General features: G+C 43.3%; 1 protein-coding gene across 1 annotated transcript; it reads left to right on the forward strand.

The window, feature by feature from the left end:
* The first annotated feature begins 15214 nt into the window (after positions 1–15214).
* On the forward strand, positions 15215–36043 carry MIIP (migration and invasion inhibitory protein). Its single transcript, XM_082274105.1, has 9 exons — positions 15215–15367; positions 18806–19222; positions 21578–21674; positions 24263–24374; positions 25397–25461; positions 25691–25817; positions 30299–30395; positions 33410–33532; positions 35859–36043. The coding sequence occupies exons 1-9, from the start codon at positions 15221–15223 to the stop codon at positions 35949–35951; spliced, it is 1278 nt and encodes a 425-aa protein (XP_082130231.1). The 5' UTR covers positions 15215–15220; the 3' UTR covers positions 35952–36043.
* The last annotated feature ends 36046 nt before the right edge of the window (positions 36044–72089 follow it).

The following is a 72089-nucleotide window of genomic DNA, read 5'->3' on the forward strand; positions in this document are numbered from 1 at the left end:
CAGTGTATAAGGCTATGAGATGTGTTAACGTCTGGGAACTCACACAAAAAGTTGCCCTTCGATGGTACCTTACGCCATACAGATTGTCTCTGTGTTCGCATTCCAACTCCCCGCTGTGTTGGAGGGAATGCGGTAGTATTGGCAACATCATGCATGTGTTTTGGGAGTGCAAAAACCTCACTAGCTTTTGGAATGGGGTCTTTCGTGTCATCTCCAACATTACGGGTATATTAACATGCCCAAACCCACCACTGGCTATTCTACATTTGGGCATCGACACCTTCCCTACGCCATATCACATAGTGATTACCCACATCCTCTTGGCAGCTAGACTACTCATTGCTAGGAGACGGAAAACTGACCTAGCCCCAAATGTCTCTGAAGTCTTAAGCCTCGTACACACGCAACGAATTTCCGCCGACCGGTCGTCCGTCTTTTGTCCAGAGTGGTGTCTGTTGGTTGGAATGTGCTCTAGACTGCACACAAATTTTTCCGCATGACAGAATTCTACTTCAGAAGTGATGTGTTGGTTTGCTTTCTTTGTGTTCTTTCATCTCTGAGCATGCCTAGTCTTGCTCATAAGATTTTTCCCCATCAAAATCTGTACTAATGAGACGAAAATCGGACGTGTTTCGACAAAAATTATATAGGCTGCACATCAGGATTTTTGCGGCTGAAAAGTCGGAGTCGGTTGTCGGAAGCATGATACTAACAAGCATAAAATTGGCAGGTCGGACGAAAATTTCCGGCCGAATTTCCAGTCGTGTGTACGGGCCTTTAGATATTGTTTGTATACATCACCTCTATGAATCAATATTGGCAAACAGAGCAGGCAGCAGAGCCAAGTTCAACTCCTTGTGGTCCATTTGGACTGAATGGTATAACACCCACTAAATTTTACGATCTTCCACAGAATGACTTTTGTCCTTTTCTAGACTCTAATCAGACACAGTTGATAACTCTTTATTTCATACGTACCTCTTACTTTTAGCTACACTTCTTCCCCTTTCTAATTTCCTTGCCTTTAACCTTAATTCCTCTCTCTCATATCCCCCACTCTCTGTACCCACTTTTCCTAGTTGTACCCACCCCCAGATGCGAAGGGGTTTCCTGCTTGGTTACCGCTCCACTAATGTTGATTTTACTATTGACTTGATACACAACTGTTTATTCTATGTATTTTTCCATGTTTCCAGAAGAGAAATAAAAAAAAAAAAAAAAGGGGGGGGGGATGAAAAAAGGAATAATGAGGAGGATCAAACTCGAACAAGCCATTGGAGAGGGGAGTAAGAGGCATGGGAGAAGATAAAGAGTCGTCAAAACAATTGGATCCTTACCTTAAGCGCCGGTTCACATTACCGCGACGCTACTTGCAGGGGCGACCTCCGAGATCGCGGTGCGAGCAGCGCGCGGCGACCTCGGAGCGGCCGCCACAGACTTCATAACATTGAAGTCTATGGCGGTCGCCTTCTGGTCGCCCCAAAGAAGCTCCGGACCCTTTTTCTAGGTCGGAGCGACTTGTGTCGCTCCTATTAGAACGGGTCCGCAGCTTCCCTATGGGAGGCGACCTGCGGCGACCTGTGAGGCGACCAGGTCGCCTCACAGGTCGCCCCAGTGTGAACCGGCACTTATGCCTCGTACACATGATCAGATATTCGTACAAAAAAAAACACTTTCAAATTGATCGCACGATAATCTGATTGTTAGTACACAGCTTTCGACAGCCGATCACGACATTGCATCCAACAAAATCGAAAGGGACAAACACGAAAACTTTTGTTGTACGATAGCCTAGCGAACGACAATCGTTTAATCAGTGCAGTATGCATTCACTAAAAATAGATAGACAAAGACCACGCATGATCAGAAACACGAAAATAACCCGGAAAAAGCCTGGCTGCCATTGTTTTTGTTTTGCACCATCTGATACGTAGCTATGCAACCCAGGAGCTTTTCCAGAATCGTCCGAAAAAAAAAAAATCATACGTTTAGTACGCATTGTTGAATTCGATATTAGTATCATGCAACAAAATGCGAACGATAAGTCGTCCGATTATCTGATCGTGTGTACGAGGCATCAATCTAATTTACTCAACCAATGTCATGAGAAGGTAACCAAATCTTGAATTTTAAGATGGAAGAAGCTTGTGTGAGATCTGAATTTTTGGGCAGCAAACACTTATGGTATATTTTTAATGATAGGTGTCATTCTCTTCAGCCCATCTGATAATCACACCTGGTAGTTCACATATAAATGATACCAATAAAGAACCATGCAGATTTAAACATACACTATATTACCAGAAGTATTGGGACGCCTGCCTTTACACACACATGAACTTTAATGGCATCCCAGTCTTAGTCCGTATAGTTCAATATTGAGTTGGCCCACCCTTTACAGCTATAACAGCTTCAACTCTTCTGGGAAGGTTGTCCACAAGGTTTAGGAGTGTGTCTATGGATGAGAAGGCCTGGCTTGCCATCTGTGCTCTAATTCATCCCAAAGGTGTTCTATTGGGTTGAGGTCAGGCCAGTAAAGTTCCTCCACCCCAAACTCACTCATCCATGTCTTTATGGACCTTGCTTTGTGCACTGGGGCGCAGTCATGTTGGAACAGGAAGGGGCCACCCCCAAACTGTTCCCACAAAGGAGCATAAAATTGTCCAAAATGTCTTGGTATGCTGATGCCTTAAGAGTAGGGATGCACCGAATGTTCGGCGGCCAAAATTATTCGGCTGAAAATAAGTAAATAGGCCGAATAAATTTTGCCGAACAAATTTATTGCCGCTATCGCGGTATCGCGGTTATTAACATGGCCCGATATCGTTGTGGTGGGTGCACGGTGTATTCTGACTGGTCTGGGCCGCCGTATCTGTGTCTCATCGGCTCCTCCTGCTGTCTGTCACGGTCACCCACACTGTCTGCTACTGGCCGAGCCGAGGCGAGCGGCTGCCAGTTGGTTTGGAGCAGTGTGGGTGGGCGGGCTTGTGGGGCGGAGGCGGAGCCAGCACACGAGAGCGGCGGAGTCGGACTCGGCGGAGCAGCTTCAGGCACCACGTGACAGCACCACGGCAAGACACAGTGACACCGGACCGCCAGTGAGTTCGTTTATGATGACTTGATAGCGGTTCATACTATGATGACACCTATTATTCATTTTCCTGTTATGTCTTATCTGCCAAATAATTTGCCATTATGCCCAGCCATTTTTGGGATTTGTGCAGTTTGTGCACCTCTGCCAGGCAGCATAGACAGTCACTGACTGGAGTGTGATTGTAAAGCAGTGTGGGGAACTACTAATACTAAGTGCACAGAAATCACTGCAAATCCCAGACTGCATCAATGTTAATCTAGGCTCAGGGCCCATTACATTAACAGAGGACAACACAAATGCACCTGCATTTCATTACATTTCCGCACATTTACAGTGGGTACGGAAAGTATTCAGACCCCCTTACATTTTTCACTCTTTGTTATATTGCAGCCATTTGCTAAAATCGTTTAAGTTCATTCTTCTTCCTCATGAATGTACACATAGCACCCCATACTGACAGAAAAACACAGAATTGTTGACATTGTTGCAGATTTATTAAAAAAGAAAAACTGAAATATCACATGGTCCTAAGTATTCAGACCCTTTGCTCAGTATTTATTAGAAGCCCCCTTTTGATCTAATACAGCCAGAAGTCTTTTTGGGAAAGATGCAACAAGTCTTTCACACCTGGATTTGGGGATCCTCTGCCATTCCTCCTTGCAGATCCTCTCCAGTTCTGTCAGGTTGGATGGTAAACGTTGGTGGACAGCCATTTATAGGTCTCTCCAGTGATGCTCAATTGGGTTTAAGTCAGGGCTCTGGCTGGGCCATTCAAGAACAGTCACGGAGTTGTTGTGAAGCCACTCCTTCGTTATTTTAGCTGTGTGCTTAGGGTCATTGTCTTGTTGGAAGGTAAACCTTCGGCCCAGTCTGAGGTCCAGAGCACTCTGGAGAAGGATTTTGTCCAGGATATCCCTGTACTTGGCCGCATTCATCTTTCCCTCGATTGCAACCAGTCGTCCTGTCCCTGCAGCTGAAAAACAACCCCACAGCATGATGCTGCCACCACCATGCTTCACTGTTGGGACTGTATTGGACAGATGATGAGCAGTGCCTGGTTTTCTCCACACATACCGCTTAGAATTAAGGCCAAAAAGTTCTATTTTGGTCTCATCAGACCAGAGAATCTTATTTCTCACCATCTTGGAGTCCTTCAGGTGTTTTTTTAGCAAACTCCATGCGGGCTTTCATGTGTCTTACACTGAGGAGAGGCTTCCGTCGGGCCACTCTGCCATAAAGCCCCGACTGGTGGAGGGCTGCAGTGATGGTTGACTTTCTACAACTTTCTCCCATCTCCTGACTGCATCTCTGGAGCTCAGCCACAGTGATCTTTGGGTTCTTCTTTACCTCACTCACCAAGGCTCTTCTCCCCTGATAGCTCAGTTTGGCCGGACGGCCAGCTCTAGGAAGGGTTCTGGTCGTCCCAAACGTCTTCCATTTGAGGATTATGGAGGCCACTGTGCTCTTAGGAACCTTAAGTGCAGCAGAAATCTTTTTGTAACCTTGGCCAGATCTGTGCCTTGCCACAATTCTGTCTCTGAGCTCTTCAGGTAGTTCCTTTGACCTCATGATTCTCATTTGCTCTGACATGCATTGTGATCTGGAAGGTCTTATATAGACAGGTGTGTGGCTTTCCTAATCAAGTCCAATCAGTATAATCAAACACAGCTGGACTCAAATGAAGGTGTAGAACCATCTCAAGGATGATCAGAAGAAATGGAAAGCACCTGAGTTAAATATATGAGTGTCACAGCAAAGGGTCTGAATACTTAGGACCATGTGATATTTCAGTTTTTCTTTTTTAATAAATCTGCAACAATGTCAACAATTCTGTGTTTTTCTGTCAGTATGGGGTGCTATGTGTACATTCATGAGGAAGAAGAATGAACCTAAATGATTTTAACAAATGGCTGCAATATAACAAAGAGTGAAAAATTTAAGGGGGTCTGAATACTTTCCGTACCCACTGTATGTGTATTGCTATGGGCACTTCTATGCATTTTTATACATGTGTGTTTTTTTTTTTTAAAGGTATATTTCCTAAGACTCAACTGTTGTAGGCAAGAGGTTTGTTGCCTTTATGCACATTTATGTGTGTTCTTGTATGCAAACGTCTGCATAAAATCACACATCTCTGGAACACAGATACAGTGCTCTGGTGTGAACATGACACATAGAAAACAATACCGTGAGCTTTTCCACAATATCGCAATAAATATCGTACCGTGAGGTCATTATCGAAATTGTATCGTACCGTGAGATTTTGATATCGTTACATCCCTATGAACAATTTTTACCATTTAATTATTGTAATGGTGAAAAAATTGGCAAAATAAATGGAAAAAATGCGAAACACCGCGTTCGGTATTCGGCCTTCGGCCAAGCATTTCATTATTATTCGGCTTCGGCCAAGAATTTCATTTCGGTGCATCACTACTTAAGAGTTCCCTTCACTGGAACTAAGGGGCCAATGCCAATACCTGAAAAATAACTCCATACCATAATCCCCCCTCCACCAAATAATTTGGACCAGTGCACAAAGCAAGGTCCATAAAGACATGGATGAGTGAGTTTGGGGTGGAGGAACTTGACTGGCCTACACAGAGTCCTGACCTCAACCTGATAGAACACCTTTGGGATGAATTAGAGCGGAAACTGCGAGCCAGGCCTTCTCTTCAACATCAGTGCCTGACCTCACAAATGCTCTTCTGGAAGAATAGTCAAACATTCCCATAGACACTCCTAAACCTTGTGGACAGCCTTCCCAGAAGAGTTGAAGCTGTTATGGCTGCAAAGGGTGGGCCAACTCAATATTGAACCCTCCGGACTAAAGGTCCGTACGCACGATAAGAAAATTGGAAGGGAAATTTTGTCCGACGAACGATCTGCCGATTTTCGGGTTGTTAGTATGGTGCTTTCGACAGCCAATTACGAATTTTCGGATTACAAAAACTGGATGTGCAGGCTATATAATTTTTATTGTACGTCAACACAACATCCGATTTTCGCTTAATTAGTACAGTTTTCGTCTGAAAAAAAATCTTAAGAGCAAGACTAGGCATGCTCAGAAACGAAAGAACACATAAAATCAATCCAACACCTGGAAGCTGATTGGCAGCAGATTTCGCGATGTTCAGTTTCAGTCACACCTGAGTGTGTAGTTTTCAGGCATTTTTTCAGCCGTTTTTTGCAGGCAGGCATTGACATCTGACTAAAAACACTTGTAATCTGTCAAAAAAAAGAAGCTCATGAACTATTTTGAGCTTCAGGCGTTTTGCTTTCAGTGACAAAGCACTCATATGTGAACAGTGGCCATTGAAATTAATGAGATTTTGCTTGTTGGGCGTTTTGGAACTTTAGAGATGAGCGTTTTACGAGCTGAAAAATGCTCAGGTGTGAACAGGGCCTTAGTAAGTCAAGCGCAGTATGTCAATATAAAAAACAAATACAATATATACACCAATCACCCACCATAACCTGTCCTCTCCATTCTCACCTAAGCGTATAAACATGTGCGAAAGGGTGCACTTTTAGAATGCGCAAAAAAACGCACGCTGCAATTGTGTTGCCCTTTATTAATAATGGGGCCCAGGCGCAGCCAGCAGGCGTGTGTGTCAAAACAAGCTTGATGCCCAAAAGGGTGCAGGAGCTTCATAGGGGTGTTTGTTGCACATAGGGCAGCGCAAGAAAAAAAAAATGCACATTTTGCACAACACTAGATGTTAACCTGGCTTGAGGGCCCATTCACACATGTGCTTTGGAACACGCATGTCGTGTTTTTATTGCGCTTTTAATGCCTTGTGTTAAAATCAGTGCAATGTGTACTGTGTTTTTATATACATTTATATATAAAGTGGTTAATATATATATTTATATATATATATATATATATATATATATTAACCACTTTAAGACCGGAAGATTTTCCCCCTTGAAGACCAGGCCCTATTTTGCGATTCGGCACTGTGTTACTTTACCGGACAATTGCGTGGTCGTACGCCGCTGTACCCAAATAAAATTGATGTTTTTTTCCCCCACAAACAGAGCTTTCTTTTGGTGGTATTTGATCACCTGTGCGATTTTTATTTTTTGCGCTATCAACAAAAAAATAGCGACAATTCTGAAAAAAAAAAAAAAACAATATTTTTCACATTCTGCTACATAACATTCCCAAAAAAATGTAAAAATCAAAATTTTTTTAACATTTTAGGCCAATTTGTTTTCTGCTACATATTTCTGGTAAAAAAAAAATCGCAATAAGCATATTTTGTTTGGTTTGCGTAAAAGTTATTGCGTCTACAACTATGAAAAAGATTTATGTAATTTTTATTGTTTTTTTTTTTTATTACTAGTAACGGCGTCAATCGGCGATTTTTTGCGGGACTGCGACATTGCGGCGGACAGATCGGACCCCTAACTGACATTTTTGACACTTTTGGGGGGACTAGTGACATTACTACAGCAATCAGTGCTAAAAATATGCACTGGTACTGTAATAAGGACACTGGCAGGGAAGGGGTTAACCCTGTGGGTGATCAATGGGTTAAGTGTGAGCCTAGGGGAGTGTTTTCTAACTGTAGGGGGGGACATGGCTTGTTAAATGACCATAGAGACCTGTGATCCTATATAGAAGGATCACATGATCTCTTTGCTCATCCCAAGGAGAAGGATGGTCAGCTGTGTTTAAAACAGCCGACTGTACTTCTCTTTTAGCGGGGAACGATCGCGGGGGTCAGGCGGCAATCGGAGCCTCCTGACCAGTGCCTCGGCTTCCCCGCTGCAGAGTAGGGGCATGAGCGCGCGCTCGCCCCCTAGCTTCCCGCGTGCGACCGACGTAGATCTACGTCGGTTTGCGCAGGAGAGCCACCCTGCCGCAGTAAATCGGCGGGTGGTTGGGAAGTGGTTAAAGAAAGGAGGTGCAAGCGCTTAGTGCATTACCCTTGGACACCTTTATTATTATTATTATACAGGATTTATATAGCGCCGACAGTTTATGCAGCGCTTTACAACTTAAGGGTAGACCGTACAAATACAATACACTTTAATACAGTAGGAATCAGAGGGCCGTGCTCGACACCTTTAAAATCTTTATTAAAATGCCAAAAACATACAAATATGAAGAGAAAAATCGCATTAAAATGAGTCCAACTCGATGTGGAAAGGACACGTGCCTAAAGTAGGACCGCTATTTGTTTTCCTCCCTCAGTCGCTGGAAAAAAATGGACATGTGACTCCAAAAAAGCACCAATAAAAACAAAGCGTTACCAATGATCAGCTGATTGTGTGTTACCAACGGTCAGTTCAAGTTAACGACACCCCAAACGCAGGTTGCAAACGCACTGTGTTTGCTCACACCAGATCGCATTGGTACAAAAGTACCATGCTTTGCCCATACCACGCTTTGCCGCATGTGCGGTGCCATTATCCCATGTAAAATAATTGCAGCTGAAATCGCACTGCACAGAATTGCATGTGAATCACACAGAAAACCACAGAGCTCTCGCACAGTGTGAATGGGCCCTAATAGAAGGTGCGATTTTCACCAAAACACACTGAAGATGTGGAAAGCAGAACTTCCGAAAAGCGCAGCGTACAGATGTGAACGGTTACATAGCATTTAAAGGGGACTATTATTTTACATGTTGCTTTTGATGTGCGCAGCAGCTGCATTTTAGCGCCGCAGAAGCGTACAGATGTGAGCGGGGTTCAAAACCCAGCTGGCTGTGAGATGAAAAAGGCTGCCTCAGCTGAGTACCTATCTGAGGCTTAAGCTGGGGACACACTATACAACTTTTGCTGTTTGATTTCCTTTAGATTTACCTTTAACTATGTAGTGCAGGGGTCTGCCAGATTGCATACAAATTCAAAGTGTTTAGGTCTGACCTCATATTATATGGTTTTGGTAAATCTAAAAGAAAAAAAATCTAAAGACAATTGCATAGTGTGTATGGCCCATTAGACATGTTTATTATTAACAGACCAGGCCTCAGATAGGTGCTCGGTTGAGCTGGTCTAGTTCCTGTGTCTGGGATCCAGGCATTATGAATGGAGCTCAGAGCTGTGCATTGTGCAGCCAGAGTCACATGGAGGGTGCAGAGGGACAATGCAGCTGGATGTGATAGGTGAGTGCAGGGTGGGGGCAGGGTGTGCTGGAGGCTGGCTCTGTAACCCCTTCTCTCCCAGAGGTCTGTACGCTCCATTGGTTGGCTCTGTAACTTCTGTATCCAGCTGGGAGCTGTGCATGTGTACTATTTATGGTGACATCACAGCTGGGACTTCTCTGATTGGACAATGTTTTATTTCTGATCTTATATAGATAGGTATTTGTATGAATGGCATGGTGCTAATAGGAGACATCACTGACCGCTGCACTCTGTACACTGCACTGTATGTGACATGTTCCCGTCTGCTGCACTCTGTACACTGCGCTGTATGTGACATGTCCCCGTCCGCTGCACTCTGTACACTGCGCTGTATGTGACATGTCCCCGTCCGCTGCACTCTGTACACTGCGCTGTATGTGACATGTCCCCGTCCGCTGCACTCTGTACACTGCGCTGTATGTGACATGTCCCCGTCCGCTGCACTCTGTACACTGCGCTGTATGTGACATGTCCCCGTCCGCTGCACTCTGTACACTGCGCTGTATGTGACATGTCCCCGTCCGCTGCACTCTGTACACTGCGCTGTATGTGACATGTCCCCGTCCGCTGCACTCTGTACACTGCGCTGTATGTGACATGTCCCCGTCCGCTGCACTCTGTACACTGCGCTGTATGTGACATGTCCCCGTCCACTGCACTCTGTACACTGCGCTGTATGTGACATGTCCCCGTCCGCTGCACTCTGTACACTGCACTGTATGTGACATGTTCCCGTCTGCTGCACTCTGTACACTGCACTGTATGTGACATGTCCCCGTCCGCTGCACTCTGTACACTGCGCTGTATGCGACGTGTCCCCGTCTGCTGCACTCTGTACACTGCGCTGTATGCGACGTGTCCCCGTCTGCTGCACTCTACACCGAACGTCCATAACATTAGGACCACTGACAGTGAATTACATTGATTATCTGGTTACAATGAAATCTAAAAAAGGAGTGGTATATATTAGGCAGCAGTGAACATGTTGTCCCTGAAGTTGAAGTGCTGAAAGCAAAGAAAATGTTCATAGCAGTTTGTTGTGTATGGGGCTAAGTAGCCACACAGACTGTGTATATCTATGTAGTATAGTGTGCACAGACTATGTATATCTATGTAGTATAGAGCACACAGACTGTGTATATCTATGTAGTATAGTGTACACAGACTGTGTATATCTATGTAGTATAGAGCACACAGACTATGTGTATATATATATATATATATATATGTAGTATAGTGCACACAGACTGTGTATATCTATGTATCATAGTGCACACAGACTGTGTATATCTATGTAGTATAGAGCACACAGACTATGTGTATATATATATATATATATATATAATGTAGTATAGAGCACACAGACTGTGTATATCTATGTATCATAGTGTATACAGACTATGTATATCTATGTAGTATAGTGTGCACAGACTATGTATATCTATGTAGTATATTGCACACAGACTATGTATATCTATGTAGTATAGTGTACACAGACTATGTATATCTATGTATAGTGCACACAGACTATGTATATCTATGTAGTATATTGCACACAGACTATGTATATCTATGTAGTACGGTGTACACAGACTATGTATATCTATGTAGTACGGTGTACACAGACTATGTATATCTATGTAGTACAGTGCACACAGACTATGTATATCTATGTAGTATAGTGTATACAGACTATGTATATCTATGTAGTATAGTGTGCACAGACTATGTATATCTATGTAGTATAGAGCACACAGACTATGTATATCTATGTAGTATAGAGCACACAGACTATGTATATCTATGTAGTATAGAGCACACAGACTATGTATATCTATGTAGTATAGTGTACACAGACTATGTATATCTATGTATAGTGTACACAGACTATGTATATCTATGTATAGTGCACACAGACTATGTATATCTATGTAGTATATTGCACACAGACTATGTATATCTATGTAGTACGGTGTACACAGACTATGTATATCTATGTAGTATAGTGTACACAGACTATGTATATCTATGTAGTATAGTGTACACAGACTATGTATATCTATGTAGTATAGAGCACACAGACTATGTATATCTATGTAGTATAGTGTACACAGACTATGTATATCTATGTAGTATAGAGCACACAGACTATGTATATCTATGTAGTATATTGCACACATACTATGTATATCTATGTAGTATGGGGTACACAGACTATGTATATCTATGTAGTATAGAGCACACAGACTGCTTAGTCCCTTGGGGGTTACAATCTCTGTTGGCCTCCCTGTGACCTGAAGGCATTTGGGAAGATTCTGCACACAGCCTGCCTAACAAAAGGAGGACACGCCCTCCAAACTTGTTGCCTTGACAACTTGGGAACAAAGCGCGTGATACAAACCTGGAACAAACTGCCATAACCTCACATGTGTGTTCCGGTGTGGAGCCTCTGCAGGTAAGTGTTCATGCAATACAGCCACCCTGGGGGTGCCGAGGGAGAGGAGCACAGCGTGGCACAGACCGGCGTCCCTGCAAACTTTACCACCAGCCAGGGCTGCACCTTACACCTGGGATTGCATGGCTGCCACAACACCGAGCCTGGGTGCCCTGCGTCCTGTGAGTGCATTTCATACAACTTCCAACTGACATTTTATTGAGTTATTTGTATTGTGCAAGAGGTTTGTGCTTTAAAAAGAAATGTATTTTTGTTTGTGTTTATCGACGTGTTCGCTGGTATGTATAGACACCTGTGTATAAACTAGTCTACCTACCAATACCATCTACCACCTGTCTATAAACTAGTATACCTACCACTACCATCTACCACCTGTCTATAAACTAGTATACCTACCACTACCATCCTCCACCTGTCTATAAACTAGTATACCTACCAATACCATCCACCACCTGTCTATAAACTAGTATAACTACCACTACCATCCTCCACCTGTCTATAAACTAGTATAACTACCAATACCATCCTCCACCTGTCTATAAACTAGTATACCTACCAATACCATCTACCACCTGTCTATAAACTAGTATACCTACCAATACCATCCACCACCTGTCTATAAACTAGTATACCTACCACTACCATCTACCACCTGTCTATAAACTAGTATAACTACCACTACCATCCTCCACCTGTCTATAAACTAGTATACCTACCAATACCATCCACCACCTGTCTATAAACTAGTATACCTACCAATACCATCCACCACCTGTCTATAAACTAGTATAACTACCACTACCATCTACCACCTGTCTATAAACTAGTATAACTACCACTACCATCTACCACCTGTCTATAAACTAGTATACCTACCAATACCATCCTCCACCTGTCTATAAACTAGTATACCTACCAATACCATCCACCACCTGTCTATAAACTAGTATAACTACCACTACCATCTACCACCTGTCTATAAACTAGTATAACTACCACTACCATCCTCCACCTGTCTATAAACTAGTATAACTACCAATACCATCCACCACCTGTCTATAAACTAGTATAACTACCAATACCATCCACCACCTGTCTATAAACTAGTATAACTACCACTACCATCTACCACTTGTCTATAAACTAGTATAACTACCAATACCATCCACCACCTGTCTATAAACTAGTATAACTACCAATACCATCTACCACCTGTCTATAAACTAGTATAACTACCAATACCATCCTCCACCTGTCTATAAACTAGTATAACTACCAATACCATCCTCCACCTGTCTATAAACTAGTATAACTACCAATACCACCCCCCACCTGTCTATAAACTAGTATAACTACCACTACCATCCTCCACCTGTCTATAAACTAGTATACCTACCAATACCATCCACCACCTGTCTATAAACTAGTATAACTACCACTACCATCTACCACCTGTCTATAAACTAGTATACCTACCAATACCATCCTCCACCTGTCTATAAACTAGTATACCTACCAATACCATCCACCACCTGTCTATAAACTAGTATAACTACCACTACCATCTACCACCTGTCTATAAACTAGTATAACTACCACTACCATCCTCCACCTGTCTATAAACTAGTATAACTACCAATACCATCCACCACCTGTCTATAAACTAGTATAACTACCACTACCATCTACCACCTGTCTATAAACTAGTATAACTACCACTACCATCCTCCACCTGTCTATAAACTAGTATAACTACCACTACCATCTACCACTTGTCTATAAACTAGTATAACTACCAATACCATCCACCACCTGTCTATAAACTAGTATAACTACCACTACCATCTACCACCTGTCTATAAACTAGTATAACTACCACTACCATCCTCCACCTGTCTATAAACTAGTATAACTACCAATACCATCCACCACCTGTCTATAAACTAGTATAACTACCAATACCATCCACCACCTGTCTATAAACTAGTATAACTACCACTACCATCCTCCACCTGTCTATAAACTAGTATAACTACCAATACCATCCACCACCTGTCTATAAACTAGTATAACTACCAATACCATCTACCACTTGTCTATAAACTAGTATAACTACCAATACCATCCACCACCTGTCTATAAACTAGTATAACTACCAATACCATCTACCACCTGTCTATAAACTAGTATAACTACCAATACCATCCTCCACCTGTCTATAAACTAGTATAACTACCAATACCACCCCCCACCTGTCTATAAACTAGTATAACTACCACTACCATCCTCCACCTGTCTATAAACTAGTATACCTACCAATACCATCCACCACCTGTCTATAAACTAGTATAACTACCACTACCATCTACCACCTGTCTATAAACTAGTATACCTACCAATACCATCCTCCACCTGTCTATAAACTAGTATACCTACCAATACCATCCACCACCTGTCTATAAACTAGTATAACTACCACTACCATCTACCACCTGTCTATAAACTAGTATAACTACCACTACCATCCTCCACCTGTCTATAAACTAGTATAACTACCAATACCATCCACCACCTGTCTATAAACTAGTATAACTACCACTACCATCTACCACCTGTCTATAAACTAGTATAACTACCACTACCATCCTCCACCTGTCTATAAACTAGTATAACTACCACTACCATCTACCACTTGTCTATAAACTAGTATAACTACCAATACCATCCACCACCTGTCTATAAACTAGTATAACTACCAATACCATCTACCACCTGTCTATAAACTAGTATAACTACCAATACCATCCTCCACCTGTCTATAAACTAGTATAACTACCAATACCATCCTCCACCTGTCTATAAACTAGTATAACTACCAATACCACCCCCCACCTGTCTATAAACTAGTATAACTACCACTACCATCTACCACTTGTCTATAAACTAGTATAACTAGCAATACCATCCCCCACCTGTCTATAAACTAGTATACCTACCAATACCATCTTACACCTGTCTATAAACTAGTATAACTACCATTACCATCCACCACCTGTCTATAAACTAGTATAACTACCACTACCATCCACCACCTGTCTATAAACTAGTATAACTACCACTACCATCCACCACCTGTCTATAAACTAGTATAACTACCACTACCATCCACCACCTGTCTATAAACTAGTATAACTACTAGCTTCTGTATTGCTTCTTTTCCATTTATATCTCCACTGGTGGTCTGCATTGGAGGGCTCCCCCTACAGATAGCTGAAGGGATGACTGGTGGCAGTGATATCTTATCTAAGCTACAGAGAGGAACATGTGAGCGGATGACAGCTGCCCCTCTGGTTGCATTTTGAACCCCATAATATATTCTTTGTCTCAAGATTTATGCATATACCATGGATTTCTCTGTTACTCCGGATGCTGAAGCTGTGCCAGTATGATAGCGGTGAATTCTTGTTTCCATATTGTGTATTAAATATTAAATCTAATTTGTTTCCAAAGACCATCTGATGTGAGAAAATGTCTGCTTCCGGGGAACTGGAAGAACTGCGGAGATTGAACAAGTCTCTCCTGGAACGTCTGGCGAGAAAACAAGACCAGTTTAGGAAACAGAGTCCTGCAAACAGCGCTGCACCGAGCCGAGACCAAGATGGAGGCCCAGCGAAGGTGAGAACACCGAGAGGAGATCCATGTCATGACTGTGTGCCGAGAGGCGATCCATGTCATGACTGTGTGCCGAGAGGCGATCCATGTCATGACTGTGTGCCGAGAGGCGATTCATGTCATGACTGTGTGCCGGGAGGAGATCCATGTCATGACTGTGTGCCGGGAGGAGATCCATGTCATGACTGTGTGCCGAGAGGAGATCCATGTCATGACTGTGTGCCGAGAGGCGATCCATGTCATGACTGTGTGCCGAGAGGCGATCCATGTCATGACTGTGTGCCGAGAGGCGATCCATGTCATGACTGTGTGCCGAGAGGCGATCCATGTCATGACTGTGTGCCGAGAGGCGATCCATGTCATGACTGTGTGCCGAGAGGCGATCCATGTCATGACTGTGTGCCGAGAGGCGATCCATGTCATGACTGTGTGCCGAGAGGCGATCCATGTCATGACTGTGTGCCGAGAGGCGATCCATGTCATGACTGTGTGCCGAGAGGCGATCCATGTCATGACTGTGTGCCGAGAGGCGATCCATGTCATGACTGTGTGCCGAGAGGCGATCCATGTCATGACTGTGTGCCGAGAGGAGATCCATGTCATGACTGTGTGCCGAGAGGAGATCCATGTCATGACTGTGTGCCGAGAGGCGATCCATGTCATGACTGTGTGCCGAGAGGAGATCCATGTCATGACTGTGTGCCGAGAGGAGATCCATGTCATGACTGTGTGCCGAGAGGCGATCCATGTCATGACTGTGTGCCGAGAGGTGCAAGGCATTGCTTCATTCCACTCATAGTATGGAAGTAATGACACCGATGTATTTCTCACAGCCAGCCTTGTGACAGTCACGTATTGTGATTTTTACACGCTCAGTATAATCCAAAGCTCCTAACTGTCCCTGATTTTGAGGAACTGTCCCTGATTTTTAGGAACTGTCCTTCTCATTAATCCCTCATTTTGGTCTGATCTGTATAGTTGTATATAAAATGCACTACACTTCTCTATCAAAAAGTGTTTCCCGGTGCTAAACCTTTCACCCAAATTCTAAATTGCTGCATTTGTAAATTTTACATTGTTCTCTTTTTTTTTTTTTTTTCTCATATAATATTTTTATCGCTGGCTCTCTAGTTCTTTACGAAATGCAGGCAGATAATAGTGGTTAAAGAAAGCACTTGTTGGATTACCTAATACATTTTTTTTTTTTTTTGTGTGTAATTCTCCTTTTAAGAATGTTCAGCAGGGGGTGTGTCCTATGTCTGCATACTTTTGCTAATAGGTGTCCCTCGTTCCCATCTCAAAATATATGGGGAGGTAAGATAATCCAGTAACCGGTTTTGTATCTGAGATCCTTTGAAAAGCTGAAGTCTGATCAGCTTTTATTCTGCCTTCCCTGGTTCCCCCTCCCCCCCATCAGCATAATGACACTTTGAAAGTGGGAGTAAACTCCCAAGGTGCTGTAAATATCCCCCTAAGGCTACGTTCACATGTGGGCGTAGCGGATCACGGGCAGAATCACCGCGATTCTGCCCGAGATCCGGAATCATTGCAATTCATGGGACGCCTGTGCGATGCCTGTGATTTGCAATGGCACCCAAAACGCTGTGCGATGTTGCCGCGATTTCCGCCTGCCGAATCGCGGTAACATCGCGCAAACAGAATCGCAGGACGCACAAAAGAAGCTCCTGTACCTTTTTGGGCATCATGCGTCCCGCGATTCTGTTTGTGCGATGTTACCGCGATATGGCAGGCAGAAATCGCGGCAACATCACACAGCGTTTGGGGTGCCATTGCAAATCGCGGGCAACGCACAGGCATCCCGCGATTTGCAATGATTCCGGATCGCGGGTAGAATCACAGTGATTCTGCCCGTGATCCGCTACGCCCACATGTAAACGTAGCCTTAGGGTGCAGCGTTTAGCAGATATTTACTTTAGATGCAGCCAGTGGCACCACAGGCACACTCACTCTGAAGGAGCCGCATACTTGTGCTGTTCCTTCGGAGCTGTGCCGTAAACAGCAACACCCACACACATTGCGCCGGAGTGATGTCATTGCTGGCTCGGCCAATCAGATACCCAAAGTCTGTAAACCCAGAAAGGAGACCAGGTGAAGATGGAACCGCCTTCAGCGGTGACTGATAAGTCTCATATTGTGATTTTTTTTTTTTTTTTTTTTTTTCCTTTTTCTTTTTTTTTTTTTCCTTTTTTCTTTTTCCTTTTTTTCTTCTTCTTTTTCCTTTTCTCTTTTTTTTTGCTGGATGTCCTCCAGCCATGAAATGAGGCGGGCTCTCAGTGACATGCTGCAGCTTCTAGTGCACAATGTGAGAAGCTCACAGTGTGCAGTGAAATCAGAGTAAGCAATTTCAGCACAGCAGGGGAGTCGGTACAACTGTGCAAGACTAAAGGGAAGGCCAGAGGTCAGATTTAAGCACTTAAGGACCACCCCACGTACATTTACTGCAGCAGGGCGACCCTTAAGCGCAAAATCATGTACCTGTACGTGATTGTCTTTATCGGCTCTAGGGGGCGCGTGCGCCGCCGATGCCATCCTCCCGCTGTAACTGGACACAGCGGGAGCCAATCAGCGGTTCTGGCGACCGTGATTGCCACTGGCCACCCACGATCATTTGGAGGAAATGTAAACAAGGCAGACCGTCAATCTGTCAGACAGGAAAAGAGAGATTTTGTGTTCCTACTAATTGAGAAAACAGATCTCTCTCTCTCTCTTCCTGCTGTCCATCCCCCACAGTTAGAAAGCACTTAACCCTTTGATCGTTGTATTAGTGTCACTGGTCCCCCAAAAAAGTGTCAGATTTTGTCCGCCGCAATGTCGCACTCCTGCTAAAAATCGCTGATTGCCGCCATTACTAATAAAGACAATAAAAAAATAAATAAAAAAGCCATCAATCTTTCTCGTAGTTTGTAGACACTTTTTTTTTTTTCAAAATTGTCGGTCTTTTTTTTTTTTTTTTGTTTATAGCTCAAACAGTAAAAATCGCACAGGTGATCAAATGCCACCAAAAGAAAGCTCTATTTGTGGGAAAAAAGGACATCAATTTTATTTGGGTACAGCGTCGCACGACTACGCAATTGTCAGTTAAAGTAACGCAGTGCTGTATCACAAAAAATGGCCTGGTTATTAGGGGGTAAAACCTTCCAGGGCTGAAGGGGTTAAATACATTTTTGTATCAAGAGGTTTGTTGCGTGAAAGAAGAGGGACTCACAGCAACCAATCAAAATCTGTCTTGTATGGGTCTAACATCAGCACTTGGTGCATTACCCCAGGATTGGTAAGTCACAAACCCAGCGAGTCTCCCGGAGATGAATCTGGTCTATCAGATGTGAATATACAGATGTCTATCAGATAGAAATCTATTTGGCTCTATTGTATATATGTTGCTTTGCCTAAGATGTCTAATAGCACGTTGTTGGTTCTTAGGTCTGGAAGGACCTTCCTCGAAAAACTAGAGAGAGGGATCCCCCTTTATTGGCCACCCGCGGTTTATCATCACTCGCTAGAAAAACGCTATCTACACCCAAGAGGACCTGTCATGTGGAGTCATTGGATCCTCTCAGCTCCACGGTATGTCAGACCGATGTCTTCTCTCATGGTCTCCATCACAGTTCATCGGAGAAGGTCAGCGCTGGTGATGATGACGTAATAAGAATCCGATCGCCTGTGAAGCACCTGACTGCTGCCAGTTCTATGGCAAACAATGTTCCTCCAGGCCTAGATGAGGACCCATCTCCGTTCACCAGGCAGTACATGGACCACCTAATAGATGAAGGAAACATGAGGGCCAAGGAACCAAGGACTCCAAAATCTATTCTGGTCACACCAAATCGAACTCCCAAGGTACAATGAAGTGTGTGTGTGTGTGTGTGTGTGTTGAGCTCCGGGCAGATATAAAGGACACAAATGAATACATAATTAAAGTGGTTGTAAACCTCAGACATGAAATCTAAAAAAAGCATATCCCTCTATAGTGTGTACTTGTCTCAATCCAGAGCACTAAGTGTCATTTCTGTCTGCTGCTTCCTTCCTCTGCTATCAGCATGAGTCACTTCTGACAAGTTTTCCTGACACCAAGAGAAAAATGGTAACAGGGAAAGGGATCTACAGATGATTGATTGCCTCAGCCCTGTTTCTGTGTGAAATGGGGGGGGGGGGGTCTTTTATCTCTTCTCTTTTCTCCTCTTCTCTTCTCTTCTCTTTTCTCCTCTCTTCTTCTTTCTTCTTTCTTCTTTCTTCTTCTTTCTTCTTCTTTCTTCTTCTTTCTTCTTCTTTCTTCTTTTTTTTTTTTTTTTTTCTTTTTTTTTCTTTTTTCGAAGATTAGATGAAGGTGGCTGTGGTGCGCATGCAGTGTGCCAGGAACTTGGGGTTCTGTGAGGCCTATGCTACAAGGGTCCCAGATCTGTCCCCACCTGGCACCTACAACCGGGCTCTGGACCAGAACGAGGCCTACACCCATTTCATCATGAGAGAGGAGACCCTGTATACCCCACCTGGAAGGGGAGACAGGCAGAAACTCCCCAGGTTCTCCAGATGCCAGCGCCTGATACAAAAGAAGGTGGCCCTGGAGTATGGGTACGACTACCCCTACGCGACATCATGGAAGAGATTGAGGCCAAGAGAGAATAGTGGTGTGACGAGGCGATTTGGGAATTCCTGTACATCCCTAAGCCGTATCATAACCAGAAGAGGCCCGAATTATGAGACACTTTCCTTTCTGTTAAGGCCAACTGGAAGCTCGGGCTGTCCATCCACATAGCTGCCATAACCCCGGTATTTTTTTATTGGGCGGGTGGTCCTCTTTCTCATAAAAGTGGTCCCAGCGGCGGATTCGCCGTGGGATCACTTTTATGGGCAGCAGGAAAGGTGCCCCCTGTCCTTTCTATTACAAGGGATGTTTACATCCCTTGTAAAAGGGATAAAAGTGATCAAAATAAAAAAATGTTTTAAGGGACAGTGTAAAAATAAAAAAAAGGAAAATAAATAATAAAAAAAAATTTAAAGCACCCCGTCCCTCCGAGCTTGCGCACAGAATTCGCAAGTCGTGCCCACATATATAAACTGTGTTGAAACCATCCGTGAGGTATCGCTGCAATCGCTGGAGCAATAATTCTAGCCCTAGGCCTCCGCTGTAACTCTAAACTGGTAACCTGTAGAAATTTTTAAAGCGTCGCCTATGGAGATTTTGAAGTACCAATGTTTGTCGCCATTCCACGAGCGTGCGCAATTTTGAAGCATGACATGTTGGGTATCTAATTACTCAGTGTAACATTATCTTTCACGTTATACAAAAAATTGGGCTTAACTGTTTTCTTTTTTTTTTTTTTTTTTTTTTAATGCAGTAAAGTATTTTTTTCCAAAAAAGTTTTCCACCGATCCCTGCTGAGCAGCCGGACGACAGGTCAGTCTCCGCTTACTTTGCAGAGACAGAGCTGTCAGATCCTCGCTCTCTATGGGCGGATGATAATTGATCGCCTGTCCATATTCATCCAATCCGATCCTCCAGACAGATGGAAAATAGGGTTTCCATCCGTCCGGATTTCACAGACGGGATCGGATCGGATAGCAGCGGGTGTTAGTGGACATGTCACCGCTGACATCCGCTGCTCCATAGGGGTGCATGGAGGATCCGATCAGGTCCGCCTGAAAAACTGACAGGGACCGGATCGGAAAGCCCGTGTGAAAGGGACCTATGTGTGACCAGCCAAGACATCCATTCTTCTCTGAATGTGTTTCTGTTCTGCTAATTTTTTTATTTTTTTTTAAGCGCAAAAGTGCACACAGGAGGGTGCACACCACTAGTGCATTATGGAAGGTTTATCGTATACAACAAAACATACAGCCAAATGGATACTCACAAAATAAATGTATACAGGTGTTGTATATAACCGTGGGGATGATTTACTAAAACTGGAGAGTGCCTCCTTTGGTGCAGCTCTGCATAGAAACCAATTAGCTTACAGTTTATTTTTTATTTTTGTTAAAACTTAATTTAAAAAGCTGAAGTAAGAAGCTGATGGACTACCATGTTCATCTGCACAAAAATTTGCACTCTCCAGTTTTAGTAAATCAACCCCACAACCTCAAACCAGAGCGGGCATAGCGTGACCAAACACACCGCGATGTTACGCTGGCAAGCTGACACGTTTTGGGGGACTTTCCTAATGTGCCATTAATTCATTTGTTTTTTTTCTTCAGAGAGATCCGGGACGTGTGACTTTCCTGTCCAGCGCTACATCTCCCCATAGTAACCAATGGAGTGGGCGCCCCTTACTGGGCTATGACTGGATAGCAGGTGAATATACAGTAAATATATTAAAGCCTAAATGGTTTGTTTGAACCAAATATGACTAAGAAAATTAGTTTTCCAGTTAACATACACATACAGACTCTGCTAAATTTTGGTCAGACGTATTTTCCCACCTGGGAGCCAGAGGTGCTGTGTACAGCAGCCCATAGAAATTAGTGGCTGTGAGGAGGAATGAGCTAGTGTTAGAGCTGCTCGATTCTGGATAAAAATCACAATTTTTTTTGCTTAGAATAAAGATCGCAATTCTCAGCATAACATCATCTTTTACATTATACAAAAATTTTGTATAAAAAAAAAGTTGCATTTGAAAGACTGCTGCGCAAATACAGTGTGACACAAAAGATTGCAACGACCGCCATTTTATTCTCTAGGGTCTCTGCTTGTTAAAAAAAAATATATATATATATATATATAGTTTGGGGGTTCTAAGTAATTTTCTAGCAAAAAATACTGATTTTAACTTGTAAACAACAAATGTCAGGAACAGGCTTAGTCTTTAAAGGAGTTGTAAAGTCAAAAGGTTTTTTATCTTAATGCATTCTTTGCATTAAGATAAAAAACCTTCTGTGTGCAGCAACCCCCCCCCCAACACTTACCTGAGGTCCCTCTCTGTTCAGCGATGTCCATGAGTGTCTCAGCTTCTCCCTCCTGATTGGCCCAGACAGTCAGCTAGCCAATCAGGGAAGGAGGGGGGGCAGGGCCGGGTCCAGGGCTCCGTGTCTGAATAGACACAGGGAGCTGTGACTCGGCTCGGGTGCCCCTATAGCAGGCTGCTTGCTGTGGGGGCACTCAACAAGAGGGAGGGGCCAGGTGCACAAAAGAGGGACCGAGAAGAGGAGGATCCGGGTTGCCCTGTGCGAATCCACTGCATAGAGCAGGTAAATATAACATGTTATGTTTGTCATTTTTATAGTAAAAAAAACAAGACTTTACAATCACTTTCCGGTCTGCCTGTCACTTTTTCAGGCGGACCTGATCGGATGCTCCATGCACCCCTATGGAGCAGTGGATGTCAGTGATGACATGTCCTCTGACACCCGCTGCTATCCAATCCTGTCCGTGCATTCCAGATGGATGGAAGCCCTATTTTCCATCCGTCTGGAGGATCGGATCGGATAAAAACGGACAGGCGGTCTGTTTTCATCCGATCTCCCATAGAGGAGAGCGGGGACCTGACAGGTCTGTCTCAGCACAGAGCAGAGACGGAACTGTCATCCGCCTGCACAGCGGGGATCGGTGGATCGATCCCCGCCGGGCGGAAAGCCCGTGTAAAAGGACACTTAGTGGTAAACTGACCCCATTTAGAGACCAAAGTTCATCCCTTTGATCTAAAAGAACCGAATGATACAATGTTTATAGTTATCTCTCAGCCCTGAGCAATGTTTGATAAACATCGAGGCTCATTTTTTTTTTTTTTTTTTTTTGACAGCTGTGAGTGAGCAGAGAACGGGTTTGCACTGTATGGATCGTGGAAGTGCGGATTAAGATTGTGATGGGGGTTAAATCAAGATCGGGATTTTTTAACAATTAATCATGCACTAGTACTTGAATATGCACATGTGTACGGGCATTCACCCCTAAAGTATATCCAGGGGTGTTTGTATGCATGTGCATGTATACCTGCATACAACCATGTACAACCATTTATTTCTATGAGTGGCTTTACACAGCACCTGTAGCTCCTGGGAAATAAGCCCCAAACGCACATGAGCATGAGGCCTAATGCTGGCCATACACGCACAGAATTTCGGCCGAAAATGGTCGTTTTAGGAAAGATCGTTCGAAAATCGGGCCGTTAGTGAACACAAGTTTACAGACGATTTCAATAGTGTGCCCAGCTAATGTCGATGGATCCATAGCGAAAACTTTTATCGTGTCTACAAAAGTTGTTACATGTATGGTAAAATTGAAATGAAAATAATATTCTGACTCGTATTGTGCATGTTATGGAACGATCATTATGATCATGAAAACGATTATGTAAAAGTTTATTCTGTAAGTTAGTGGCCAATTTGCTTTCGACTGACAAAGAATCGTTCAGTCTGCAAACGGCCGAAATTCTGTGCATGTATGGCCAGCATAAGTCTCTGACCTGTGATCAGACTTCAAGTAGAACTACAAGCAAATCTTTCTTTTCATTTTTGGCTAGAGCAAGGGAGGGTTATAACCCCTGTAAGGTTTATCTTTGCCATCTGTGTCCCATTGGGGAGATTTCCTTCACTTCCTGTCCCATAGCCAAACAGGAATTGAGAGGAAATCCCTGCAAATTAGTGGAATTCTTTGGGGACCACCAGATCACCAGAACTAGTGAACCCAATGGAAAATCCCCTCTATTTTTCTTGGAACAACCCAAAATTTGGGATTTTCGTTTACTTTAACTTTCAATGATAATGGTAAACTGGACAAATGGAGAGGGTGAATCTCCCTAACGGTGGCACAGACAGCAATAAAAACTGACAGGGGTTCTAATCCACCTCCACGCTATCCAAAATGAAAAGAAACGTTTTTTTGCCTTTTATTTATACTTTTAAATTTCTTGTCCATCCAGTTTTCAATGTTGGTCTGTCCTGCAGGGCTGCTGGAAGTGAACTCAGGGGTCACCAATAAACCGGATGAGTTCTTCTCAGACATCAGTGAATTCCGACGGGTCAACAAGGAGGAATGTGTTCATGAGTCATTATCCAGGTGAATGTTCTGGAGCGGGCATCAGATAGGACTGCAATTGTGGGCACAGCTTCAGATCTACTTAATAATTTACGATCTACTTGAAGTCTGTCACATGTGATCAGGGTGAACCTGCTCTCATCTGTAAAAAAAGCACAGGGCACCAGTGGCGGACCTGCCAATTCTGGTGTTCAATGGCAAATGCCAATCAAGCTCCACAGTAACGGGCAGTGAGCACAGAGCCCACTAGAGGGCGTCGGACCCTCAGGTCACCCTCATGAAGTCTGTTTCTGATTGTTTGGTCAGAGACATTCACACCAGTAGCCTGCTGGAGGTCATGTTGTAGGGCTCTGGCAGTGCTCATCCTGTTCCTCCTTGCACAAAGGAGCAGATACCGGTCCTACTGATATGTTAAGGACCTTCTACAGCCCTGTCCAGCTCTCCTTGAGTAACTGCCTGTCTCCTGGAATCTCCTCAATGTTCTTGAGACTGTGCTGGGAGACACAGCAAACCTTCTGGCAATGGCACGTATTGATGTGCCCTCCTGGAGGAGTTGGACTGCCTGTGCGACCTCTATAGGGTCCAGGTATCGCCTCATGCTACCAGTAGTGACACTGACCCTAGCCAAATGCAAAACTAGTGAAAAAATTTGTAAAAAAAAAAAAAATGCCACCTGTAAAACCATTCCTGTTTTGGAGGTCATCTCATTGTTGCCCATCTAGTGCACCTGTTAATTTAAGTAACCCCAAAGCTGAAACTGATTAACAACCCCCTCTGCTACTTAACCGACCAGATCAATATCCCAGGAGTTTAATTGACTTGATGTTATACTCTGATTAAAAAGTGTTCCTTTAATTTTTTTGGAGCAGTGTTAATATTAGTATATTAGTCTCTAGTTTCCCTAGTGGTTTTAGCAATTGAATAACTTTTAGCCTGGGGAAATGAGAATAATCAAAAATAAAGAATTTAAATTAGCACAAACATTATTTTTATGGTTTATCAGCTGTTTACATTTCCTGATGTGTCTCTTCATTTATGTCTAGAACTGGACAGGAAGAATCCTCTGAGTCTGAGGAAGAGCCGGACCTCTCTCTGGACACTCACCAATGTATGTGAATTCAGTCCTGATAATTACGATCCGCAGTCTGGAGATTCACCGCTAACCTCTCCATATTATTATTATTATTATTATTATTATTCTTATTATATATATATATATATATATATATATATATATATATATATATATATATATATATATATATATATATATATATATATATATATATATATATATATATATATATATATATAATTTTTTTTTTCATATATTCCAGGTGTTTATTGCTACAGGGTCAACAGCCGCCTATTTATATCCCCCGTAGGAGCAGAGTCTGCCTGTCCTGTCTGTAAAAAGCGCAGGGGCAGGCGCCGCACAACATTGGATGAACCGGCTTATGTCAGGTTTGTCTGCTACTTGTTGATGGCATGATAAAGCTTAACCCTAGGATAAAAGTCAAAAATGTATTGTATGAAGTGTTTTCCTGACCAAAGGTTGGTAATTCTGTACAGCCAGTCTTGTGATCCAGACCCCTCTATCATCTGACTGTCTTTTACCAGCGGGAGAGAGGCTTGCTCAGCAGTGGGGTCCCCTATGTCTCAAGGGAGGATTTGGGTTTTTTCCCCAGTTAATTTGCAGTCTCAAGAATTCCCTAAAATGCTTAATATGGTGCAACGCAGCCAACAATGAGAGCCCCCCCACGTCTTCTAGATCCAAAAGCATATCTTCCGCATAGAGACTAATGGTTTCAAATAACTAACCGAAGATGAGGCCTCTAATAATGGGTGCGGTTCCACGGCCAGCTCATAAAGCAGCGGAGATATTGGGCATCTCTGCTGCGTACCCCTTGATAGGGAGAAGGGATTTGAGACCCTACCAGCAGTGCTGGGACAAGGTCATCCTGCGCTCAGGGCAAAGATGTTAAACTGAAAACAAGGGGGGGGAAGGATTGAGACTTTAAATCAGGCATGTTAAACTGCACCCCCCCCCCCTTCCCTTAAGGTAATGGTCAGGGCCACCCCTATCCTTTCAACAAACCGTTGTGCCCAGGACAGCCGTCCCTCCTGCCCACCCCTTGTCCCCTACCAATGACCTCAAGCCGAGCTGCGGGAGCCTGGTATAAAAGCCGAAGCCACTTGATAAAGTTCGATCCAAATCTGCAAAGACCTTTCCATAAATAGTCCCATTCCACCGAATCGAAAGCCTTAGCGGCATCCAAACTAACTCGCGAACCAATCTAAGCATGGGTGTACTGTGGGTTCAAAAAAAGTCAAGACTAAAGGCCGTATTTTTTTTTTTATAAATTTGTTTATTTAGACAAAAGCAGAGGAAAAAATTCCAAACCGCATGACTCAAATGGCAACATTAGACAATTTCAAATGTAATCAAATATATGCAAGTTATCCAAATTGAAAAAAAACATAAACAAAAGGGTGTAGGACATGAATCAAACCGGCATGTAAGAACCACTGGAACTCTCCAGTGCCTTTTAATTTTCGTAGAAGGAGAGGGAGAAGAAGAAGAAGAGGTAGAAGGAGAGAGAGAGAAGAAGAAGAGGTAGAAGGAGAGAGAGAGAAGAAGAAGAGGGAGAAGAAGAAGAGGTAGAAGGAGAGAGAGAGAAGAAGAAGAGGTAGAAGAAGAGTTAGAAGGAGAGGGAGAAGGAGAGGAAGAAGAGGTAGAAGGAGAGGGAGAGGAAGAAGAGGTAGAAGGAGAGGGAGAAGAAGAAGAGGTAGAAGGAGAGGGAGAAGAAGAAGAGGTAGAAGGAGAGGGAGAAGAAGAAGAGGTAGAAGGAGAGGGAGAAGAAGAAGAGGTAGAAGGAGAGAGAGAAGAAGAAGAGGTAGAAGGAGAGAGAGAAGAAGAAGAGGTAGAAGGAGAGGGAGAAGAAGAAGAGGTAGAAGGAGAGGGAGAAGAAGAAGAGGGAGAAGGAGAAGAAGAAGAGGTAGAAGGAGAGGGAGAAGAAGAAGAGGTAGAAGGAGAGAGAGAAGAAGAGGTAGAAGAAGAAGAGGTAGAAGGAGAGGTAGAAGAAGAAGAAGAGGTAGAAGGAGAGGGAGAAGAAGAAGAGGTAGAAGGAGAGGGAGAAGAAGAGGAGGTAGAAGGAGAGGGAGAAGAAGAAGAGGTAGGAGAGGGAGAAGGAGAGGTAGGAGAGGGAGAAGAAGAGGTAGAAGGAAAGGTAGGAGAGGGAGAAGGAGAGGGAGAAGAAGGAGAGGGAGAAGAAGGAGAGGGAGAAGAAGAGGTAGAAGGAGAGGTAGGAGAGGTAGAAGGAGAGGTAGGAGAGGTAGAAGGAGAGGGAGAAGAAGAGGTAGAAGGAGAGGGAGAAGAAGAGGTAGAAGGAGAGGGAGAAGAAGAAGAGGTAGAAGGAGAGGGAGAAGAAGAAGAGGTAGAAGGAGAGGGAGAAGAAGAAGAGGTAGAAGGAGAGGGAGAAGAAGAAGAGGTAGAAGGAGAGGGAGAAGAAGAAGAGGTAGAAGGAGAGGGAGAAGAAGAGGTAGAAGGAGAGGGAGAGGTGGAGAGAAAAAGATTCAAAAGGAGGGGGGGGGGGGCATAAAGAGATGGGGGGGGGATGCGTTAGGGATGGAGAGCGTATCAGAGTAAAAAATGCAACTGGTTTAGTGGTAAGCCTTTGCCATTGACCATAGATATTACTCAGTTCAAGGGTGTCACCGCCCAATCTACACCAGCAGCTGAGGCCAGGGGGGGGGGGGGGGTTGGTGGAAAAGCCATATTTTTATTGGGCATAAATCCTTTCTGATCCAGGTGGATATAGACCCTCTATCATAAAGCATAGGCAGATCATGTGGTTACTTTTTTTCCACTGCAGTTTAGAAGCTCTATCGCCATCTACTCCAGCCTGTTGATTGGACAACAAAGGAGCTGCAGCACACTGATCACCACACTGTTAGCTTCTCCCACTGTTCAGATAACCTTTCACAATACAATCTGATTGTACATTTCAAAACTATATCACAGGAGGACCCCTCCCTTTCTCTCCTGGTGCCATAGATCTCTACAACTGTGGTACAGACAGCAATAAATACGTGTGTCCAAAAAAATTGTGGCTAAAGTAGAATTCCGGTCAAATCCTAATTACTTATAACCCCCCACCCCTTCTTCTAACTCCTATTCTGAATAATCAAGAAAATATTTGCATAATTACCTATTTTCAGGCCACCCCAGTCCTGTCATGTGATCCCCCCCCGGTATCAGCCAGAGGAGGCAGCAGGGGAATGGAGTGAGCACTTGACGATGGCTGGTGATGTCACGCATAAACTTAAAGCGGAGTTCCGGCCTCAAAATCGATAAAATTGATTTTGGGCCATCCGCTCGCTAAGGGGAACCTGAAAAAGAAATGGATAATGGCGATTTTTTTTTTTTTTTTGGTTACTTGCCTTATTATAGAAGAAAATATACTCCCCTTCCTTCCACTTCCTCCCTCTGCGGCCGCGGCCCGCGTCGTCACTTCCGGTTTGTGATGATTCCTGGGATGATTCCTGGGAGCTGAACGTCATTGCTCCCAGAAATCAACGCGCCTGCACCGGCTCCGCTCGTCACTTCCAGTGCAGGCGCGGTATTCACGGCATGCCCAGAAGCTGTGGAGGGTTGCCGTGCCTGCACCGGAAGTGACCAGCGGGGCCGGCGCAGTGCATTGTGGGACTCCGACGTCACGAAGAGGACACCAAGAGGGACGCTGCGGCTTCAGCTGCCCACACCCGAGATGGCAGCGCTGGAAAAGAAATTTTCAAGGTAAGTATTTCTTCTTACAGGTAAGTGCGACCCAGGACAGTTCAGAGGCTATCCATTATGGAATGTACTAGCCCCGACTGTCCCGGGGGTATTTTTAGCTCAAATTGACCCCCGAGGCCGGAACTCCGCTTTAATATGGTCCATCTGTTGTTGGCGCTCCCTCCTCTCCACTGCAGCCAGTGCTGGCTTATAGAGGAAAGTCAGACTAGAGCGGCCTGGGAATAAAAAGTATACAAATCTTTTCTTACACAGAGTAGTCAGAATGAGTGTTAGGAGGGGAGAGACCATTGTAAGCACCCCTGTCAGTGGTCAATAGTTTATCTCAACCCTCTAACTTGCACATTTGCTGGACAGCTTGATCTGTCAAAAAAAGTTGAAAAATTTGAATTTTAGGGGGAAATTTACTAAAACTGGTGCACTCAGAATCTGGTGCAGCTGTGCATAGTAACCAATCGGCTTTTAGGTTGTATTGTCAAAGCTTAATTGAACAAGCTGAAGTTAGAACAACGAAATCACCCAAGCGCTCACTCCGATGGGGATGACCGGCGTGCCGCTCTCCTCAGGCAGGGAACTCCAAACATCAGCAAATGAAAGAGAAAAGGAGGCGCAAGCACCTTTTTTAAAAAGTTTATCAAAATGCCAAAAACATACAGACCTGAAGAGCAAAATTCGCATGTATTGAGTCCCCCACATGTGGAAATGAACATGTCCCTGTAATTGGACCGCTAACACGTTTCGGGAGTCACGCTCCCTTCCTCAGAGCTTTTATTTTTGGCATTTTAAAAATCTTTTTAAAGGTATCCAAGGGTAATGCACTAGGTGCTTGCGCCTCCTTTTCTCTTTCATAAGCTGAAGTTAGAAGCTGATTGGCTACTAATGTACATGATTCTGAGTGTACCAGTTTTAGTAAATCTCCCCCTTACTGTCTGGATCACAAGGTGAGAATAAAGGGGGGGGGCCTAAAAAAAGGAAAACTAATCCAGTCATCACATCTAAGAATTGGTAAGCTGCAATATAATATTTATTTTCTTTGTTTTTGGGTTTAGACACCTTGATAAGTGGGGTCCAGTGTTCATTAGTATTGGGGTTGTTTGGTAACGCACAAAATATTTGATCTGGTTCTTGATTGGGTTGCTTTTTTATTCAGGGTCAGTATTCCCAGATCTACCCTGCTCCCTCCATACAAGTATAGAGCTCATCGGAGGAAAAGTTTTGACCCCACAGACACCTTGGCCTTGCCATCGGTAAGTAGCAATGTGTTTTTGCATTTCCCTGTATTAAAGCGGTTGTAAACCCGAAAAAAAAAAAAAAAAAAAAGAAGAAAAAAAAAAAAACCTGCAAGACAAAGGCATAATGAGCTAGTATGCATCGCATACTAGCTCATTATGTATTACTTACCTTAGAACGAAGCCCCGACACGGACCCCCGGACACTGCTATGGGAGCTGACATGATCCCTCAGCATCTCTTCCGGGTTCGGCGGCTCCGGCGCTGTGATTGGCCGGAGCCGCCGTGATTTTCCGGCAGGCTCCCGGCAAGGAAAGCTGAAGGTCCGCCGGACCTTCAGAGCGCATGCGCCGCTCGCGTGAGCGGCTGCATGCACTGCAAATATCTCCTAAACCATGCCAGTTTAGGAGATATTAACTGTGCCTACAGGTAAGCCTTATTATAGGCTTACCTGTAGTCAAAAGTGTCAAAAAGCGGGATACTACCGCTTTAATAAAAACATGCCAGTGGGCCATTTATCTGCTGTGTAAATTGGTCCCAGTATGTACAGGTGCCTCTCATAAAGTTTAGAATATCATCAAAAGTTAATTTCTTTCAGTAATTCAATCCAAAAAGTGAAACTCATATATTTTATATAGATGCGTTACACACAGAGTGATATATTTCAAGCATTTATTTCTTTTAATTTTGCTGAATATGGCTTACAGCTAGTGACACCCCAAGATTCAGTATCTCAGAAAATTAGAATATTTCATAAGGCCAATTTAAAAAAAAAGGATTTTTAATACAGAAATGTTGGCATAGTGAAAAGTGTGTCCATGTACAGCATAGAATGCACTCAATACTTGGTTGGGACTTCTTTTGCATAAATTACTGCATCAATGCGGCGTGGCATGGAGGCGATCAGCCTGTGGCACTGCTGAGTTGTTATGGAAGCCCAGGTTGCTTTGATAGCGGCCTTCAGCTCGTCTGCAATGTTGGGTCTGGTGTATCCCATCCTCCTCTTGACAATACCCCACAGATTCTTTATGGGGTTTAGGTCAGGTGAGTTTGCTGGCCAATCAAGCACAGTGATATCATGATCATGTGACCAGGTACTGGTAGTTTTTTGGCAGTGTGCATAACGCATCCATATAAAATAGGAGTTTCTCTTTTTGAAATGAATTACTGAACTAAATTAACTTTTTGAGGATATTCTAATTTTTTGAGATGCACCTGTATGTGAAAAAGGGACCTTAGATTGTAAGCTCCTTAAGTGGAGGGACTGATGTGAGTGTACAATATGTAAACCACTGCATTTATTATAATTTAATTATTATAAATCTTTTTTTTTTATTAACCACTTCCCCTTAGGTGGTTGTCATATGACGTCCTGGGCTTTGAGTGGGGATATCTGAATGATGGGTGCAGATATTTTTTTCAGCCATCGATTCCCTTCACTGCTGATCGTTCTTACAGGTGGCGGGAGGGGACACCCCCCTCCTGCCGCCCTCCGGAGCTTCTACCGGCTCGCCCGTGCAATTGACGAGCCTGCGGAAGTGTTACAATAGAGACTGAGGACCAGATGGTCCCTGGCAGTCTCTATGACTCTTGGAGGCCTGGGCGCAACATGATGATGTCACACCCGGCCCTGCAGTTTTCAATACTGCGCGGATCTCGGCTGAACAGCCGAGATAGTGTTTTTTTTTTGTTTTTTTTTTTTTTAGCCTGTAGGAAAGATCTGAGGTCTTATTGAACCCAGATCTCCCTATAAAGAGGACCTGTCATTCACTATTCCTATTACAAGGGATGTTTACATTTTGTGTAATAGGAATAAATGTGATCAAAAAAAAATTAAAAATAAAATAATAATAATAAAAAAAAAAAGTAAAATGCCCCCGTCCCCGCGTGCTCGCACATGGTAGCAAACGCATGCTTTAATCGCGGACACATATGTAAATGGCGTTCAATCCATACATATGAGGTATTGCCGCGAACGTTAGAGTGAGAGAAAAAATTCTAGCCCAAGACCTCCTCTGTAACTCTAAACTGGTAACCTGTAAAAATGTTAAAGCATCACCTATAGAGATTTTTAAGTACCAAAGTTTGGCGTCATTCCACAAGTGTGTGCAATTTTAAAGCTTAACATGTTGGGTATCTATTTACTCGGCGTAACATCATCTTTCATTATACAAATAAATTGGGCTAACTTTTAGTGTTATCTTTTTTTTTTTTTTTTTAATTCATAAAACAGTTTTTTAAAAAAAATACCATGTGACATAAAAAGTTGTACAAATACCGTGTGACATAAAAAGTTGCAATGACTGGCATTTTAGGGTCTCTGCTAAAAAAAAAAATAAATAAATAAATAAATAAATATATATATTTATTTATTTTTTTTAGCAGAGACCCTAAAATGCCGGTCATTGCAACTTTTTATGTCACATGGTATTTGTACAACTTTTTATGTCACATAATATTTAAAAAAAAATAACACTAAAGTTAGCCCAAAATTTTTTCATTTATTTATATATATATATATATATATATATATATATATATATATATATATATATATATATATATATATATATATATATATATATATATATATATATAATATAATGTTTTGGGGGTTCCGAGTAATTTTCTAGCAAAAAAATGATGATTTTTACATGTAGGAGCGGAGTGGAAGAAATCGCCCGGTATGGAAGTGGTTACAAAAAAAAAAAAATGGATGTATAAATCAGAGCAGGCAAGTGGTCTGTCAGAAGATCCTACATTGTGTATTGGAAATGGAGACAAGACAGCTGCCGGCTGTACTATTCATAACCGTTTTCTCTTGAAAAATAATTTCATGTCACAATTTTGGTGATTTCAATTCCAAGAAAATGGTTTATGTAAATATCGGAGATATTCGGCTCTGGTGTTTTCTCAGCTGGTGCTGTGGGCGGCTGTATAATCAATTCAGCTTGTTGCAAATGCTGTAAAGCAGCTGGGATTCTGGGAAGTGAATGTTGAAATAATGTAACAATCCATTTCCTGTCTTCCAGCATTGTTTAGCGGGATGGGAAAACGCTGTTCCATCGTGCGACCTCCGCGTCAGCAGCCTCGACTTGAAAACGTCTGTAGAACCCAGCGCAATGACTGTGGCATCACCCGTGAATGTACCCATGGTAAAGAGACCGAGAGCTCGTACTTCTGTAGTATGAAGGAAATATTAAGGCAGACCAAGCATTCATCTCATTTTTAAAAGTGCTGTCTAAGTGACTGTCATTCTGTTGCAATGGCTTCAGCATTTTTTTTGGTCACTGGCCTAGTAAAACTGTGCGAAACAGGAGTTTCCTGATCTGCTTACTTTTTCCAAGTCAGCAACTGAAATTTCTGATGCTAGTGGACCAACATGACAGCCAGGCAACTAGCATTTTCAGGAGGTCAGGTGGTCTCTGTGTTCTTATGACTTTTTAAAAACCAAGTCACCAAAGGTAACATTGGAGTTTCATATCCACACAAAAGATTCACTATATTACCAAAAGTATTGGGACGCCTGCCTTTACACACACGTGATTTTTAATGGCATCCCAGTCTTAGTCTGTAGGGTTCAATATTGAGTCGGCCCACCCTTTGCAGATATAACAGCTTCAACTCTTCTGGGAAGGCTGTCCACAAGGTTTTAGTGTGTCTAAGAATGAGAACCAAAGTATACGCGTTTCGCAGGATCCCCCCCTTTCTTCAGGACTGTTCCTGTCTCGTATCAACGGATCTTAATATCATTATATGTTTACATAATTCTACTCCAGTTATGCCTCACCCATACAGCATCCATATGGAGAAAAGAGGCAGAAAAAGGGAAAGGGGAACAATAAAACACCATTGAAAAACATAATCCATAAATTACTCCATATCTCACTGATCCATCCCACAGACATCACCCCATAGGTAGGGACAGGCCCGAAGGGCAGTCAAACAGGTCCAGCCGGCCTGTGAGTGGGCCCCAACACACACTACCAGGCAAATAAGGGACATACATGCCAGTCTATGACATATACATAAAAATATATAGAAATAAAAAAACACGCTTACAACAAAGGAATGTTATTATTAGGCCTCTTGTACACTGCACCTTGGAAACAGCTCAGTAGCTTTTTGCTTTTTTTAAAATTACATTTATTTATTTATTTTTGACTGCTCTAAAATGCAGCCCGCTTAAACCAGCACTGCATATTCTTGAGTAAACAAAAAATAGAAAATCTGCATTCCCGGTCAGTATTTTATGCCGGTACGTGCAAATGCCCGCAAATTTGCACAAATAAGTATACATATTAGTTGATTTTGCCTAGGAACGTATTGTACACACTAATGCACGCAAAACAAATCCCTGAAACTACGTCCAGAAATTCTGAAGCTCAAACATCATTAATGTATGCAAGAGGCGCTAGGGCTCTCAGACCACTATATGGGAATATGAATCTTACCCACAATACGAAAGCTCAAGGTGTCAATGGGGGTCATCACTTTTATTTACTGCTCCCTTGGCCCAATCTCTAAAAAAGGAAGAAGTTACATAGTTACATAGTAGGTGAGGTTGAATAAAGACAATAGTCCATCCAGTTCAACCTGTGTAGGTGTGTGTGGCCGTAATCATCTCTCATACCCCTGAATGTTCTGATCCTTGAGATGTACGTCCAAGTAAAAATAATAATACACAAAATCAAAGAATAGGGAAAGAAACAGAAAAATGTCTGGTTTAGGATGTGTTTTTTATGCCTTATTGGGCGCCGTTTAGATCTTGTAATAAAACTTGTGGCTGTTTTTATTCACTTTTGTGGGTTGAAGGGAGTATTGGAGGTCCCATTTTCTGTTCAGATGTTTTTTACTTCCATGTATAGTCCCGGCATGCTATTTCGTGTCCAACAATGCACTTGTTTGAGCTTTTATAGAGGGAGTTTTAAATGGATTACAGTGAAATCAACTGCATGAACAGTTGTATGGGGCATTATTCAAAAAGCACCGTGAGTTGAATGGTCAGCATCCCAATAATTATCAAAACGACACAAAGAGAAAGAAAAGTGGGACTTTCAATGCCAATGAAGGAGGGATGATCACAATAGTTCAAACAAATTGTATAGGGGGTCAGAAGTGTGTATATATAGCCCTTATACACTATCCAGTGCCACATCCTTGAGTAATAGCCAAACCCAAGAACAAAAATGTGAATTTCAACGTACTAGTCCTTAGATTTAGTGGCTGCTTTTTTTTTTTTTTTTTTTATTTATTTTAAGTTATTTTGCTTTATTTTCACTTGGTACACCTGCCAGTAACACATTTCCCATCCTAGGGTGACCACACTCATTCACTATATTCTATGGGGGAGCCAGGTTGTCACCATAGGGCAGGAATTACTGCAAAGCCACTTTGTAATTTACTGCACTTTTACACCTAGGCTTCTGTTTACATTTTAAGCTATACAGTGCTAACCAGTGTATATGTTTCCATTTCCAGGACAGTGCGTCCTACTACGCTTCGAGGGCAAGGTCTGAGAATCTTCTGAATCTGTCCCGCTCCATCACTTTCCATCACAATGAAGGCAAATAGTCTGTATGCAGAAGAAGCAGAGTGCCCCCTTAACTCTGTCCTCATGCTACAATTCTCAGGGAAGAATGGTAACCGCAAGCAGCTGTCAAAAAACCTTTTACCAATGGACATTGTGAATGGATTTTAACAGGAATCTATATTTTTATCAGGATGTATATTATATGTAAATGTTAAATGCATTATAAAAATAACCTCATGTATGTGTGTTTTATGTCTTCAAGCCTCTATCTGTCTATATATATATATATATTTGTGTGTCCACTTCTGTTTACTAATGCAGCAGAGTGATTGTACTTTATTGTTCCTGTTCTCTGAGTGCAGGTCTGTAGCTGGCTATAGACATTACAGCTCAGTTGGACATACATAGATAATACACTGCTCAAAAAATAAAGGAACACTTTTTAATCAGAGTATAGCATCAAGTCAACTAAACTGAGATATTGCTCTGGTCAGTTAAGTAGCATAGGGGGTTGTTAATCCGTTTTTAGCTGCTTTGGTGGTAATGAAATTAACAGCAGGTGCACTAGATGGGCAACAATGGGATAACCTACAAAACAGGAATTAATTTACAGGTAAAGGTCATTGACATTTTTTTCTATACTCCTCTTTTCTGACTTTTTTGCTAGTTTTGCATTTAGCTAGGGTCAGTGTCACTACTGGTAGCATGAGGTGATACCTGGACCCTATAGAGGTTGCACAGGCAGTCCAACTCCTCCAGGATGGCACATCAATACGTTCCATTACCAGAAGGTTTGTTGGGCCTCCCACCACAGTCTCAAGAGCATAGAGGAGACTCCAGGAGACAGGCAGTTACTCTAGGAGAGCTGGACAGGGCCGTAGAAGGTCCTTAACCCATCAGCAGGACCAGTATCTGCTCCTTTGTGCAAGGAGAAAGAGGATGAGCACTTCAAGAGCCCTACAAAATAACCTCCAGCAGGACACTGGTGTGAATGTCTCTGAGCAAACATTCAGAAACAGACTTCGAGGGCCACCTGAGGGCCCGATGTCCTCTAGTGGGCCCTGTGCTCACTGCCCGGCACCGTGGAGCTTGATTGGCATTTGCCATTGAACACCAGAATTGGCAGATCTGCCACTGGCGCCCTGTGCTTTTCACAGATGAGAGCAGGATCACCCTGAGCACATGTGACAGACGTGAAAGGGTCTGGAGAAGCTGAAGAACGTTATGCTGACTGTAACATCGTTCAGCATGACCAGTTTGGTGGTGGGTCCATGGAGGGACGCATCGACCTCTACCAGCTAGACAATGGAACCCTGACTGTTATTAGGTATCGGGATGAAGTCCTTGGAACCATTGTCAGAACCTACACTGGTGCAGTGGTTCCTGGGTACCTCCTGGTGCACGACAATGTCCGGCCTCATGTGGCGAGAGTATGCAGCCAGTTCCTGGAGGATGAAGGACTTGAGTCCATTGAATGGCCCCCACGCTCACCTGACCTAAATCCAATAGAACATCTCTGGGGCATGATTTTTATGTCCATCCGACCCCGTCAGGTTGCTACTCAGTCTGTTCAGGAGCTCAGTGATGCCCTGGCCCAGATCTGGGAGGAAATACCCCAGAACATCATCCGTTGTCTCATTAGGAGCATGCCCCGATGTTGTCATGCATACAAGCACATGGGGGTCATACAAACTACGGAGGACCATTTTGAGTTGCTGCAATGACATTTCAACAAAATGGACTCGCCTTCTGCATCATTTTTTCACTTTTATTTTAGGGGTGTCTTTGAATTCAGCCCTCTGTAGGGTGATAATTTTCATTTCCATCAAATGATGTGGCATCCTTTCACTCCTAACACATTAATCAGTCCATATCAGTATAGATCCTGACACATTACCCAGTCCATATCAGTCTAGATATCCAACATGATATTTTCCCCATTGAGATCGGATGTGTTTTCAAAGTGTTCCTTTAATTTTTTTGAGCAGGGTGTAATTCTCTGAATACAGGTGCAGCTTCTTTCTTAAAGCAGAAGTAAACCCATCGATTTGATAGTTTAAAAAAAAAAACTTTCACATTTCTGGCATGCCGGATATGCTAGCTGTCACATTGGTTGTGCTCTCAACCAAACTGTCAAACCATGCAATGGCTGGTGTCATAAGAGATCACATGTGCAGCATCATGGCATTTGCAGGTTAAACCGAGGCCAAGATGGCAGCTTCCTTGGCTGAAAATAATAGGAGGGTTTACTTCCACTTTAATCAATCAGTTGAGGACACGGGACATGCTACACATGCCCTGAGGACACGGGACATGCTACACATGCCCTGAGGACACGGGACATGCTACACATGCCCAGAAAACCATCATCAAGGTACACAGGATGTGAAGAGCATGTCCTGTCCCTCCACCCCTCCTGCCACATCCCTTCTCCCGATTTGCTTGCAATTCTTGGCTCTGAAAATGAAATTGGGATTAGCTGTCTACATACAGCTGCAACTTCTATTAAAAAAATTGTCTGACACTCCTGTATCTGTTTCTTTCATCTTCTGATCAAAGGGATGAACTTCGATCTGCAAACCATGTCCGTTAAAGCAACCTGACAATTTAATTAAAAAAAAAAATGTTTTTAATAAAATTCCTTATTAATCCTTAGCTTACCTAATCAGCCATAATTAACTCCTTCCCCTTCTGCCTTCAAGGCTTTTTTTTTTACCTCCTTGTTTTTACAACAATTTTTACATTAAAGCACAAAATTGAAAGAAAAAACAACCTTTTATTTCCTTTATAAATAACATTGCAATGCTTTATATCCTAATACATCTTTAGTGTCATTTTAAATTGGATACATTATAGAATTAAATACTTTTATTCCACAGCAACGCTTTTTTTTTTAATGTCAAAAAGAAAAAAATGCTTTATTTTTTTTTTTTTCTCTTTTTTTTTTTAGTTTTCTTACATTTTTGTCTATGGATTGCATAAAAAGAGAAATTCAGAAATTTTTACAAGACAGTATCCTCAAAATTAAAGCAATATCCTCAAAATAAAGGTCATATGTATTACATTGTTGAATTCAAAAGGATGTAAAGCCTAAAAGTTTTTTTAACTTCATGTATTCTATACATGAAAGTAAAAAACCTTCAGTATGCAACTCCCCCTACAGCCCCCTAATACTCACCTGAAGCCGATCCAGCGATGTGCACAAGAGCGGCTGCTCTCCTGGGTCTCCGTCTCCTCATCGGCTGAGAGACCGCATTGGCTCCCACTGCTGTCAGTCACAGCCAGTGAGGAGGGAGCGGGGCTGGGGCCGAGCCCCATTCTGTGCATCTTGTGTGCAAAGCACAGTGAAAAGGTTAAGCTATTGTGAAGGGAATATACCAAACCATTTACATACTAGGAGTCAGGGCCGGCCCTACCATGGGTCCCAATGGGTCCATTGGATCCAGGCAGCACTTGGAGAGGGGCGCAATAACCTCAGACATCAGCGAACAAAATCTTATGCAGGGCAGGCTGGAGCTTCTAGGGCGGTGGGCGTGGCAGACACAGGAGGACTGAGGACAGACAGTGGGTGTTTGGTGGACCGGTCCAGTGGTGAGTTATGGAAGATAACAGTATATATAATATTTTCTAGATTTTATATTTATATAAAACAATGGATGTCGGGGGCCTTTTGTTGCGTGATTTTTTTTTTTGGGGGGGGGCAGCATTTTATTCTTGGTCCCAGGCAGCACAATGTCTTGGGCCCAGCCCAGCTAGGAGTCCATATAAAGAATATAGCTGGGCTCCTCCATGCAACTTACCAGTTTGGTTGCCTGGACTTTCTCCAGTTCCCTGATATTTTTATGAATTGGTGCCCAAAACAAAACTGCATATTCCAGATGAGATCTTACTAAGGATATTATTGTGCAGTCTTATCTGCATGTAAATAGTCCTCGCTGGGGCCTGGAAAAAAAAGCAACATATGGATGGAGATGCACAACGATAGTGTGTTTGGAAAGCTAACCAGCTCCATCCAACTATCAGAGGTTACAATGTCTGGGATACTTAGTTCATCATTATACGTGAAGGGCAGATGCGTGTTTCTATGTTATCGTGACATGCAGTTCATCTGAAACTGACACAGGAATGACAGCAGGACATCGTGGGCAGAATCCTGTAACCTTGTGTGAAGCCACAAAACAGAAATTGACATCATCTAGAGGGACATACACGCCCATGTTGGTTCTTGGCCCCGAATGAGCTTGATACATCCCTCATCCCTAAATACGATGCTGGAAATAAAGTGTGGTAGTTACTGTCATTTTTATTTTGAAAATAGGACTAAAGTCCTGTAACTTTAATTTGTACTAAAGCAAGTCATTCTTGTGCACAGTGCAGATCAACATTCGACCCTGCATGAAGTCTACACACATATCACTAAAGCATCGCTTTTTCCACCAAACTAAACTTAAATCATCATCAGTAACACAACTCTAAATGTAGATGTGTTGTGAATATGATTACTGAAATCTTGTATAAGCTTTAAACATGCAGTATCTCACAAAAGTGAGTACACCCCTCAGTAAATATTTTTTCATGTGACAACACTGAAGAAATCACATTTTGCTACAATGTAAAGTAGTGAGTGTACAGCTTGTATAACAGTGTAAATTTGCTGTCGCCTCAAAATAACTCAACACACAGCCATTAATGTCTAAACCGCTATTTCAAATCATTGTGCTGCCTCCGGTTTCTGATCTCCCAGAAAGGGAGGAACAACGTCCACTCTCATGTATGTCTCTCTCAATGACGCCGGTCAGAGCGATCCCACGCTCCCTGATAGGACGGGAGAGTCTGGGAAAGGTGTCGGGTGGGGGGTGAAGGGATGCAAAGCACAGAGAAAAGGTTAAGAGATTGTGAAAGGAAAGGAATATACCAAACCATTTACCTACTAAGAGTCAATATAAAGAATTTTTTTCTTTAGTGACTCAAGTAAGCACCAAAACAACAACTACCATCTTCAATGGCCTTGTGGGCAGTACAAGAAGTGCTGAAGGGCACTCGGTTGGGAACCAGGGCTTTACTCACTGCAAACTGAAACCCATATTACGTAGGTTGAAAAAAGACACAAGTTCATCTAGTTCAACCAGTATAAAAAAAATAAAAATAGCTAGAAAACCTCAATTTACAGAAGCCAATGCCCACAGTTGATTCATACCAGGGTAAAAGAAAAATCTATGAAGCATGGTTCAATTTCCTCAAGGGGGAAAAAATAATTCCTTCCTGATTCCCACAAGGCAGACAGTTGTTTTTTTCCTGATTCAATAATCCCTAGTATTATTACCTGTGATATCCCTGTTAAAATCCAGTTATATTTTGTGCATTTAGGAATGCATCCACCTCTTTAAAAAGATTTTATTGAGTTGGCCAGAACCAGTTCTTGAAGGAGTCTTATCCATGTTTTCAGAGCTCTAACTGTGAAGTCATTCTTTCCACATGTGAATGCTAGATCTCTTTTCTCCAGACGTAAAGAGTGCCCCCTTGTCCTCTGGAATGACCTGAATGTGAATAATCAACATCTCTTTCACTATATGAACCACTTATGTATTTATACATGTTGATCCCATCCCCCCTTAATCTCCTATTCTCAAGAGAGAATACATTCAGTTCTTCGAATCTTTCCTCATAGAATTCTGTTCAGCGAATCTTTCCTCATAGAATTCTGTTCAGCGAATCTTTCCTCATAGAATTCTGTTCAGCGAATCTTTCCTCATAGAATTCTGTTCAGTGAATCTTTCCTCATAGAATTCTGTTCCACGAATCTTTCCTCATAGAATTCTGTTCAGCGAATCTTTCCTCATAGAATTCTGTTCAGCGAATCTTTCCTCATAGAATTCTGTTCAGCTAATCTTTCCTCATAGCTGAGCTCCTCCATGCCTCTTCTCACTTTGTCCAGTTTCTCGATATCATTTTTGAGAGCTGCTGCCCAAAACTGAACTGCATATTCCAGATGAGGTCTTACTAAGGATATTATTGTGCGGCCCTATTAGCATGTACAGTGATACCTCGGTTCACAAACTTAATTCGTGAACTGACTCTGGTCACGAACAGAATTGTTCGTGAACCGAAGCACATTTTCCCATAGGGTTCAATGTAAATCCGGTTAATTCGTTCTGACTTTTTTTTTTTTTTGTTTTTGAAGCACAAAAATATGAAACAAATTACAATACACATTAGTACAGTATAGAAATGTATAAAGAGAGAACACTAACCTAGCTTGAGATGACTTCTGGCATTGGGAGTCCAGTACAGTAAGCACTCAAAACAGGTGAACTGTACAATACAGTAAGTACAGTATTGTACAGAAGTACTGTACAGTACTGTATGTGCTAAAAAGCACACCAAAAAGCAAAAAGTGTCTTCACAGTACTTCTTTCTGTGTCTCTTCTTCTCTCCACGATCTTCCTACAGAAAGTCACGACCATGTGACAGCCTGGAAATGGCATTGAAATGGCCACAGCCACGGCTCCTGTTCGTGAACCGAAGCGGAGTTTGTGAACCGGAGCATATTTTTTGAACTTTTCTGTTTGTGAACCGAGTTGTTCGTGAACCGAGGTATCACTCTATGTGGTACTCACTGGGGTCTGAAAAAAGCTACTTCTGGGTGGAGATGTACAATTATAGTGTGGGTGCAAAGCTAACCAGCTCCATCCAACTATCAGAGGTTACAATGTCTTGAATACTTAGTTCATCATTAAATGCAAAGGGTGGGTACCTGCTTCTGTGATATCAGAGGATCTGGGACATGCAGTACATCTGAAATTGACACGAATGGCACCAGGACATTGTGGGCAGAATACTGTAACCTTGCGTGAAGCCACATAAATTGATACAATCTGGAGAGTCTTACACGCCCATGTTGTTTCTTGGCCCCGTATGACCTTGATACATCCCTCATCCCTAAGGCTCCGTTCACATCTAGGCGTTCCAGATCGCGGGCAGAATCACCATGGTTCTGCCCGCAAACCCGATTCCCCACAAATTGCGGGACACGCTTGCGATCCCCGTAATTTCACATGGCACCCCGATCCCGGCACGATGGATTTTTCGGCCGACGATTTGCGGTAAAATCACGCAAACAGAATGTGGGATGCCTGTTGCTCAAAAGAATTCCGGAATGCTGGCGTCCCGCAATTCTATTTGCGTGATTTTACTGCGATTTGTTGGGTGCTGGGATTAAGGGGTGCCATTAGAAATGACAGGGATCGCAAGTGCGTCCCGCGATTTGCAGTGATTTGGGATCGCGAGCAGGATCGAGCGGCGATTCCGCCCATGATCCGGAATGCCTAGATGTGAACGGAGCCTTAATATGATGCTGGGAATAAAGTGTGGCAGTTACTGTCATTTAATTTTGAAAATAGGACCAAAAAAGTCCTGTAACTTTTATCTGTACCAAAGCGAGTCATCCTTGTGCCCAGTAGAAATCAACATTCGATCTTGCGTGAAGTCTGCACACAGATCAATAAAGCATCAATTTTTCAACCAAGCTAAATTAAAATCCTCATCAATACCAAAACTTAAAATGTAGATGTAAATTCAATTTCAGAAATCTTATACAAGCTATAAACACAATGTAATTTTAAAAGAGGTGGAGCACAATCGGCGTCCCTGCTTGTTTTATCGAAGCAAATTGTTTTCTGTATAATGTAAGTGGTTTTAACCTATAGATCATTTTTAATAAATGGCGATATTACACTATGGAGGCCTCTCTCTTTGCCCCTCTTAAACCAGCCAAACCCCCAAACGAAACCTTAACCCCCCTTTTTCTTTAATTACAGCCTTTAGTCTGTTGGGATATATCTCTACTAACTTTGCACATCTACACTTTGCAATATTTGCCCACTCTTTTTTGCAGAACTGCTCAGGTTCAGTTAAATTTGATGGTGACCATTTGTGGCCTGCAGTTTTCAAGTCGTTCCACAGATTTTTAATGGGGGTTTAGGTCAGGGCTTTGACTGAGCCATACAACAACATTTACCTTTTTCTCCCTCAACCACTGTGTGGTCATTTTTACTGTGTACTTTGGGTAATAGTCATGTTGGAAGGTAAACGTTCTTCCCATTGACAACTTTCTGACAGAGGGCAGCAGATTTTCCTCAAGAAATTGATGGTATTTTGCCCCATCCATTTTTCCTTCGATCGTGACAATTTCTCCAGTCCCTGCTGCAGAGAAACACCCAAATAACAGGATATAACTACCAACCATGCTTTACTGTAGGAATGGTGTTATTTGGATGGTGAGCTGTAGTGGATTTCCACCAGACATATCCTTTGGTGTTGAGGCCATATTATTCAATATAAAGCCCCGTACACACGCAACGATTATCGGCCGACCGATCGTCCGACTTTTGTCCAAGTTGTGTTTTGTTGGTTGGAATGTGCCTAGAATGCACACGAATTTTCTCGGCCAACAAAATTCTACTTCAGAAGTGATGTCATGTGTTGGTTTGTTTTCTTTGTGTTTTTTCTTCACTGAGCATGCCCAGACTTGCTCATCAGATTTTTCCCTGTCAAAATCTGTACTGACTGCACAAAAATCGGCCGTTGTGTTGACGGCCAACAAAAATTTTATAGTCTGCACACCAGATTTTTTTCGGCCGAAAAGTCGGAGTTGGTTGTCGGAAGCATCATACTAACAAGCCGAAAATCGGCAGATCGGACGTTGGTCGAAAATTTCCTGCCAATTTTCGACGCGTGTGTACGGGGCTTTAGTCTCATCTGACCATAACACCTTTTTCCATGTGGCCTCAGAATCTTCAAGGTGCTTTTAGGGGGTCAGATGAGACTAATCATTTTCCATTATTGTGCGCCTTATTATTAGCATGTATATGGTACTCACTAGGGTACGAGAAAAAGGGTTTGTTGTATGGGCGCTTCCGTGGAATACAGCAGGCTTTAGGTGAGACACTGCACTTCGGCAGCACTGGAGAGGAGAAGCTGCTCTGAAAGTGATAAAGATAAAAAGGCGCCTCTAAGTGCAGTAGGCTCTGAGTATTTATTAGGTTAAAAGTATAAAAACACTCACATTTGGTAAATTTGACATGGGCATGGAAGACTCCAGACAGATCTTTGCTATGCCCATGTCATATTTACCAAATGTGAGTGCTTTTATACTTTTAACCTAATAAATACTCTAAGCCTGCTGCACTTAGAGGCGCCTTGTCTTTTTATCTTACTCACTAGGGTACGCTCACCCTTGCAGATATCCACAGTCCAAGGTGACCAGGTAAGAAAGCCACCTGGCCTGTGAATCTGTGCACAGGGGCTTGGCGGGGAAGGTGCTCCAATAAGCAGGACCGGCAGGAATACAATGGGAAGGGAAGTTCAGGAATAACTGTAGTCACTGGATGGCACGAGTACGGGATAAGGATCACAGGAACAACAAGGAGCGAAGGTAAGGATGGAAGCCGGAGTCAGTCTGGAACACACGCTTAGAAAACAGGAACACAGGAACAAAGTCTGTCAAACAGGAACAATCTGGAACAAAGATCAGCAATGAACTGACACTGCTCTAAGCGAGAGGCAGTGTTTTATAGCTTGCTTAATTGAGCAATTAGCTTCAGGTGGACAATGAGAGACAGGAGTATACTCAGGTGAAGTCCAGCCCCCTAGTGCTGCAGGCAATACCAGATTAACAGGACTGGATCCATATGAGCTGAAGTGTGGCTCAAAGGTAGGATAACAGGACAGAATGTTATGCCCCGTACACACGTGCAGATTATCTGCAGACTTTTGTCTGCAGACTTACCTTTTCTATGTAGTGCAAGGGCCTGCCGGATTGCATACAAATTGAAAGTGTTTAGGTTTGACCTCATATTATATGGTTTTGGTAAGTCTGCAGACAAAAGTCTGCTGATAATCTGCACGTGTGTATGGGGCATTAGTTTAAGTACACAGGTTCAAATCCCATGTCAGGTACTTAACGGTGACCACGTCTGGCTATCTGTAAGCCATGGCGAGAACCGTGACAGGGTGCAAAGCTAACCAGCTTCATCCAACTATCAGAGGTTACAATGTCTGGGATACTTAGTTCATCATTATACGCAGAGGGCCGGTACATGTTTCTATGTTATCGGAGGATCTGTGACATGCAGTACATCTGAAACTGACACAGGAATGACACCAGGACATCGTGGGCAGAATACTGTAACCTTGTGTGAAGCCACAAAAAAGAAATTGACATCATCTGCAAAGCCATGTTGGTTCCTGGCCTGGGTGACATCTCTCATCCCTAAATATGATGCTGGGAACGAAGTGTGGCAGTTACTGTCATTCTATTTTGAATATAGGACCAAAAAAGTCCTGTAACTTTAATTTGTACCAAAGTGAGTCATCCTTGTGCCCAGTAGAGATCAACATTTGATCTTGCATGAAGTCTACACACAGATAACTAAAGCATCAATTTTTCCACCAAGCTAAACTGAAATCATCATCAGTAACAAAACTATAAGTGTAGATGTCAATTCAATTACGGAAATCTTATATAAGCTTTAAACACAATGTCATTTTAAAATTAATTTTTAATATTTTTAAATCTGCAGCTTTATTATAAATAATAGCTTTTGATCCTACCAATAAAATGTGTTTAGGCACTTCCTATTATAAAGTGACAACGCTCTATCCCTGTCTCCCAATTTTTCTCTTGTGTCGTCACACAGGCTTCTGCTGAAGACTACAAATGGCCGTTTGAGTACACATTACTCAGGCATGATCCACTGCTGTCCCCATTAGTAAACCCGCCCTGAGAAATGCTATGCACCCATTATCCATGACTGCAAAGAGGCTGCAGGAGATCAGCAGCAATGAGATGCAACAAAGGATGAAAAGAGGATAAACATATCTACGGTTTAGCTCATTTTTGGGTAAAACGCGTCATTGTGGTAGGTTCCTGGCAGGACTTTGTGTTCTATGTCCGGAACAAGAAGGCCTTTATCAAGCAGGAGTTGATGTACAGAAAGTTTTTCTGCGGATTGTGGTTCATGCTTCGGTATGTGAGCGAGACCCTATTGGATAAATTGCACCCAGTGACTAAGGAGGCGCAATGGGAGGGCTTGTGGCAGACACCTTCTTATGCATCCCACTGAATGCCTGAAGTTATGCCTGAAGTTTTATTGCTTGAAATTTTAACGAATTTAAAAGAGATGTATAAGGGTTTGTTTTCTTTTAAGAATCAAACTTACCAATGCTGCATCTGTGCAGCCGGCGTCTCTAACACTGAGAACCAAATGATCAAACCCCGCCAATCGCTCGGTTGTCACAGCTCCCTAAGCAGAGAGCTGCTGACTACCATTCAGCAGCTCTCTGCTCTGCCCAAATCCCCCCCCCCCCCCCCGCACTTACTGGAGCACTTGGCTGTGGAGGGGACGGGAGCTGCCGGCTCAGGCTCTCAGTGGCCTGCTGAGAGGCTGAGCCGGGTGCTGGTCCAGGCATGTGGGCGGATCCCGACTCCATTGTCACGATCTTGCCCAAGCCTGGGCTGGCTCTGTGACGTCAGCCGACAGCAGGTTTCAAGCTGCTGTCTGCTGAAAACTGGCCACTGGAGTGCAGAACGAACTGCACTCCTATGATCCACAGGAGAAGTAAAGCCAAATGAGCTTTGGCTGTACTTCTTTAAAGTGTATGCCTATCTAAAACCCCTATCAGGTTTTTTAACTCCATCCAGGGCTCCTTTAGAGAAATTTACCCTCATATCCTGTCCTTCCCCAGAAAAAACGTGAGGGTAAATCAGCAACAGAGACACAGATGGAATAGTAAATCTGAAAAGGTTTCTAACCTTCCCCTACTCTACTAAAGAATATAGTTTATCTTTGTCTGGATTCCTGTTGGAGAGTTCCCCTCACTTCCTGTCTGGTATAATGACATCAGCAAGACAGGAAGTGAGGGGAAGTCTCCTATAGAGCTGCAGATAGCAATAAAAACTCATCAGGTATTGTAACTCCCCTCTCTGCTCTATTTGAAACTAAGAAAAAAAGGGTTTGGCTGGATAAACACTTTAATATGGAGGCTGCCATAGCTGGCCCCCACAATAAAGAGAGATAACACCGCTCAGGTCAGTCAAAGTCCACGATCCAAGGTGGGTGCTGAACCTCGGCTCGCCACCGGGATAAGCATAAAGGAAGAAAATGGTTGCACACCACCACAGAATCCAATGAAGAAAAGTTCCTTTATTCACATAAGTGGTACAAGGTACAGCGGGGTAGGACAGTAGACGCGTTTCACACGACTGCTACGTGCTTGTTCACTAGTAGTGAACGCGTCTACTGTCCTACACCGCTGTACCTTGTACCACTTATGTGAATAAAGGAACTTTTCTTCATTGGATTCCGTGGTGGTGTTCGACCATTTTCTTCCTTTATAGCTGGCCCCCTATTGAAAATGCAAGTTGCCTGGCTCTTGTGCTGAACCTTTAATACTGTCTTATGAACTGACCTGGAATTGGGGCTTACAATGCTGTTGCTGATACAGGTTCAGTCCCTGTTCACACCTATTACAATTCTATAAAACACATGTTACCTGGCATCCTATGGTTTTCATTGGGTATGGTATTCATATATGCGTTGGGTTCCTGTGTTATGGAAGATGGTTCAGTATGGTTTTTGCCTTTAGAGGCTCAAAGAAGTCAAAGGCTGCAAATGCATGGTCACTGAGATCCACCTCTGGCAACTGACCATGTGCTCTTGACTTAGCTACATGTGAAAAATAGAAAGGTCTTCCCACACTTACCAACATTTGTGAAAATGCTCAATGAAAACATGCCTCAAACTATTTCTAAAAAAGAAAAATAATTGTTACTGTAAGTAAGGTGACAACACTGCTGTGCAATTTCACTGCAGAATCAACAGTGTTGTCATCTTACTACAGGAAGTGGAAAAAAAATATTTTCCTTTGGGATAACAGGTGGTGGAAGTCTCAGGATCACATTCTGTCTATGGTAAATCACTTATACCCAACAAGCATGAACAAAGCAACTTACATATCTGAGAATTCCCGGGTACACTTCCAGAATCTTTCGTCACAGGAAGAAAAACCTAACAAATGTGGTCAAATGAAAGAAAATGAGGTCATTCCACTAACGGTCATCGCATGTGATAACACAGTCACATGACTCATTTGCAAAAATGATCGCATGCCATAAAAAAAAAATTAAATTCTCTAATAAAAAAAATTGATGCGGTATTTAACGCTAAATGAAAAATGTGCCGGTAAATATTGCATAAAAAACATGCAGTAAGCTCTTAAAGGAGTTGTAAAGGCAGAGTTTTTTTATTTTAAGATAAAAAGCCTTCCCTGTATAGCAGCCCTCCACAGCCCCCCTAATACTTACCTGAGCCCCATCTCTGTCCAGCGATGCCCATGAGTATCTCTGTCGTCTGGGACTCTCCCTCCTAAATGGCTGAGACACAGCCGTGGTGCCATTGGCGCCTGTGGCTGTCAATCAAAGTCAGTTAGCCAATTATGAGAGAGAGGGGGCGGGGCCGAACCACAGCTCTGTGCCTGAATGGGCAAACAGAGCTGCAGCTAGGCTTGGGTGCCCCCATAGGAAGTTGCTTGCTGCGGAGGAACTTGACAGGAGGGAGGAGCTAGAAGCAGCCAAGAGGGACCCGAGAAGAGGAGGATCGGGGCTACTCTGTGCAAAACCAACTGCACAGAGGAGATAAGTATAACATGTTTGGTATTTTATTTTCTTAACGTGACTTTACAATCACTTTAAATTGTTCAGAGTAGCTTGTAGTCTGGTCTTATGGCCCAGCCTCATAGATGCTCTTCAGTCACTGATCAACTATGACTTCGAAAAAGAGAAAAGGGACCCAAGAGGAGGAGGAGGATCAGGGCTGCTCTGTGCAAAACCAACTGTACAGAGCAGGTAAGTATAACGTTTGTTATTTGAAAAAAAAAAAAAAAACGACACTTTACAATCACTTTAAAGTGATTGTAAAGTCTCGCTTTAAAAAAAATATATAAAAATAACAAACGTGTTATACTTACCTCCTCTGTGCAGTTGGTTTTACACACAGCGGCCCTGATCCTCCTTTTTCTCGGGGTCCCTCTTGGGCTCTCCTGGCCCCTCCCTCTTGTTGAGTGCCCCCACAGCAAGCAGATTGCTATGGGGCACTCGAGCCTTGCCACAGTTCCCTCTGTCCATTTAGACATGGAGCAGTGACCCGGCTATGCCCCCTCTCTCTCCTGATTGGCTGAATGATTTTAATTGACAGCAGCGGGAGCCAATCACTCCACGCTGCTGTCTCAGCAAATGAGGAGGGGAGTCCCAGGCAGCTTAGACACTCCTGCAACATTGCTGGATAAGGACGGTATGTATTAGGGGGGCTGAGGGGGGCTGCCACACACAGAAGATTTTTTTTAACCTAATGCATAGAATGCATTAAGATTAAAAAAAAAAAAACCTTCTGCTTTTACAATACCTTTAAGTCCAATTCACAAACGGAACCCAGAGTAAAAAAACAGCCGATATTTATCACCAGGGTTCTGCTATGGATTTTGGGGGGGACTCCATGTCACTTTTTTGAAATTTTGGCATGGGGTTCCCCAATAAAATCCTACCAGACCCTAAAGGCCTGGTATGCATTGGATGGGGGGGGGACAGCGTTTTCATTATACAAAAAAAGGAAACATAATATCTTTTTCTTTGTTTTTTTTTTGTTACATTTTTGTCATGTTTCCTTAAAGTGGTTGTAAACCCACTCTTATAACTTGTACCTATAGGTAAGCCTTTAATAAGGCTTATCTATAGATACTGTAAATATCTCCTAAACATGTACCGTTTAGGAGATATTTACATTTCATGCACCCGATGACATCATCGGGTGCATGTGCTCTGCAGAAACGACTGCAGTGCATTTCTTCAGAGCCTTGTGCCCTGACCAGCGCCCTCCGTGCGCATGCGCGGAAATGAGGTCACGCAGCTCCCGGCCAGTAGCATAGCTGGAGTCCGCAGACCAGGAAGTAAGACAGCTGAAGATGGATGCGGCCTCCAGCGGGTACGACGAGAGCTTCGTTTGGACATAAGTGTCACGTAATCTGCTAGTATGCGAAGCATACTAGCACACTATGCATTTACTTTGCAAGGAAGAAAAAGAACTAGAAAAAAAAAAAAGAGGAAGAGATGACTTCCTCTTTAACAGATTGTTTATGTGTTTCACATACCAATCTGATTGGTCTTTGCTGGAAGCGTTTGGTTGAAAGTTAGAATCACCAATTACTCATATATTGGGTTCATCTGTTTTACTATTTTAACATCGTATGCAAAGATGCATCGCCAGTTATGACTAAGTGATCTTGAATCGTGAAACGCATCAACTGTATATGGCTCAATTTTCTGTCTTGTCCCATTCATCATCACAATAAAGGATTATTTTATCTTCATCCACTGGAGTGCAGTCAAACCTTTTTTGCTTGCATTGGGGGGGGGGGGGGGCCCTATGCTGTTTTTTTTTTTTTTTTTTCGTAATTAAATAATTTTTTATAATTTTCATAATTTTTAATTGCTGGCATGATTTCTTCACATTCAGCTGTCAGCAGGATTTTGGGGAAAGAAAACATGAAGTACCGCCAACACAACCATGTTGAGTATACGGTCAGCTGCAATAGACAGGGCTGCTGTTAGAAATCGCAGGGCCCCGTACAGACTTCCTGGCAGGGCCCCCTCAAGAAAATATTAAAGATATATTTAGCTAAAATTACAACAAAATCACTATTAGCAGACACAAATATAACATAACTCACATAATTCCTGTTAAATCTAAAAAAAAAAAACTATGTTAAATAAAAATGAAGATGAGAAAAATATACAGGCTGTGCAGTTGGAGCTCAGTGATCAGAGAGACAGAGAGAGAGAAACAAAGTTACAATTAAACTCCTGAGCAGAGATAACATTAGAGCCAGTGCTGGGAGGGGGGCCCACACAAGGATGGGGATTAGTGAGGGACAACTGTCTCTTTCTTAGGAGATAAAAGCTGATAGCAGGGAGAGGGACAGATCAGATTCAGGTGCTGGAGGAAGATTTCTGTATTTGTTGTCCATCACTAATCCCCCTCTCTGTGTGGGCCCCCCTGTGTGCTCGGGCCCCCTACAAGAGGGCTGGTGGTCCCCCCCTATCAGCAGCCCTGGCAATAGACATAATTGTTACAAAATGTTGACAGACGTTCGTGAGGCTTTAAAAATGTGGAAGAAATGCCCATTCTTGCTGCATGTGTAAACTCAGCCTAACTGTTAATAACAGATGGTATGACGTTACACTTAACAACTTATTTTCATGTACAAGGGCTTTCCCCAGACTACGGATGTCATTTATTCTCAGCAAAAACATGGTTGATTTTGTGAATCACAGCTGCAGCTGCCACATCAGTCCCCAGAGATTCAGGTTGTCTCCATTTAGAGTGTTTTGCTTTCTGAATGTCAAAATTGTAACAAAAAAAAAAAAAAATTGCGATAGTGATCTAATCCATGCGGAGTGTGGATTTAAACTCCTCCGCCTCCCTTCTAGGCTGTAGACCCATCCACCTACAAGCTTTGTCTGAAACGCTCTCGCCCTTTAAGCCGCACATAAGGAAACAGTTACTCGTCTATTTGTCTTTTTCGCACCTTGCTGTGTTAAGAAAGGTGGATTCCCCATTAAATGACATGAAAACAACTTTTTAGAACAAGAGATGTGTTATGCAGAGCAACACAGAGACATGATCACCAAATTAATTATCTTTATGATTTGTGCAGTGACATGTAGAAAACATGCATGGACCTAAAGGACTATTAAAGTGGAAATTTAGTTCTGCTAGATCACTTCAGGCTGGCCCCTTTTGCAGATATAGCTATGGTATAAAACAGGTATGCAGGTATAAACCATTAAGAGCTTGTACTGTCTAAAATCCAGTGTAGCACCCTCCTAGATAGGTAAAGCCTAGTGTCTCCATCTGCTTATCAGGTGAGCCTGATTGGTAGTTTTGCCTGTTGCATGTGCCCATGTGTGATTCATCTGGCCTGAGGGAGTGTCCCCGTTGTATCCAATAGGGGAGCCTGTTGAACAGTGGAGGAAACCCAGCCAGTGACACACAGGCTTTTATGATTATCCCAGTGGGTTGGAACAACAGTGGTGCATCCTGGGATATGTTATAAAAGCCAGGTGACAGGGTGTTTTTGGGCGGGAAGCCAGGTCCCAGGAGGAGGGTGACGGCTGTCTCTCCTCCTGTTAATGAGGAAGGTGGTCACAGGCAGTCGGCCTTGTGGACCAGAAGTGTGGTGCTGAACCAGGAGGTCCAGTGGATGCTCACAAGGGAGTTGGAGGCAGAGCGACCCAGGGAAAAACAGTGTCTGTGCATACCAGAGGTCAGCCCAGGAAGGGGATCACTCCAGTAGGGTGTCAGTGGACAGGAGGTCAGTGCACACTGTCAGTGAGAAAGGGGGTGCCAAATTAGATCCTGAAGAGGAACCTAAATGAGAGTACATATTCTTTATCTTCATTTCAGTGGAAAGGTGAAGCAGCGGCCTTGCCGCATTCTATAGTCAGCTGTCCTCAGGAATTGTGCATAGTTCAAGTTGGAGTATACTCATCCCTTCTCCCATCCAAGTTCCAATAAAAACACAAAAAAAAAACAAACCCTCTGGACTGTTCATTTTCTGAGCCGAGAACTTTTAATACTGTGTATCTGCTGCCAGTTGCTAATGGTAACCCAGGGGAACCCAAGAAGTGTAATTCTCAGTAGCTCCCTAGGGGGCAGTGCTACACCAGTAATACACTGTCTGACCCTGCTCTGCAGATGCTCAGTTGCTCTCTATTTTTCGGCACTGTGCTGAAAATATAGAGGCCGATCTGCTGGCAGCCTAAAGATTTACTGCTGTTCAGGGGCTCTGGGCTTCAGCAAAATGGCAGCATCCAGCAAGCAGAAAAAGGAGCAATGCTGGAGACAATTAACAGCACACGCTATTTTGGTAGCATATTTAATAATGTGGAACATATGTTCCTTGTTAAAGAACACTGTGCTCCATGCACAGAACCAGATCGGATGCAATATGTAGGTGTCCAGACACATTTTCCCTAAATGCTGAAACTGTCAATTCACTATACCGTTCTGTGGTATTTAGCACAAAGCACTGAAAACGCTCGGTAAATACTGCATGATCAGGCATTAAACTCAATTCACAGAAGGAAATAAATAATTAAATGCATGCAGTAATTAAGTAGTGGTCGAGGCACGCACAATTTAAGGAATGTGTACTGGTTGTTAAGAAGCAGGTGGCTGCCGGCGTCCTTAACAACCAGTAACTGTCATGGTTGTTAAGAAGCGGGCGGCCGTTGCTTCCTTAACAACCAAGACAATTACTGGTTGTTAAGGATGTCGGCGGCTGCCCGTTCCCTAACACTGTACTTACTACTGTTAATAGATATGTCGGCTACTGGCAGGCGTAACATTACTGCCTTTTTTTACTACTAAAATACCGCATGACTTCATAAATCAAGCCATGCAGTATTTTAGTAGCTTTTTGAAGTGAATGCCAAAAAACTTTAAAAAAAATGCTATGAGGTATTTTACAGAAAGTTTTAAAGAAGAAAATACCACCTTGTGAATGGAGCCCATTACAGTATATGGTATCAAGTTGTTATGGGAACAGTTCTTCTTTAGGTATGGACTGTAGATTGAAAGGATTACTAAATATGTAGATATACGTGATGTAACCAAATATTTGTATTATATTATATGTAAAACAAATTTAAAAAAAACCTTCTTTGTGTGCTTTGTGGTTCATGTCTGGATTTATGTGTGTTGTGCTGCACTGGTAGCCCATCTAAAATCATTAGGTCACCTTAGAGTGTATCTAAACCTAAGAACAAAAATGTAATATATTGAAGTGTACAGGCGCTCTCAGGCAGGGGGTAATGCTTACCGCCCTCTGAAAAACAGTATTGCAGAGACTGGCAGGCATGCAGGAGACCCTACTGTCCTCCATCAGTCTCTCTCTGACCTCCATCGGCCACATCTGTGTCTCTCTCTAGGTCTTCCATCAGCCACATCTGTGTGTGTGTGTCTCTCTCTCTCTCTGTCTTCCATCAGCCACATCTGTGTCTCTCTCCCATTAGACACATCCCCATCTCTCTCTGTCCTCCATCAACCACATTCCCATCTCTCTTTCTCTATATCCTCTTTCAGCCACAGCCATGTCTCTCTCTCTGTCCTCCATTAGCCTCATCCATGTGTCTCTCTCTGTTTTCCATTAGACACATCCATGTCTCTCTCTTTGTCCTCCATCAGTCACATCCGTGTCTCTCTCTCTAACCTTCATCAACCACATCCGTGTCTCTCTCTCTCTCTAACCTTCATCAACCACATCCCCATCTCTCTCTCTGTCCTCCATCAGTCACATCCGTGTCTCTATCTCTAACCTTCATCAACCACATTCGTGTCTCTCTCTCTAACCTTCATCAACCACATCCATGTCTCTCTCTCTAACCTTCATCAACCACATCCCCATCTCTCTCTCTGTCCTCCATTAGCCACATCCATGTCTCTCTCTCTGTCCTCCATCAGTCACATCCGTGTCTCTCTCTCTGACCTCCATCGGCCACATCTGTGTCTCTCTCTAGGTCTTCCATCAGCCACATCTGTGTGTGTGTCTCTCTCTCTCTCTCTCTCTCTCTGTCTTCCATCAGCCACATCTGTCTCTCTCTCTCTCTCTGTCTTCCATCAGCCACATCTGTCTCTCTCTCTCTGTCTTCCATCAGCCACATCTGTGTCTCTCTCCCATTAGACACATCCCCATCTCTCTCTGTCTTCCATCAACCACATTCCCATCTCTCTTTCTCTATAACCTCTTTCAGCCACAGCCATGTCTCTCTCTCTGTCCTCCATTAGCCTCATCCCTGTGTCTCTCTCTGTTTTCCATTAGACACACCCATGTCTCTCTCTCTGTCCTCCATCAGTCACATCCGTGTCTCTCTCTCTAACCTTCATCAACCACATCCGTGTCTCTCTCTCTAACCTTCATCAACCACATCCCCATCTCTCTCTCTGTCCTCCATCAGTCACATCCGTGTCTCTCTCTCTGTCCTCCATCAGTCACATCCCCATCTCTCTCTCTGTCCTCCATTAGCCACATCCATGTCTCTCTCTCTGTCCTCCATCAGTCACATCTGTGTCTCTCTCTCTGTCCTCCATCAGTCACATCCGTCTCTCTCTCTCTGTCCTCCATCAGTCACATCCGTGTCTCTCTCTCTAACCTTCATCAGCCACATCCCCATCTCTCTCTCTGTTCTCCATTAGCCACATCCCCATCTCTCTCTCTGTCCTCCATTAGCCACATCCCCATCTCTCTCTCTGTCCTCCATCAGTCACATCCGTGTCTCTCTCTCTAACCTTCATCAGCCACATCCCCATCTCTCTCTCTGTTCTCCATTAGCCACATCCCCATCTCTCTCTCTGTCCTCCATTAGCCACATCCCCATCTCTCTCTCTGTCCTCCATTAGCCACATCCATGTCTCTCTCTCTGTCCTCCATCAGTCACATCCGTGTCTCTCTCTCTGACCTCCATCGGCCACATCTGTGTCTCTCTCTAGGTCTTCCATCAGCCACATCTGTGTGTGTGTCTCTCTCTCTCTCTCTCTCTCTCTGTCTTCCATCAGCCACATCTGTCTCTCTCTCTGTCTTCCATCAGCCACATCTGTCTCTCTCTCTCTGTCTTCCATCAGCCACATCTGTCTCTCTCTCTCTCTGTCTTCCATCAGCCACATCTGTGTCTCTCTCCCATTAGACACATCCCCATCTCTCTCTGTCTTCCATCAACCACATTCCCATCTCTCTTTCTCTATAACCTCTTTCAGCCACAGCCATGTCTCTCTCTCTGTCCTCCATCAGTCACATCCGTGTCTCTCTCTCTAACCTTCATCAACCACATCCGTGTCTCTCTCTCTAACCTTCATCAAACACATCCCCATCTCTCTCTCTGTCCTCCATTAGCCACATCCATGTCTCTCTCTCTGTCCTCCATCAGTCACATCTGTGTCTCTCTCTCTGTCCTCCATCAGTCACATCCGTGTCTCTCTCTCTAACCTTCATCAGCCACATCCCCATCTCTCTCTCTGTTCTCCATTAGCCACATCCCCATCTCTCTCTCTGTCCTCCATTAGCCACATCCCCATCTCTCTCTCTGTCCTCCATTAGCCACATCCCCATCTCTCTCTCTGTCCTCCATTAGCCACATCCCCATCTCTCTCTCTGTCCTCCATTAGCCACATCCCCATCTCTCTCTCTGTCCTCCATCAACCACATTTCCTGTCTCTCTCTCTATATATCCTCTGTCAGCCACATCCCTATCTCTCTATATATATCCTCCATTAGCCACATCTATGCCCCTCTCTGTCCTCCATCAGCCACATCTGTGTCCCTCTCTGTCCACCATCAGTCACATCCCTGTCTCTCTGCCTTCCATCTGCTTCATCTGTGTCCACACCACATCTGTCCTCCATCAGCCACATCCATGTCTCCCTGTGTCATCTATCAGCCACCTCTATGTCTCTCTCTGTCCTTCATTAGCCACATCCATGTTTCTCTCTCTGTGTTCTATCAGCCACATCCATGTTTCTTTCTCTCTTTCTCTCTGTCATCCATCAGCCACACTCTGTCTTCCATGAGCCACATCCATATCTTTCTCTCTCTCCTCCATTAGCCACATCCATGTCTCTCCCTGTCTTCCATGAGCCACATCCATATCTCTCTCTCTATCCTCCATCAACCACATTCCTGTCTCTCTCTCTCTCTGTCCTTTGTCCGCCACATCCCTATCCCTCTCTCTGTCCTCCATTAGCCATATCTATGCTCCTCTCTGACCTCCATGTCTCTCTCTATGGTCCATCAGCCATATTTGTGTCTCTCTTTGTTTTCCGTCAGCCACATCCATGTCTCTCTCTCTCTATCCTCCATCAACAACATTCCTGTTTCTCTCTCTCTGTCCTTTGTCAGCCACATACCTATCTCTTTCTCTCTGTTCTCCATCAGCCATATCTATTCCTCTCTCTGACCTCTATGTCTCTCTATGGTCCATCAGCCATATGTGTGTCTCTCTTTGTATTCCATCAGCCACATCCATGTCTATCTCTCTGTCCTTCATCAACCACATCTGGATCTCTCTCTGTCGTCCATCAGCCACATCCATATCTCTCTCTATCCTCCATCAAACACATTCCTGCCTCTCTCTATGTCCTTTGCCAGCCACGTCCATGTCTCTCTCTATCCTCCATCAAACACATTCCTGCCTCTCTCTATGTCCTTTGCCAGCCACGTCCATGTCTCTCTCTATCCTCCATCAGCCACATCTATGCCCCTCTCAGACCTCCATGAATCTCTCTATGGTCCATCAGCCAAATCTGTGTCTCTCTTTGTATTCCATCAGTCACATTTGTGTCTATCTTTCTGTCCTTCATCAACCACATCTGGATCTCTCTCTGTCATCCATCAGCCACTTCCATGTCCCTAAGAAAATTGTGTGCTGCTTGGCACCTTGCTCCTGCGCTCAGAACTTGGTTCTTGAACACCCTCTGTCACAGGACTTTCACTTGGCATCCCCAAATGGCTAGACCTTGCTGCCCTCTACGACCAGGGTGGTCAACTTATCACTGTAAACATAAACAAAAATGAGAGGGCGCACCAGCCTAGCGCATTATCCTCAGTAGGCTTTTATTAATAAATAGTTAAAAAGTATCTACTCACAAACAAGTGATGTAAATCAGCATATTAGATCCGACTGACAACGTCCATAATGTCCATAATGTTGGAGTCCACTGTCTAAGTCCAGGAAATCGGCTAACGCGTTTAGAGGCGGGACCTCTTCCTCAGAGCCTAGAAACGACTAGGCTCTGAGGAAGAGGTCCCGACTCGAAATGCGTTAGCCGATTTCCTGGACTTAGACAGTGGACTCCGACATTATTGACGTTGTCAGTCGGATCTAATATGTTGATTTACATCATTTGTTTGTGAGTAGATACTTTTTAACTATTTATTAATAAAAGCCTACTGAGGATAATGCGCTAGGCTGGTGCGCCCTCTCTTTTTTGTTTATGTTTACTTCCATGTCCCTCTCTGTCCTCCATCAGCCACATCTCTGTCCCCTTCCCCCTGTTCCATCAGCCACATCTGTGTCTCTCTCCTCCACCCCCCACATCTGTCTCTCTCTCTGTTCCCCATTATTCACATATTTTCAGGGGCAAAAGCGAGCCCTAATAATTTAATTTTAGCCACCACCATTTCCCACAAGACCCTGATCAGCTCCTCATTAAAGATAAAGCCCTCAGATGCCAATCCACGATATCTTATTTCCATATTGTGGGTTCATTTTATAAACACCCTTAAAAAAAACAAGCAGTTCCTTATTCTGGCTTTTACGCCTGGCTTTGCTGGGAATTGGCTAATGAGGGGTTAACCGCAGCTGCTCTCCGGACGCAGACTGTACATACTGTACGAGAATCTCCTCCCACTCAGTTTCCCTTTCCTAGATAGTAGTTTGTGCCACGGCCGATCGCTCTGTTACTGTCGCTTCCCCCACCGCGCAATCCCGTCTGCGTGCCCGCTGCACAGATGGACCCACTTGCTGGGGTCGATACATGGAAACCGCTGTGGTGGAAAGTGTTTTTGCTCTCTACAGCAACCAAATTTAAGGGTTTTCATTTTTCTTTTTTTTCCAGTGCAGGATGGGAAATTCATGGCAGATGGCTGCCATTTAGAGCACCACTCATTTTATAATAGTGTCTGCCTTCTCCATTTCAGCCAATCGAATTACAGATGTCATTTTTCTAGAACAAGCTTTTAAAGAAATACTGAAAGCCATTGGTCAATTTCGCAAAGCAGCTTTTATATAGAATATAAGTCTAAGCAATAGTTAAAGGGAACCTTTGAAGAAGGAAATATGGGAGCTTCTGCTGACTGGCTTCACTATTTGGCAGGTCACTGGGAATTCTGACTTCACTGGCTGCATGCTTGTTCTGGGTCAGTGATGCACAGATGAGAGTCACAGTGTTAGAGCTTGAACCCAAAACAGGAAGTTATAGTGTCTACTACTATTTATATTTCATGACCTGGAAAAAATGAGAATCTTTATTAGATGTAGAGCGGTCTATTTCGAAATAATTTGGTTTGCGAATGCCAGTATAGTGTCTAATATGTGTATTTCCTATGATTGTCAGCTCCATCTAGTGGCCATAATGTGATATTTTCCTGAAATACATTATGACCACTAGAGGGAGCTGATAATCATGGGAGATACACATGTTAAACAAATGTCAAGGATTGTATGTGGTGGCTTTGCAAAGACAAAGGTTTTCACACTGCAAATTTTTTATGTGAATGTACAATAAATATGTTAAGCGCTGCCTAAATTGATGGTGCTATTTAAGTACCTGTAATAAATAAATAAAATAAAATAAATAGACTTCATAGCATCTTTTTAGTGAACATATTTTTTGAGCTATTATCATAGTCTTTACCGTTAAAGTGATTGTAAGACTCCGTTCACACTAGGTCGCTCCGACTTAGGGGGCGACCTGTGAAGTTGCGTGCAGCGCGACTTCGGCGCGACTTGCACGGACTTCACATAATTGAAGTCAATGCAAGTCGCCTCCAGGTCGCCCCAAAGTAGTACAGGACCCTTTTTCTAAGTCGGAGCGACTTGTGACGCTCCTATTAGAACCGGTCCTGTACTACTCAATGACCGCGACCGTGCACGACTTGCCAGGCTGACCAAGTCGCATGACAAGTCGTGCTAGTGTGAAAAGGCACTAAAGTCTTGTTTAAAAAAAATAAATATATAACAAACATGTTATACTTACCTCCTCCTGGTTTTACACAGGGCAGCTCAGATCCTCCTCTTTTCTGGTCCCTCACAAATGCGCCTCTGGAAGAATGGTCAAACATTCCCATAGACACTCCTAAACCTTGTGGACAGCCTTCCCATAGACACATTCCTAAACCTTGTGGACAGCCTTCCCAGAAGAGTTGAAGCTGTTATAGCTGCAAAGGGTGGGCCAACTCAATATTGACTTACAAACAAGTGGCCACTGCGACCACCAATAACTGGTCTTTGCAGCAAAGAGCACTGTCTGGAAGGGCAACGTATCTCACACAAATACAGAGAGATTTCCAAGCTCAAACTTACCAACCAGCCAATGACCAACTGAATTGCCTTGTCTAACAATATGTGTTAAGAACGGGGGTTTAGTCTGCACACTTTTGCAAATACATGCGTAAGCTACAGGCCCCGTCAAGGCGCCCTGTTTTCTGTAGTTCCTAACTTTAACTTCTGAGAGTCCCCACAATGGAAGCACATGCATTTTAATGGATAGGCAGAGGGCACGTGAGCCTGGAAGGAGCCCATCCCTCCTTAGGGCCCTTTCACACCGGCTTGTCAGTTTATAAGGCGAACCTGATCGGATGCTCCATGCACACCTACGGAGTAGCGGATATCATCTGTGACATGTCCACGGACACCCGCTGCTATCCGATCCGATCCTGTCCATGCAATCCAGACGGATGAAAACCCTATTTTTCATCCGTTTGGAGGATCGGATCGGATAGGATCAGATGAAAACAGACAGGCCGTTACGTTCTCATCCGATCTCCCATAGAGTAGAGCGGGGATCTGACAGGTCTGTCTCTGCAAAGTAAGTGGAGAAGGACCTGTCGATCGGTCGATCCCCGCTGAGCAAAACGGAGTCTACTGGGCGGAAAGCCCGTGTGAAAGGACCCTTAAAGGTACAGGGCACACTAAACACCCAGCACATAGCACTATGGTGGCAATTTGTTGTATTTGTTTGACAACTTAATATTGAACCCTACAGACTGCGATGCCATTAAAGTTCATTTGCGTATAAAGGCAGGCGTCCCAATACTTTTTGGAATATTGTGTATGTGCAGGATTTAGGGGGGACAGGTAATAGAGAAGACAGACCACAGACAGACTTTGGCAGACCTTAGGATACCAGAGAAAAGTATACAGCTTAGACAGAAAACTGACAGATAATGCTGATCTAAGAGAGAGTCTTCTCTATTTCTCAAGAACATATCATGACCTTTAACCACTTTCAGACCGGAGGATTTGGCTGCTCAAAGACCAGGCCCTATTTTGCGATTCGGCACTGCGTGATTTTAATGGACAATTTTGCGGTCCTGCGACGCTGTACCCAAACGAAAATGTCCTTTTTTTCCCCACAAACAGAGCTTTCTTTTGGTGGTATTTGATCATCTGTGCGATTTTTATTTTTTGCGCTATAAACAAAAAAATAGCGACAATTTTGAAAAAATAACAATATTTTTCACATTTTTTTATAACGAGTAATGGCCGCGATCTGCGATTTTTTTTTTTTTTGCGGGACTGCGACATTGCGGCGGACAGATTGGACCCTTGACTGACATTTTTTGACACTTTTGGGGGTACCAGTGACATTACTACAGTAATCAGTGCTATACATATGCACTGTTACTGTAATAATGACACTGGCAGGGAAGGGGTTAACTTTATTAGAGATGCAGGGGTTAAATGTTTCCCTAGGGGCGTGCTTCTAACTGTAAAGGGATGTGGCTTTTCATGTAACCACAGAGAAATACGATCCTAAATAGCAGGATCGTATGACCTCTGCAGTTACACCAGGGAGAATGACAGGCGGCTTTGTTTACAACAGCCGCCTGCCTTTCTCCCTCTCCACCGGGAGATCGCGGGTGGCCGGCGGACATCGGTGCCGCTGGTCACTCGCGCTGGAATGTCCGTGAACAAGTGGAGGTGGGAGCGCGCCTCCGGCGGTACGCGCTCACCCCCTACAGGCTCCTGGGCGAGCGACATATCCCTACGTCGGTTTGCCAAGGAGAGCCAGACTGCCGCAGTAAATAGTCGTGCGGCAGTCGGCAAGTGGATAATGGATCCCCTAGACCAGGCTTTCCTGACCCTTATAGCATGTTGGACCCCTTCAAAAATTGTCCAGGTTCAGGGAACCCCTGCTAATAATTACTATATCTGTAGAAATGTCCCCATAGGGCTTGCTGTGTGGTGATTTCTTAGGTCTCCCTCTGGTTACCTTGCACACAGTCACTAGGGTTTTTTTTCACACATCCATCCTTACTCCAGTTTGCTCGTTACTCAATAAACAGCCCAGGGGTATTTGGTTTTGTATTTATTGTGGAACTTGGATTGGAGAAGGGCATAGTGAGATACTCCAACTGAACTATTCACCATAGATAAGAACAACTCTCACTTGGCCTCAACAGATTACTTGTGGAAGCAGTGACACTTCTTTGGCCATACTGCCACTTGTATGGAAGAATTAAGTCCTATTGCTCTTCCTAGCAGCTGACTCGATGCAACTACTTTATCTTCAGAACACTCTCTAGCATCCCCTTGACTGACACCCATCCACTGACTCTTCTGCCTGAAGGGATGGTCCTCACAGAACAGGCCCCATGACACAGATCTGTACTCACTTTAGGCAGATTCAAATCCTTTCCAGTGTCTCCCTTTTAGTCAGCGCTGCAGGACATCTGGGTTCAGCTCCTCTCTAACTTCAGGCCCTCAGGTCGACCACCCAAGGCCGCATGGCAGCTTCTACAGAGGTGGGGCAGCCGCCCCCTCCCCTGGGACCCCACTGTTCAGCCATAGACCCTGAGCACATGTGCCCTTGGCATTTATACAGTTACCCAGCATGCACTGATGCACTTTCCTCTGCCAATCACCAGGGCTGTAACAATGCCTGTGCCCTAACTTGTCACGTTTCCACCCACTGTCCAATATGCCTCCCTAGTGGATCAGTGTGAAACATTTAGACAAGCTACATAGTTACATAATTAGTCAGGTTGAAAAAAGACACAAGTCCATCTGGGACTGAGCTGAGCTGAGCTGCAACTGAGCACCATGAGCAGACCCTACCAATGGATCCTGCTCTTTGGTAGACAGAGAGCACTAAAAAATTAACCTGGCAATCTTCCTGGTAAGCAAAAAGACCCAAAAACTATACTCTTCTAGCACCTACCTAGGAGGGGGTCTACATATCTATAGCTCACATAACATTAGCGTGATAGTCAATGGCAATAAAGCTCCCTGATTCTATGGTCAGTGGGAAAATTCTTCCCTGACACATAGCTAAAAAGATGATTGGTGTTAGGAGGAACTTACCTGAGAGGCAGAAATTGCTCCTTGGTCAAGAAACCCCTTACAACCTCTGGAGAAACCCTGGTTGAGTAAGGCTGCCCCAGGACCTATGTACTTAGGAGTAATTACCATCTTTGCTGTTACGGCCTAGGCTGCCTACAAATAGAAACCTAGACCATAAATACAGAGGAGGCAACAGCTTCTGCTTTATAATTAGGACAAGAAGGTACTGTTAAGGGCCATCCCTTAGTTTTATATGTTCCATATTACAGTTTGTATAGAAGCAAAATGTGAATTTTTTTTAAAGACCTGTTCAGGTGTTACATGATGACAACATATATTTTTAAAACCATATGTTTTATTTGTACAAAACCATGTTAAAAAGTCAGCCAATTAGGACCAATTGTAAAAGCGTTGTCTAGTATGCATTCCAATTCAAAACCAAAACACATAAGAGTTCTCCTATAACCCCCACCATATGTCTTATCCAGTGTTTTTTTTCTTGGGGAATAGGTGCAGGAACTCCCTCCTTTGTCTCCTCTCCCTACTCACCTCCAAGCACTGTCCCTTGGTTCCCCCTCCTACCCACCCACCCCCCCAGTACTTCCCCAAGTATCATAATGGATTTGTATGGAATTTGTTATTGTCTAAAAGCAGTAAAATACATCCCATGGAGCCAGCAAAAATAGATCCCCCCAGTATTAATAGACCCTACCCCATCAACAATAGATCCTTCACACAACAGACTCCCCCAACAACATTGGACCCCACTCCAACAACAATAGGTCCCCCCAAGCAGCAATAGATTCCCCTCCCAGCAATAATAGACCCCACCCAAGGCACAATAGATCCCTCACACAACAATAGACTCCCCCAGCTACAATAGGTCCCTCCAATACCAATATCCCCCCAGCAACAGAAGACCCCCACCCCAGCAACAATAGTTACCCCACACAACAATAGACCCCCCCCCCCCACACACACACACACAGAAACAATGGACCACCCACAACAAAATACAAACAACAAAAGATCCACCCCAGCAACATTAGAGCCCCCCAGCAACAACAACAGATCTGCTAGAGGCCAACATTATTTGACCCTCCAGCAGCCAGCAACAATAGACCTCTCCCTCAACAGTAGATGCCTAACAGCAACATGGGACCCCCCCCCCCCCCCCCCAGAAACAACAGATCCTCCACAAGCAATAATAGACCCTCAAACAAAAACAGATCCCCACCAGTGACAATAAATCCCCTAGCAGCCAACATCATTAGACCCTCCAGGACACCTTTTGCTATTACATACATTCAGTACTAGAGGTGCTGGAACTGCGTTCCCCCGTGTTCCAGCTGAAAAAAAGCCCTGGTCTTATCCACTGCTTTGTTTCAACATATACAATCAATAGTTAGTTCAAAGAATATACAATAAAAGTGTAGTGGTGGGAAGAGGTCAGCACTGTTGGCTTCCTCAGGAGCTGCATTGAGTGTATAAATAATGAGATGCACAACAAGTGGAGTACCCAGGTTTAGGCACTGGAGGGTTGGAGTGGGGTAACAGGATATCCTAGCAGGGCTTCACCTTTTCAGAATCCTGTAGATGTAAAATGACTGCATACCTATAAACCTCCCCCTTGTGTGGCAAGCTATTTAATATTTGAGATGATGACCCATACAACCATCTTAAGGGGGCTCAATTATTTCTAGTTGTAGTCAATCACATTACTTTCCTACTTCCAAAACCTGGACTAATACTACTTTCCTTGCAACAGTCCCCTGGGGGAGGGTGGGGGGGGAGTCAGTCTTACCAACAGGCCCAGATTCATAAAACATATAAGCTTGTTGGTGCTGCTCCATCCCCATTTGTTGAGGGAGCCATTAGGTTCCCTAGTCCTGCTTTATCTTTAGACTGGATTACTAAATTAAAGGGCAACTCTTTTAAAGCTTCTTTTCTAGGAAAAAAAAAATCCTCATAAATAATACAGTACCTTCTTTTTTGGAAAAGCCATACAACCCCCCCAGTGACACTTTGGGTAGACGCAGTTAACGACATTATAAAATCAGAAGAACTTTTGGTGCTCAACAAGTTTAGGGCTCAATGGATGGTTTAGATCCATTTTTCCTCCTTTGAGGCTTTAAAAAGGAAAGTTTAAGATAAACTCAACTCTCACCCTCTGTAGTTGACATTTAACTACTGCCAGTTTAGATGCGTCAATCTTATTTCTACCACCTGCTTAGTTTATCAGTGCCCAGATCCAAACATGCAGGTCTTTCTATTCTTTTTTTTTTTACTAAGTTCTCTTGTGTTTTCACAAAAGTATTCTTTCCTCCTTTCCTCTTTCATTTTCCTCTTTTTCATTTTATTTTGACCCTTTTTCAAGACATTTTACATTCATCACAGGTTCTTCTATTTCTATTTCCTCCTTTCCTCTTTCATTTTCCTTTTTCATTTTCTTTTGACCCTTTTTCAAGACATTTTATATTCATCACAGGTTCTTCTATTTCCTCCTTTCCTCTTTCATTTTCCTTTTTCATTTTCTTTTGACCCTTTTTCAAGACATTTTACATTCATCACAGGTTCTTCTATTTCTCTTTCCTCCTTTCCGCTTTCATTTTCCTCTTTTTCATTTTCTTTTGACCTTTTTTCAAGACATTTTATATTCATCACAGGTTCTTCTATAAATGGTAAATTCCCAAAATATTGGTACACCAGTTTATAACCTTCATGTCCAGGATGTTTATATAAGGTGGAACTTATATGGATTCTTTGGATTGTCTACAATTCTTTCTGTAAAAGGAACACCACATCAGCGCTCAAAAGTTGCAAGCCATGGCAAAGGATCTTAAAAACCACTTAAGCCCCGGAGGATTTGGCTGCCCAAAGACCAGGCCCTATTTTGCGATTCGGGAACTGCGTGATTTAACTGACAATTGCGCGGTCGTGCGATGCTGTACCCAAATGAAATTGACGTCCTTTTTTTCCCCACAAACAGATCTTTCTTTTGGTGGTATTTGATCACCTGTGCAATTTTTACTTTTTGCGCTATAAACAAAAAAAGAGCGACAATTTTGAAAAAATAACAATATTTTTCACATTTTTTTATATGAAATTCCCCAAAAAAAATGTAAAAATCAAAATTTTTTAACATTTTCGGCCAATTTGTTTTCTGCTACATATGTTTGGTAAAAAAAAATCGCAATAAGCATATTTTGATTGGTTCGCGCAAAAGTTATTGTGTTTACTATCTACGGGAAAGATTTTTGTCATTTTTATTGTTTTTTTTTTTTTTAATGAGTAATGGCGATGATCTGCGATTTTTTTTGCGGGACTGCGACATTGCGGCGGACAGATCGGACCCTTGACTGACATTTTTGACACTATTGGGGGTACCAGTGACATTACTACAGTAACCAGTGCTATACATATGCACTGTTACTGTAAAAATGGCACTGGCAGGGAAGGGGTTAACTTTATTGGTGATGCAGGGGTTAAGTGTGTCCCTAGGGGCGTGATTCTAACTGTAAAGAGGTGTGGCTAGTGATGTAACCACAGAGAAATACGATCCTACATAGCAGGATCGTATGATCTCTGCAGTTAGATCAGGGAGAATGACAGGCGGCTTTGTTTACATCAGCCGTCTGCCTTTCTCCCTCTCCAGCGGTAGATCGCGAGTGACCGGCGGACATTGGGTCCGCTGGTCACAAGCGCAGACATGTTAGGGAACGAGCTGGGGTGGGAGCGCGCCTCCGGCGGCGCGAGCTCGCCCCCTAGAGGCTCTCAGGCTAGCGACGTAGTACTACGTCACTTCGCCTGTACGGGGCTGACTGCCGCAGTAAATATACTATGGGCGGTCGGCAAGTGGTTAACTGGAATCAAAGAGGCTCATTGCCTAGGTGGCTCATAAACTTGACATTGACAAGGATTAAACCACAGCTTTGCTGCCCTCTTCAGATAGGGAAGATCTTTGATTCTAGAAAAGAAACCTCAAGGTGTGCCAATACCTCTAACACCATTTATTGATATTAACAAAAATGTGCATATAAACTCACAAAACTGTAAAATTACAAGTATAAAGTGAATGCTTCCCTTGAAAACATGAGTCAGCATACTTGCTTTGTATAGTGTATTCCTGTAAAGATCTTCAGTCATCCAGGTCCTGGAGGCGCCAAGGGACCCTGTCTTAGGATGCATTTTATACTTGTGATCTTATAGTTTTGTGTGTGTATGTTTGTGTGTGTGTATATATATATATATGAATATACAGTGGATATAAAAAGTCTATACACCCCTGTTAAAATGTCAGGTTTCTGTGATGTTAAAAAACGAGACAAAGATAAATCCTTTGATTTACACCTTTAATGTGACCTATCAACTGTACCACTCAGTTGAACAAACTGAAATCTTTTAGGTGGAGGGAAGTAAACCCCCCCCCCCCTAAAATAATAGGTAAGAACAGTTGATACATAGGTGTGCCCAAAACAAAGCCTACTGTCCCTTCCCCAAAATAATTAGTGAAAGAAACAAACAAGTGTCCCTGGGGAATTTAACTGGGCAAGGCTAAGTAGTGTAAAAGTATGAAAGGTAAGAAAGTTGAATAAAAAGTAACATTTATTGTTCAATATTAACCACTTAAGCCCCGGAGGATTTGGCTGCTAAAGGACCAGGGGTTTTTTTGCGATTTTTTACTGCGTGACTTTAACGGACAATTGCGCGGTCGTGCAACGCTGTACCTAAACGAATTTGACGTCCTTTTTTTCCCACAAACAGAGCTTTCTTTTGGTGGTATTTGATCACCTGTGCGATTTTTTGATCACGCGCTATAAACAAAAAAAGAGCGTAAATTTTGCAAAAATAACAATATTTTTCACATTTTTTTATATGAAATTCCCCAAAAAAAAAAAGTAAAAATCAAAATTTTTTAACATTTTTCGGCCAATTTGTTTTATGCTACCTATGTTTGGTAAAAAAAATCGCAAAAAGCGTATTTTGATTGGTTTGCGCAAAAGTTATCGCGTATACTAACAAAGGGAAAGATTTTTGTCATTTTTGGTGTTTTTTTTTTAACGCGTAATTAGCGGCGATCTGCGATTTTTTTTTCGGTACTGCGACATTGCGGCGGACAGATCGGACCCTTGACTGACATTTTTGACACTTTTGGGGTTACCAGTGACATTACTGCAGTAATCAGTGCTATACATATGCACTGTTACTGCAAAAATGACACTGGCAGGGAAGGGGTTAACTTTATTGGACAGGGAGGGGTTAAGTGTGTCCTAGGGGCGTGCTTCTAACTGTGTAGGGACATTCCTATTGGTGTAAAAGCAAAGATCAACCGTTCTACATAGTAGAACGGACAGATCTTCACTTTTACACAGGGAGAACTGACAGGCAGCTTGTTTACACAAGCTGCTCTGTCTTTCTCCCTTCACAGGAGCGATCGCAGTGTGACTGGCGGACATCGAGTCCGCCGGTCACACGCACTGACTTGCCTGTGAACGAGCCGCGGCGGGTGCGCGCCTCGGCGGGCGCGCGCCCGCCCGCGATAGGCTCGCAAGTCAGTGACAGGCGAGTGACGTACCGATACGTCACTCTGCCTGGCCGGGGCTGACCGCCGCAGTATATAGTCGTGCGGCGGTCGGCAACCGGTTAAAATGTAAACGTACAATAACAAAAAAACATAATTAAAAAAAAACTGAAGAACATAATTGTGACGAGACCCTTGCTCGCCATGTCCGCTCTCCCGACACTCCTCTGTTTCTAGTCAGTCAGCTTGCAGATCGCATCGTCTGATGGTTCGGTCAACCAAGGATCCGGGATCCGAACTACAGCTATGTGCCGTTCGGAATCCATTAGAACAAAACACCAAGCAGGCTGTATGTAAGTTCAAGCAGGAAGACAATTTATTGGAAGAACACAGCACACTTTATACAGAAAGTGGAATACCCATGCAAATGAGGGCTTGAAATGAGTCAACAGGGATTGGTCAGATAGCTTTGACCAATGCAAATGAGGGCTTGAAAATGAGTCAGTAGTGATTGGTCAGATAACTTTGACCAATGCAAGGAGACAGAAGCCCCAGGGGGCAATCAATGTACACAATAGTCAGACACAGAACAATGGTTGTCTAATGAGCCCTGAATACACATTACTCTGTGTCAATACCTCCCTTAGCAGACAACAGGTGCGGTCATTAGCATTAGCCCACCTGACAATAGTTGAATGGGGAGCCACCCCCAGACAGTCCGACTCCTCAGAACTTCCTGGGATGACCATATTAGGAGTGGCTTCCTGCTCAGAAACCTCATGGCAAAGGGAACAATTGACCTTGCTGACAAAAATGAAGCAATTCAACCCCTCACCCATCTGTCCTTAAATTCCAGTGATGGTGAACACCATCACAATAATCACAAGAGTATGTTCAAGTGGTATTGCATGTAGCCCAATGTAGAAGTGTGGATCACTGGTTCTTCATACAGTTGTAAACGTCCAACATGTTTCGGAATCTGAATTGCGATTCCTTCTTCAAGGAAGTATATAAAGAACATGTAATCACCACATCACATCAAAAATCCCACATCTATAGAAGACATGCGTGGGATTTTTTTTAGGGTGTGCAGAAATGTTAGGCTGTTTTTCCTTCAAAGCAGAAAAAAAGGAATAATAATAAATTAACAAATTAGTACACAGATGCATCCACTTACCGCAATGGCAGGATGCATTCATATAAACCGTTCAGCCAGTGGGTGGAAGAAGAATGGTTATGGATAAACCCATTTGCCAGAAATATGTATGGACATGTGTAATTATCTGTATGAAGAACCAGTGATCCACACTCTTACATTGGGCTACATGCAATACCACTTGAACATACTCTTGTGATTATTTTTTTTTCTTTCATTTTCTTGATAGTAAATGTATACTCGACTATAAAACTGTTGTTTTTTTATCTTAAATGGTTGTTCCTTAGATGAATCACAGACTGGCTTCTTAAATCACTTCAAGAGACAACGACATCTGCCCATTTAGGGCTAATCAACTGTACCTATTGACCTCCGACCCTTTGCTGTCTCCCTGCTGTGTTGGAGCTTTCACTCAGGGCCGCCAACAGGGGGGTACCACTGGACCTCCTGTAGGGGGCCCAGGCCCACAGAGGTGCCCAGACAGCAGGGAGATCGGTGGGGTGGGACGGGAGGACAATTACAGAATGATGAACTCTGTGTCTGAAAGCCGGTTTCCCCCCTTCTGGACAAAAGGAAGGGAAGGAAAGTAACAAATCAATATAATAACTATACTCGACCCACTCGTTCAAAAAACAAGCTCAGAGAGCGGCACTCTAATGGCTAAAAAAACAGCATACAAAAAAATTTTGGGACAAAAAAGAGAAGAGAATTGCCCAAAAGTGCCACGTGGCAGAGTCTCCGGGGTATAGATAAATAGAGGTTAACAAGGAAACCACAAATTCAAGTTCCTAATAAAAATACAAATATAATTTATTGAATGAAGGAACATACAGTTTCAATAAGGAACAAACAACAGAAAAACCTTTCACCTCACCACTATAACTAGTGACCACGTGGTAATTAAAACAACACACGCGCTTGGATCTGCTGCAGCTGAAATATGAGCAATGTGTCGATGCAAGGGAAAGAATATATGGATACAATGATCAATAAATCAGAATACAAAATCCACCATGTCAAGGTGGAACCAAATGAAGGGGCAAAGGCTCAGCTGGATGTGACCATTGGCTAGACTAGCAAGCATAGCCGATCACCAAATAGAGACAACCAAACTGAGCAGGGAGCGGAGCCATACATGTTACGATGAATAACACCAGTGGAAACAATCATGCAGGAGCAAATGGCACGGCATGATTAACTAGTGAATAAATGAGAAGCCTAGGGGCTCCTACCATGAAGTTCCACTGGTATTTTCATACAGTAAAGATAGTAATGCTGGAGGACCTCTATATAAAGGGGGACTGAATCGGGCATCCACTAACTAGAAGCAGAGA

This window comes from Pelophylax lessonae, assembly GCF_965119305.1.
Source record: "Pelophylax lessonae genome assembly, chromosome: 12".
Lineage (NCBI taxonomy): Eukaryota > Metazoa > Chordata > Amphibia > Anura > Ranidae > Pelophylax > Pelophylax lessonae.

Excerpts from the sequence above, each read along its gene's own strand:
- MIIP (XM_082274105.1), top strand. The coding sequence starts at position 15,221 with ATGTCTGCTTCCGGGGAACTGGAAGAACTGCGGAGATTGAACAAGTCT. Across the intron at positions 24,375-25,396 it reads GTTCATGAGTCATTATCCAG|AACTGGACAGGAAGAATCCT; the intron begins GTGAATGTTCTG and ends ATTTATGTCTAG. Across the intron at positions 25,818-30,298 it reads GATGAACCGGCTTATGTCAG|GGTCAGTATTCCCAGATCTA; the intron begins GTTTGTCTGCTA and ends TTTTTTATTCAG.